Source organism: Nicotiana tabacum, chromosome 14 (assembly GCF_000715075.1).
Source record: "Nicotiana tabacum cultivar K326 chromosome 14, ASM71507v2, whole genome shotgun sequence".
Classification (NCBI taxonomy): domain Eukaryota; kingdom Viridiplantae; phylum Streptophyta; class Magnoliopsida; order Solanales; family Solanaceae; genus Nicotiana; species Nicotiana tabacum.
In genome coordinates, this window is record NC_134093.1 from 18799822 (window position 1) to 18860769 (window position 60948).

At 37.3% G+C, this 60948-nt stretch overlaps 4 protein-coding genes across 17 annotated transcripts; 2 read left to right on the forward strand and 2 right to left on the reverse strand.

Moving 5' to 3' along the window:
- Positions 1 to 1936: 1936 nt before the first annotated feature.
- Positions 1937 to 6092, forward strand: LOC107783730 (large ribosomal subunit protein uL14-like). 14 transcript variants are annotated; one of them, XR_012698559.1, is made up of 7 exons: positions 1937 to 2062; positions 2163 to 2447; positions 3602 to 3684; positions 3848 to 4023; positions 4326 to 4412; positions 5319 to 5361; positions 5831 to 6092. XR_012698559.1 is itself a non-coding variant. In XM_016604747.2 (5 exons), exons 1-4 carry the CDS (start codon positions 2050 to 2052, stop codon positions 5320 to 5322), a joined length of 354 nt encoding a protein of 117 aa, XP_016460233.1. In that variant the 5' UTR covers positions 1937 to 2049; the 3' UTR covers positions 5323 to 5361; positions 5831 to 6092. The 14 variants fall into 14 exon arrangements, 3 of the variants coding, with proteins under 3 accessions (XP_016460233.1, XP_075085486.1, XP_016460232.1); XR_012698560.1 differs by lacking the exon at positions 3848 to 4023; XR_012698561.1 differs by lacking the exon at positions 3848 to 4023 and having other exon boundaries at positions 4361 to 4412.
- Positions 6093 to 35646: 29554 nt separating this feature from the next.
- Positions 35647 to 39388, reverse strand: LOC142168834 (uncharacterized). Its single transcript, XM_075229993.1, has 5 exons — positions 39125 to 39388; positions 38660 to 39049; positions 38281 to 38566; positions 37102 to 37345; positions 35647 to 36682 (listed from the first exon to the last, which is right to left on the reverse strand). The coding sequence occupies exons 1-5, from the start codon at positions 39386 to 39388 to the stop codon at positions 35647 to 35649; spliced, it is 2220 nt and encodes a 739-aa protein (XP_075086094.1).
- A 2385-nt stretch (positions 39389 to 41773) lies between these two features.
- On the forward strand, positions 41774 to 43471 carry LOC107783729 (acid phosphatase 1). The gene is made up of 3 exons (XM_016604745.2): positions 41774 to 42269; positions 42776 to 42985; positions 43091 to 43471. The coding sequence occupies exons 1-3, from the start codon at positions 41884 to 41886 to the stop codon at positions 43266 to 43268; spliced, it is 774 nt and encodes a 257-aa protein (XP_016460231.1). The 5' UTR covers positions 41774 to 41883; the 3' UTR covers positions 43269 to 43471.
- A 615-nt stretch (positions 43472 to 44086) lies between these two features.
- LOC107783728 (peroxygenase) lies at positions 44087 to 48907 on the reverse strand. Its single transcript, XM_016604744.2, has 6 exons — positions 48622 to 48907; positions 45300 to 45449; positions 45010 to 45095; positions 44781 to 44875; positions 44577 to 44702; positions 44087 to 44482 (listed from the first exon to the last, which is right to left on the reverse strand). Exons 1-6 carry the CDS (start codon positions 48749 to 48751, stop codon positions 44326 to 44328), a joined length of 744 nt encoding a protein of 247 aa, XP_016460230.1. The 5' UTR covers positions 48752 to 48907; the 3' UTR covers positions 44087 to 44325.
- Between the last annotated feature and the right edge of the window lie 12041 nt (positions 48908 to 60948).

Sequence of the window (60948 nt, forward strand, 5' to 3'; positions counted from 1 at the left end):
TAAGAGAAATTCTATAAGAAAGACTGGCGAACAAATAACGTATATATGTCTGATATTGTCCAAAAAGCCTAAATATATCAGCTCTACAAGTACTTCTAGGAATACCTTTAAACAAAGGGTTATAAATTCTTTGAATATAAGTAACAAGATATGGTGAAGTAGCAAAACTAAAAGGTAAATAACCTAAAACAATTATTTTAGTTAATTCTTCCCGATCTTTCTTAATATCGTATTTACCCATTAACCCTCTAGTACCCGGGTTAAGTTTTTGTTGCCCATCTTCCTCATCTACTCCCCAATCAAGAGGGTGATTATCTACCATGTGCCTACGAAATTGACCCGTTCCCCCTCCCTTACCGGTCTCATGTTTATAAATATCCTTACAAATTCTACATCTTACATAATTTTTATCTTCTTCTAGTATGTCAAAAAAATTCCAACACTTACTTCTTAATCTTCGATTCTTCTTAATAGGGAGGGGAGGCCTACTTGTATTACCACGACTTTCACCCCTAATATTTTGAGTTTGACTAGCATTACCAGGCGTAGTTGGTGGTGTTTCAAGATTATGAGGTGATGGAATATCATCTAAATCATCATCTAAATCATCATCTGTACTATAATTTTCTTGATGTCCCTCATAATCTACATTTAAATTTTCAAGTGAACTTTTCAGAAATATGTGTAAAGCTACTAGAAGAACAAGCACCACCTCTTGAGCTTTTGAAAGTTTTCTTACTACCACCTCTACTAGTGCACGTTTTTTTGACTGCTCTAAATATATCCACTATGTAAATTAAATTAATAATTCTAAATAATAAAATAAATGTACACCAAAGAAGAGAAAGATATAGAACGAGTATACCGGGATTCCGGATGCCGCACTAAATTTGATATAAAAAATCAAACTTCAATTGATAGATCGATACTTGATAGTTGATACCACATTTCACTTGAATACTTGATATTTGATAATAATAATTTTGTAATGGCTAAACTAAATATTTGATGAAACTTGAAATAATAAGTAATTGAGAATTTAAGAACAATAATCAATAATATCAAGAGAGAATTAGAGTAGTAAGAGAGTGAATTGTGAGAAAAAATGAAGAAGAAGGGGGGCTATTTATAGTTTTTAAAAGGTTAAAATTATAATTTATCAAATATTGTAATTTTTCTAATACTAGGGGTGTGTGGGCTATTTCTTAAGGGGTAGGCTGAAATGACTATTTTTGCAAAAAAGGGCCGCTGGCCAACGGTCATATTTGAATTTGACCGTTGGCAACGGTAAAAAAAAAAAACTTTAATAAAAAAAAAATCCATTAAAAATCGGGCTGAACGGGGCTGTAGCCCGTTAAAAACACGTTAACGGGTTATCGGGCTTAGCAGGTTTCAGTGCACCGGTATCAAAAAATTGTTCGTTTGAAACCCGCTCCCCGCCCAACCCGTCCCAACCCGCCCCCCACGCTACAGTACCGGGCTGACCGGGGCTGAATCGGATTGTAAACGGATCAGCCCGACCCGATTAACATGTATAGTTTTTGGACTAGTAATTGAAAAATAGTGAGCATTTACAAAGTCATTGAAAAATAATCACTATTTGCAGTAATACGGAAAGTTCCAGCATAATATACTGGACATTGTAGCACCTATGTATGAACTTCTAGCATATTATGCTGGAGTCTAGACTAGTATATTATGTTGGAACTCCAATATATTATGATAGAAGTCCAGTATATTATGCTAGAATATTTTATATATTTTAAATAGTATTTTTGTTCAAATTTATCTTTACATAAAAAGTAGCTAAATTTTGATTACTTTTAAAACTGTGACTATTTTTTAATTATCACTTATAAAACTATTTTTGAATTTCACCCCAAAATTTCCCAGCCCAAGAATCTTCATACTAAAACCCTGACGGCGCCCTAAAAAACTAGAAGGAGAAAAATGTCATTTCAATCATCTCCTATTCGAACCAAAAAACCCTAAACTTCCATTTCTATAAAACCATAGCAAAACCCTAAATCACCACACTTCAAGACCACAATGCCAAAGCGAGGCAAGTCTACTTCTCCTATTTCTCCCAAAATCAGTAGATCCTACTCAATTATCAAAGCCCCTTAATTTTTAAATTGATTTTTTGGCAAAATAATGTACAGGACGCGGAGGTTCCGCCGGGAACAAATTTCGTATGTCACTGGGTTTACCGGTGGCGGCTACAGTCAATTGTGCCGATAACACTGGAGCTAGGAACCTTTACATAATCTCAGTAAAGGGTATAAAGGGTAGGTTGAATAGGTTGCCATCAGCTTGTGTAGTTGATATGGTGATGGCTACTGTAAAGAAAGGGAAGCCTGATTTAAGGAAGAAAGTTATGCCTGCTGTTATTGTTAGACAGCGCAAACCTTGGCGACGAAAGGATGGTGTTTTCATGTACTTTGAAGGTAAATTTTTGCTTTTGCTAACTTTGACGTTTGTGCTGTTGTTTTGCACTTTGGTTGTGTTATTCGATTTGAGTGTATCGGGTAGTTATTCTTTCTTTGCTTGTTTGTGTTTACCATATACTAGTAATGAATTTGAGTTAACTATGTTTTAGTTCCTAGTTGGCGTATTAAGTGGACAAGTGTAGATGGATGGGCCCATTGTTCATAGTAGTTAGTTATTGTTCTTAAATGGCCATTGGGTATTGCTCGAATTCAGCATCATTTGATTTTATATTAGTTTGAAGTAAATTGGTGATATGTTATATTATAAAATGTTAAAATTTGAAAAGATTGACCCTGATTGAAGACCAAATTGATGTTCTGTGGACATGAACTAACAAGTTGCTCTTGGTTGTTGGGACTTCATTGTTAGTATAGATATGCAGGCATATATATATACATACATACGAAAATATATGTGTGCACACCGCTTCAACAGTTTTTAAGCAGTATCGGATGAATGCTTAATTTTGCACACTCTAGTCAGTCTATAGTTAGTGGAATGATCCTGTAATATGGTTTGGGAAGTTGGTAATCTTTCTTCTTTTTATAGAAGTGATGTACCAATGTGTGGTTTAGCAGTATCAGCATCCAATTTTTTCTTGTGCATGTGTAATAAGAATTTTTGTCCATCTAATAGATGAGAGTCGGTCTTGAGATGAGTAGGTTTTTAGTCTTTTTGGACCTTGCTCTGTCAAGACTGACACAGTTCCTGTTCCATTTCTATCACTTTTGGGTCTCCATTGCGTTTTTCTCTCATTTTTTGGGTTGCTTTGCTGGTAATGTAGTGTTGAGAATTGGACTTAAGTTTCTCTGCACTTCCCATGACCAGCTAGAGTATAACCAATCTTCCCCTACCTCGGATGGTAACCTCGTTTACTCTCCCTGTCAAGTTTGGGAAACTTACATGTCATTAATTTATCATTCCTGTCCTGGTTTGCTGTCACGGGTTTTATATATCCATTTTAAGATTGTCATCTGGATTGTTTTGAAAGAGGCCGTGATTTAACACCCTTTTCGTCACCAAAGACTTACTGGTTTCCTTGTAAGGGTTATTGTTTGTATTTTCTGGCTTAGGGGTTGTCTTGATGCATATATGGCCTATTGCTGAATAGGAGATGTATGCAGGATGATGTGATGCATCCTTGAACCAGCAAAAATGAACAATTGGATATTTAATCGAGTGGGATCTCCTCAGGTGGACCTCACTTTTCGCGATTCGATACATTCTCTCCTTAAATTAATCACTTTTTAGAGATAGCAGAGCTTTAATTAACATCTGGAACATATGATTTTGTTAAAGTGAATTAGGCATGAAGATTACCACATGACTTTATTTATCTTGATTCTGATGATTGTAGGCATGAAGATAGCCTTATCCGCTTGAGTAAGGCGTGTTTGTATAATTTTGAAGCTTAGGATTGTCACAGTGGCAGTTAAAATTGTTGTTTGGAGAGTAACAAGTCATTTTGCAATATGATGTTTTCCCCTTTATTATAAGTTACCTAGCAGGAAATTTTGAACCAGACTTAGTCAGGTATTAACATCTTATCTTGTGGTTAATACAGTTACTAGTCTGGGAAATTAATGTTGTCTATCGTTACAGATGTGCTCATACCATTCAAGCACCTCTGCTACATATGTGCACAACATGAAGTAACCGCTTTTATCCATTCTGCATATGTATAGGGAGAAATTGTTGGCTTGGCCTCTAATGTTTTCTTTAGTTTTTTTTAGTTTCATTTTCTTTTGTAATAGATTATATAGTGTTTTTACATAAATCGATTTCAAAATTTTCTTGTTATTGTGGTGTATAACTTAAACATATCCATGCATTAGTCAGGTAACAACCTCTTATACTGTGGTTGATACAGTTACATGCCTGGAAAATCGAAGTGTCCATCGTTACAGATGTGTTGATTCCTTGTAAGCTCACATTTGCTCCATTTGGGCTCTACATGTGTTATTGAGTTGTATCATGTTAAGCTTATATAGTGTCTTTACGTAATCCGATTTCAAAATTTTCTTCTTACTGTGGTGTATGACTTAAAACATATCCAGATATTAGTCAGGTAACAACCTTCTTATACAGTGGTTGATACAGTTACATGCCTGGAAAATGGAAGTGTCCATTGTTACAGATGTGTTGATTTCATTTAAGCTCACATTTGCTCCATTTGGACTCTACATATGTTATCGAGTTGTAGCATGCTAAGCATATATAGTGTCTTTACATAAATCTATTTCAAAATTTTCTTGTTATTGTGGTGTATGACTTAAAACATTTCCAGATATTAGTCAGGTAACAACCTTCTTATACTGTGGTTGATACAGTTACATGCCTGGGAAATGGAAGTGTCCATCGTTACAGATGTGTTGATTCCATTTAAGCTCACATTTGCTCCATTTGGACTCTACATATGTTATCGAGTTGTAGCATGTTAAGCATATATAGAGTCTTTATGTAAATCTATTTCAAAATTTTCTTGTTATTGTGGTGTATGACTTAAAACATATCCAGATATTAGTCAGGTAACAACCTTCTTGTACTGTGGTTGATACAGTTACATGCCTGGAAAATGGAAGTGTCCATCGTTACAGATGTGTTGATTCCATTTAAGGTCCCATTTGCTCCATTTGGACTCTACATATGTTATCGATTTGTAGCATGTTAAACTATATCTGCTAGTTATATATTTTACATACTTGAAGTGTGCAAGGTGGATGGAATGTGCTCTAGTAGTGTTTTGTACTTCTCAAGCACAGAAATGTTTCTGAAGGTAACAGCTACTTTTGCTGAGATCATAACATATGACTTGTATGTTTTTGCAGATAATGCTGGTGTTATTGTGAATCCCAAGGGAGAAATGAAAAGGTGAGGTCATGTGCTTAATCTTCGTCAAGAAAATACAATTAAACTTTATGCAATGGGGTATCTCATCACATATTCTACGCATTTTGTTTTGTTATATCATATATGATATATACTTTTCAGTTTCAAATTTTGATAGTAGCATTACATAGTGGCACGGCTTAGGTCTTTGTTTAGCAGTAATAACAACAATAACAAACCTAGTGTAATCCTACAACTTGGATATGGGGAGGGTAGTGTACACAGACCTTACCTCAACTTGTGAAGTAGAGTTTTGGAAGGGCCGGACTCTTGGGTGTGATGTGACAGTCTTCCTTAATACAAGCATTAGTGGTTGCTTAAACGGCTCGAACGTGTGATTTATAGGTCACACGGAGACCATGTTCAGCAGTATATCAAGAATTTAAACTGTTTAGTTTTCATAAAAAATTCAGTGTATGTATTGTTCATTAGCTGCTTTTGGCTGCTGCAGGTTCTGCTATCACTGGTCCAATTGGAAAGGAGTGTGCTGATTTATGGCCAAGGATTGCTAGTGCAGCTAATGCAATTGTCTGAACAAAGATTTAATATGCTGATTTTGAAACTGTTAGTATTAATGTTTCACATATAAAAACAAATGTAACGATGTTGTATTGCTCGGAGAGTTTCAACAAGTTCATATACCAATTATTTTTTCGCTTAATACCAAGACTTTGTTTAATTGTTAATAATATTCAGTTTGTCAAAGTTTTATAGATGATTCTGAATTATTGTCGGATTTATTGCTAAAGCTGCTGTATTATCTCGTTTGTGTCCTGATCTCTTGCTACGGCAAATAGCCAAGTGCTCACCACCAAATTAGATTACAATTACTTGAAAGTACTTTTTTGTCATTATTACGCTTTTACTAAACACGAGCAAGACCAAACGAATTGTGAGGTGTTAAATAACTATTGCATAAATAAGTGATTACATTTTCACTTTTATTAAAGTGAAAAGTTGTTTTAAATTGTAAGAGCTAATATTTACTACAGTACGTTTTATATGACTATCAACTATAGTATTTTCTAGCAAAAAAAGACTAATATTTCCCAAAGAAGGTACTGATATCTTCCAGTGTGCAGTTGCAAATTGCTATTTCGATAAAGGGTCTATCGAGAAAGATTCAATAATTTGAATCATAAGAATATTTGTTTAAATTTTATTATATCTTTTAAATATCTTATTTAATTGCAAGTGTTACAGCTCAAGAAGAGAAAAAGGGTGCAGTTAGGACAACCCCAATATTGCAACACAGAAGGCAAGTTACAAATTTGGCTGGTCGGTCAAAATTCACGTGCAACGCACGTACACTAAAACTAGTATAAACAAAAGATACAAAGTTAGTATAATCCCACTAGTGAGGTCTGGGGAGGGTAGTGTGTACGCAGACCTTACCCCTACCCTGGGGTAGAGAGGCTGTTTCCGATAGACCCTCAGCTCCCTCCCTCCAAGAACTCCCCACCTTGATCTTGGGGTGACTCGAAATCACAACCTCTTGGTTGGAAGTGGAGGGTGCTTACCACTAGAGCAACCCACTCTTGTCATAAAATAGATTATATATACAAAATATATATATATTTTACTGGCTATTATTTTTTAGAGTGACTATACAAACTAGAATAGATTCTAAAAGAAAGTAATAAATGAATTTTTGATTTTTTTTAAAAACTTATTTCTTATTTTATTGCACTATCGCTTTAGGGCCTCCTGGACCTCATTGTCAATAGATGTTTTTGTTTCAAATAAAAAGCATATTCTTTTGACATCTCTTTCGCTTTAAAACATCAAATATCTGTTTAACAAAAAAAGATAGATCAATAATATAGGTACGTAATTGTTTACATCATACATGTTTCTGGATTGGGTTAGGAACCGGCGTGCCATAGCTGTTAAGTTGACAAATTTGTGTTGACAAAAGAAGAAATAAAAAAGGAAAGATGTGTCAAGGGACGTGCTACCGACTTGCCAATTAATTCCAATTATAAGTAGTTATGATTTAGTATAATTATTTGTTGACATTCGTCTATTCTAGGTATGGTTTACGAGTCATAAATCTTTGTTTATATTACTGGCAATATAAACTAATGAGCGTCCATTGGAACTCTGCCACGTGTCATTGATTAAGAGTGATGACAAAGAGGCTTGAGAAGTATAATAAGTATACTATACTTATTATACTTGAATTACTTATTTATTAAAGCTAAATATAAAAATTTACTTGCGAAACTTCTCGAAGTACTTGTTTATGTAAAATTTAGTGAAAACATAAAAAATAGACAGATTTATAACTGGTAATTGAAAAATAATCACAGTTTCAAAAGTAATCGAAATTTTATCTTTTTTCATGTAAAGATAAAATTTGAACAAAAATACCCTTAAAATCCGAAAAATCGCAGTATAATATGATGGAGTTCGAATTTTTTACATATGAGATTCCAGCTGGAATTTCATAATATGCTGGAAGTTTATACGCATGAGCTCTATAATCCAACATATTATGTTGGAACTTTTCGTGTTTCAGCAAAACAATGGCTATTTTTAATGACTTTGCAAATGTTTGGTTATTTTTCGATTACCAATCCGAAAACTGGCTAGTCCGTGCTATTTTTACTAAAATTTAAGTCTAATAAAACTTAATCACTTTTTCCCTAAATATGGGATTCCCAAGTCCTAAAGACCGTAGTGGAGCGGTAAATACATTTTCATTCTTAATCAACGATTATTGGATTTGAATTCTCAAAATGAAATCATTTTAACGGGAAACAATTTAGCCCATAAATAAAAAATTTCTAATGCGAATCCAAATTAATTAATAGGATCTTAAAGTAGATACTCTCTCCGTTTCAATTTAGATGGGGTAGTTTGACTCGACACGGAGTTTAAGAAAAAAAAAAACTTTTGAAACTTGTGATCTTAAAAGCTTAAGGAGTAAAAGCTTTGTGGGGTCATGATATTTGTGTGGTTATAAAAGCTTCTTAATGGGTAAAATGAAGAGTTTAAAGTTGAATTATTTTCAAATTTAGAAATGTGTCATTTTGAAACAAATTAAAAAGAAAATTACATAATCTAAATTGAAACGGACGAAATAATAAATAACGAATGATAACCAAAAAAACAAAATACAATGCTGGGAATAGTGCCAGGAGAAGGTGCCGTGGGTATGAGTATGTTTTTCCAACTTAAAATATGTCGAGGAATATAGTATGACAAAGCGATTAGGTTGTGATTTTGATTTGATTGTTATAATAGGACAGAATTTGGTTCTAACTTGTCTTTTTATAGGGATTTTTACCCAAATAGCCTGCGAGATTCACTGTATATTTTATTTAGCAGGTATACATATATTATATATTAATTATATACAGTTACATATATTTTATGAATTTTACATATATTATATATCAAACGGTTATTTTTAGTTTAAAAAATTAGGTGGACGGCTATTGGGGTTAATTCTTCCTTTTTATACTTCTTAAAGGTTAGGTAAAGACGATGCTCTGATTTGGGGATGTGCGGAGTACAATAATAACATACTAGTACTATCCCACACCGTGAGGTCTGGGAAGAGTAGTGTGTACATAAACCTTACCTTTACCTTGTTAGGATAGAGAAACTGTTATTTTCTATTATTATGGTAAATAGTCCTTTTTCTGACCAGAATTTGATTTATATGATGCTTGGCTAAAGCTTGTTTGTTAGTATAACATTTGTCTCTTAGTTCTCTTTGGACAATCTTTAATCAAAGAAAAAAACATATATTCTATCAATCGTAGAAAAAATCTCTATTTTATACGAAAAAACGTATTCAACAAAGATAGGCTTAAAAATAAAATCCTTTACTAAATATAAGTGACCGCAAGAGTTTGTAATGAATCTTTTATTAGTACTTTTTATAATGAAAATTTCTTCTTAATTATTTACTTTAAGCTTCCCCTTTTTCTATTTCTTTTATTCCATAAATAATTCAGGGGGAACAAGGATGGGAAACAGATTCAGGGGAAATTCAGGAAATGCTGGTTCTTAGGGGGAATTTGAATTATAAGTTTATCATCATTAAAAAGGGAGAAATTGATAGGCTATATGTATATCTCTGTTATGTTTTGATGATCTAACAAACTTACTGTCAAGAACCAGATAAGGAACCTGTTACACATTCTCAAGACCTTAAGATCAAAAGGTTCCAGCTTGGGATATGGCTCAACTCGTCAGAGTCAAAGGAACAACAAAGGGAACAAATAACTACCGTTTCCTGAGAAAACTGCACAAGTCAACTACCCCAGCTATAAAGCTGCTGCTTCCATATGCTACAGTGCAGAAACAGTATAACAGTCAACTTTATGGGGAATGTCTTTTACCTACCTTGCTTACATCATAGTAGTGATGTCACAAATGCATTATTAACATCAAAGAAGGTAAAACAAATCAGTTATTCACTTAGAGAATTCATTCAAGCTCTCACACGGTCATTGATCATCAAGCAATCAATTCTCAAGTGCATCAAGAACAAAGAACAACACTACTACTGACCAGTTCCCCACAACAAGTCATTGTATGTCCTTAATTGAGTTATAATTTGTAATAGTTCTTCAATTATAATTCCTACTTAGCTTGTTTAGAAGTATTCTGTAGGAAATCCTTTGTAAACCTTAAACTTTTATGTTTGAGTCTTGGCTAGAGTTAGTCGAGTTGTAAAGTTTTTGTAATAGAGTTATTACAAAGTGGCTTGTAATAGAGTATTACAAGTTAGTGAGGGATTAAGAGATTAATTTCTAGGTTGCAGAGGTTGTAATCTAAAAGTTGCTCAGTAGTGAAGTTGAACTCCTACAAGGGTAGGTCGTGGTTTTTAATCCGGTTGAGCTGAGAATTTTTCACGTAAAAATTCTCTTGTCATTTACTTACTACAATGTGCGTGTGTTCTAGTGGAACTGATAGAGAACGTGATTTTCTATAGAGTTTGGTGGACCCTTATATTCTATCAATAGCTCTTCAGGATGAAAGATGATGAATCCATCCAAGATATGCATACTCGCTTCACCTCCATCATTAATAAGCTTCACTCTCTTGGTGAAACCATTCCAAGAAACAAGCTTGTCAGGAAAATCCTTAGTGTACTGCCCAGTTCTTGGGAAAGTAAAGTGAATGCCATTACAGAGGTGAAGGACTTGCAGACACTGACCATAGATGAGCTTGTTGGCAATCTGAAAACATATGAAATGAAGAAGAAGGACAATGAAAGAAGAGAACCCAAAAGGGAGAAGACCCTGGTCCTCAAGACAGACAACAATGATTCAAGTGGTAAGGATGGTGATATGGCTTACTTGACAAGAAGATTCTAGAAGATGGTTCGTAGGAATGGAGGCATTCCAAAAAGGGGAAGTTCTAGCAAGCCAAAAAATTATGACCTCTATCATAAATGTGGCAAACCAGGACACTTCATCAAGGAGTGCCCTCTCATAAAGCAAGATCAGTACAAAAACAACTTTGACAAAATAGCCAAGAGGAACCCGGTTCCTGACAAAAGCTTCAAGAGAAAGAATACCACTGACAATGTTGTAAAGCAAGCTCTTGCTGCATGGAGAGACTCCTTCAGCGAATCTAAAGAAGAAAATGATCACGGTGATAGTTCAATGATGGCAGTGGAAAGTGAAGCAACTAAGTATGACTCAATTTTTGCCTTGATGGCTCAGTCTGATGATGATGAAGATGGCGACGATGATGAGGTAAATTTTCTGGATGTTCAGAGAAATCTGAAATCTTATTGTCATGACCCAAATCAGAGGGCCACGACTGGCACCCGGTGCCTACTCAACTGAGCGCCACATACCTTATCCTATTTATTTTATTATAAGACTCCTCACGGGCCATGATAGGCCACATCTATATATATAATTAACAATATTAGAACTTAACTCACATAACTAATTCAAAAAAAAGATTTATATAGATACATAGGGGCCGACAAGGACGTTGACATGTTATACCTAAAACTATACACATGACACTGTCTGCGAAACCTCTTAGAAAATATGACCATAATATATAAGTCGAGACAGGGTTTCTGATATCCTCATAAAACAAAATAATCTATATAGAACGAGACTCGACAATACTCCAGGAAGATGTTGAGCTCACCAACCAAAAGCTGATATCTGGAGGCAGCCTACAGTGGATGGTCCTCACCTCGCCTATCTACACCTGCGTGGTATGAAACATAGTGCCCCAAGAAAAATGGACGTCAGTACAAAGAATGTACCGAGTATGTAAGGCAGAAATGAAATGCAGTAATAAGATACTATCTCAGGGAGGGATAAGAGTCAACTTATAACCTCTGACTTGCCGTTGAGGGCCATAACTTATAAAATAAGACCTATCTCGTATATATAAATAAAACTACAATATAATAATTCTGATTACATCATTCTCGTGACATTAACTGCCCAACTGATCAGTGGTAACTGCCCGACCCGGCCGTAGCGTGGTGGTAAATGCATGACTGTCCGACCGACTGTAGCTCGATGGTAAATGAATATGCATGACTGCCCAACCAGTGATAAATATTGATACATAACTGCCCAAATGGTGGTAACTGCCCGACCGGCCGTAGCACGATGGTAAATGCATGAAGATGCATGTACATATATCACTATATTATAAGCATTAGCATCTTTATCATATATCTCTATAGAGACTTAGGAACGTACTTAGGAACGTACTTAGAAATACTTGAATATAACTTTACAGGAATGAATAACATAGACATCCTTAATTGCTAAGAGTAGAACTACTTATGGAATATCATTACGTTTACGTATCGTTACTTGGATCATGCCAAAAAAAGAAAGGATTAGCCTTAGCATACCTGGGGTAGGGAAAAACCCGTATGGTATTTTTGAGAAGGATTGCACCGTACTCCCTTAAAATTGCAAAATCTCACGTTGCTTAAGATGCTATGACATCTCTGTTTGAATTATTGAAGATCCGTACCTTACTTGTTGAAATCTCTATTTGAATCAAACTCTTTGCTGTTCATTAAATTGTTGGAAGATACGTAGCTTTAGATCCCCCCCTCCCCCCGCCCCCCAATTTAAAGTTTGTGCTATTCTCTTAATCCTTGAAAGATAAGTACCTTTTAAATTGTTTCAAAGACATGTAGCCTTATTTGGATTAAAATTCCTTATGTTGGAATCGGTTGCCACATACCCATAATGACTAAGAGTCATATGTTTTGGGTAGTGACTTGCTGCCACGTGGGGGTGGGTGGGGTGGGGGTGGGGGGTTTAATCTTTATCCCATAACTTATTAGTGAACTAGGTAATATCCCGTTACCCGATAATTAATCAATTACCCATATAATTAAGAATTATATTAAATTACTTAAAATACTACTCATTGTTTATAACTTTATACATCATACTATCATGGTCATGTGGTACCATATAAAATCAATACACACACTATTATTTCATTACAACATTCATGTAAAAAATATATATATTTTCTCAACTTCTAATTTTCCTAATCTCATATAAAGAGTACAAATTTTCGTACGCTTAATTCTTAAAATGGTAAAAAGATAACCTTTTTTTCTTGTGAGAAATTAATTTCTATCTTTACAATAAAGAAAATCTCATAAAATTTCTCATATTATGTGTATAATTGAAAGTAGTAATATTAATAACTATAATAAATCATATTATTATTTTTTTCTTAAACCGTTTTACAAAAATATTTCACTCAAAATATCAGATCAATATATATATAACAGTATCAAGGTTGTTAAACTTACGGGGTCTTACAATGACATAGTCACAAATCCTTTATAACCTCATGAATAGTCTTAATCTCTTCAAGCTCATATGGATTACTATGACTTATCCTAATATTAAAGTACGAGATGTAACATCCTTCCCCCCTTTAGAACATTCGTCCTCGAATGTTTAAACTTGCAAGATGTACATACATACTCATCAATTATAAATATATATATCTTCACATGCTATGCTCCAATGAAACAAATATCAGGCTCTCACGGGGTTAGGACGTTGTCCCTCCCTAAAACTACTTCCTAAGTCATTCGTCACCTACGACTCTGTTAATCTATCTTCTAGGTGCTAACACCTACTAGTTGTAATCTTAATAATCGGGTTCATAACTTTCTATTCCATTATACTAACTTTCCCAAAATCTTGCGTACTATATGTTGTTTCCTCGCTTGGGCGTTAGAGCTATCAAGGTTCTAACTTCTTAATATTCTAGGTTACTCCCTTTTCCTCCCTTAGTCCACTATCCTTGGGTTCTTACTTTGCTTTCAAGCTAGCCTTGGTTTCCCTTAACCCTTCAGACGTAATGCCAAGTCACTCTTATATTAATCATATTAACTGGGCAATTTGCGTTAATAAGATCGAACATTACCCATAGTCACAATACCTGACACATCATCCGGTGTAGCCTCTGGGTCCTGATGACCTGCCAAAGCATATATGCGGTTCTGACTACCGCTAGAGCTAGATGCTCCACCCCTGCCTCTACCTCTACCAGCTGATGCATGCATGCCTCACTTTTGAGGGCGTACTAAAGAGGAGGAGACTGTTATAGATCTGGTGGGCTGAACCATCCCGCTTCTGTCATTTATAGGACAATCTCTTATGTAATGACTAGGGTCTCCACAGATATAGCATGCATTAGATCCTTGACGACATTTTCCAGAATGAGCTCTACCGCATTGACTGCACCGCGGAGGAGGCGCCCTCATCTGCACTGAAATACTCCGTTTCTGAAAACCCAAAATTCTCGAGCCCTGACCTGATTCAGAATAGACAGATCCCTCATAATACGACTTCTGCAACTGTCGGACACTTTCAATAGGATATGGTGACATAGGTGTCACGCCCCAACCTCGGGGAGAGCGCACCTGCGCTCAGCCGAGTGAACCCGGTCGAGCAAGCCTATTAAATATTTCCTACCCGACTCATTGATAATCCAAAAAGGGATCGCATCACCATTTGTAAAATAAGGGAGAGATCAGTTTTATAAATATATAAATGTTGCTAGTTCATTTTTCCTTATATATATTATGCCATAGTTGAGTTTTCAAAATACAACTCGATCCAACGAGCACCCCAACATATATACATGACCCACATAAACGTCTACAGAGCCTTTAAGGGTACAACAGAGCAACATGACAATGCCGGCAACAAGGCCCCGGCTATACCTCAAAATATGAAAACTTATACAAAAGAAGGACTACATGACCCCTGGGAGGAATGGGGCTCACCAAGACTGCTGTGAGGAGAGAAAGAGAGCACCACTATCTGCGATCGGCACTATCTACGATGGAACCACCTACATCCATTCAAAGATGTAGCACTCCCGGCAAAAGGGACGTTAGTACTGTCGAATAGTACTAGTATGTAAGGCAAACACCAATCTTAGTAGAATGAACATTGAAACAAAGAGAAGGCAATCATAATAATCAATAAGTACTTGATAGAAATACAAAGAAACACCAAGTAAGGATCACATAGTTTCCAATTCAATCTTTCCATCTTTTTAGATTAATAATCTTTAGTGCCAAAGCCATAACTCACAATGCCACCGTGTTTTACACGGAGTTCGGTCTCGGCCCGATCGGCTAAGCCATCTCAAGTAAGACATATCCATATCCACAATGTAAATCAATAATTCCAACACAAATGCCACCATGTGTACAGCATGACGTCCGATCTCGGCCCGATCGGCTAAGCCATCTCACTTGAGACATAACCTCTTTCAATTGCTCACTTAATTCACATCTCTTTCCCATATTTCGTTACATGGCACAAACAGCCTCATTTATTAAGTAGTTCTTGGCACTTGGGCACATTTTACAATTCAAGCCTTTCCCCTTTTTATTTGTTCAAATAACATCATCATTCATGTCGATAAGTACCATCACATAAGGCATTTCACACATAAGGGAAGAAGCTTGGAAAAATCATGATTACGTTCTCAAATAGCATGATGACATGGTAACCATCTAAAATAATTAGGGAACATGAATCTTTCAATCCAACACACTAAGAAAAACAATTCTAGTATGATCAAGTTAGAACTTACACCAATTATTCAGACATCAGGAGTTCAATTCTAAGAGGAAGAGAGTTAGCCATACATACCTCAATTGCGCTTCTTTAGACTCTACAATAATCCGGAACCCTTAGCAACCTCAATCTATTATAGCCATATTCAAATTGAACCCAAAATTAGGAAAACATTCATAGTTCTAACTCATTTGTTTTTACCCACACTCTTTATCACACATGCATGCAAGATAAACCACCCTCATGCCCATAAAGTATCACCCTAGTATCTCATTATAGCGATGTTTGAAATTAAGAGTTGGGGTGATGAAGCCTTACCTTTTAAGATGAAGAATTTTGGTGCTCTACTTGAATATTTCCAAAGCTTTGAGTGATGGTTGAAGATCAATTTCATGAAAAATTATGCTCTCCCTCTAGAACCCTCTCTCTCACTCTAGAAATATCAAAAATGAGCTTCAAAATAGACTAAAGGGGTGTTTTAGCAGAATGGGGGTCGGGTTTTAAATTAAGAAAAAGGGTGCCCCGATACAGGTCTGCGGTCGCATATGCGACCGCATAATGGTTATGCGGTCCACAAAGTGACCGCAGAAATGGCCCTCAGGGGCTTAAACTTTCGGCCCAGGTATGCAACCAGTATGCAGTCCGCATACTTGTTCTACGGTCGCATAATGCACCGCAGAACTCCCTCCGCAAAAACCAAGAGGTATTGTGCGATCGATATGCGGTACGCATAGTAATTATGCTGTCGCATAATCGACCACAAAGCTGACCTCAAATTGGCCAACTCTCTGCTTCACTCTGCGGCCATTATGCGGTCTGCAGAGTGATTATGCGGCCGCATAATGGGCCGCAGAAATGCGTTCTTCTGTGAAAGATTTTCCTCCAAGTCTGTAGGGTACTGTTCAATACAAAAAGTTCGAACCACAGCGAGCTTGCGAGCCGCGAAGAATTTCTACTATAGTAACGCAGGAATCTATCTTGGCACCACGAAACCCCGAGTTTTTGGTTAAAATTTTTACGGGTCCTTACATCCTCCCACACTTAAGATCATTTATCCTCGAATGAGGATCAAGGTTCACTTAACACAGTTTCAGTTATGCCACATACCATCAGCCTCAAATTTTCCTAACTTCCTAATTTTCTAAAAATTTCACCAGAGTTTCCTTTGTATTTAGGCATATTCACCTGTCAGAGAGCCCCCGAACCACACCTTAGCAATATATATAGAATTAAGTGTCACAACAGAATGTAAAATAACACCAACCAAAGCTCCATGAGGGACATATAGCTAGAAAGGAGTGTCTTTATATTAGCCGAACAAGTGATACAAAATTTAGGGGGAATAACTTTATAGAGATATTACATGGTTATTTAAGCAAATGAGGGTACTTCTTTTTCATTTCATTCTCGGCTTCCCAAGTAGCTCCTTCGACTTGTTGGTTTCGCCATAATACCTTCACGGATACAATTTCTTTGTTTCTCAACTTTCGGACCTGTCTATTAAGAATAGCAATCGAAATCTCTTCATATGACAGTTCTTCACTAATCTCGATGGTCTCAACCGACACGATAGCGGACGGATCTCCAACTACCTTCTTCAACATGGACACATGGAATACCGGGTTCACTAATGACATCTCAGGTGGTAGATCAAGCTTGTACGCCACCTGACCTATCCTTTGAGTAATTCTATACGGCCCGACATACATCGGACTTAATTTACCTTTCTTTCCAAACCGCATGATCCCCTTCATGGGAGATACCTTTAAGAACACCCAATCATCTTCTTTGAACTCTAAGTCTCTACGACGAACATCCGAATAGGATTTTTGACGACTCTGAGCAGTTTTCAACCGCTCTTTTATGATCTTAACCTTTTTCATAGCCTGATGCACAAGGTCTGGTCCTATTAGTTCAGCTTCTCCAACCTCGAACCACCCAATTGACAATCTACATCTTCTACCATACAAGGCCTCAGATGGCGCCATCTGAATACTGGCATGGAAGCTGTTGTTATAAGCAAATTCTATGAGCGGAAAATGATCATCCCAGCTACCCTTGAAGTCAAGCACACACACACGCAACGTGTCCTCAAGCGTATGAATCGTCCACTCTGCTTGCCCGTCAGTCTATGGATGGAAAACCGTGCTAAGATTTACCTGCGCACCCAAACCTTGCTGAAATTTCTTCCAGAAATTAGTTGTGAACTGGGCCCCTCGATCGGAAATGATAGAAACTAGAGTGCCTTGAAGCCTGACTATTTCCTTGATATATAATTGATCATATTGTTCCGCAGTGTCGGTGGATTTAACTGGTAAGAAGTGTGCTGATTTCGTGAGTCGATCCACGATAATTTACGCGGAGTGCGCGGTAACCCTACCAAAAAATCCATGTTGATCATTTCCCATTTCCACATTGGAATTTTTATACTTTGAGCTAACCCACCAGGCCTTTGATGCTCGGCCTTCACTTGTTGACAGTTTGAGCATTTTGCCACAAAGTCTGCCACACCTCTCTTCATGTCATTCCACCAGTAAACTTCCTTGAGATCATGATATATTTTTGTAGAGCCTGGGTGCACGGAATATCTAGAAGTATGAGCTTCTGCCATGATTCTTTCCCGAAGACCATCTACATTTGGAACACATAGTCGTCCTTGGTATCATAATGTACCGTCATCCATGCCAATAGAAAAAACCGTAGTCTTATGTTTATGAATCCCTTCCTTCATCTGTACCAACACTGGATCGTTATATTGTTTCTCCTTGACTTCTGCAAGCAATGATTCCGCCCTATTTCGCACAATCACTCCCCCTTCATTAGAGTCCGTAAGACGAACTCCCAAACCGGCCAACTGGTGAACCTCCCGAGCCAAGGGCCTTTGACATGCCTCCAAGTGAGCCAAACTACCCATAGATTTCCGACTAAGAGCATCCGCCACCACATTAGCTTTCCCCGGATGATATAAAATGTCGATGTCATAATCTTTGAGCAACTCAAGCCACCTTCTCTGCCTTAAGTTCAATTCCTTCTGTTTGAAAATGTATTGAAGACTTTTGTGGTCCGTGAATACATCTACATGGACTCCATACAAATAACGGCGCCAAATTTTTAATGCAAAAACCACCGCCGCAAGCTCTAAGTCATGAGTTGGATAGTTCTTTTCATGATTCTTAAGTTGCCTTGAAGCATATGCTATAACCTTACCATGTTGCATTAATACACACCCAAGACCGATCCTTGAAGCATCGCAATACACCACAAACCCCTCGGTACCCTCTGGCAGGGTCAATACCGGCGCGGAAGTCAACCTTGATTTCAATTCCTGGAAGCTCCTTTCACAAGCATCGGACCACTGGAACTTAACCGCCTTCTGCATCAATTTAGTCAATGGGGAGGCAAGAGTGGAGAACCCCTCCACGAACCTCCTATAATACCCGGCCAAACCCAAAAAACTGCAAATCTCTGTTGGAGTAGTAGGTCTAGGCCAATCCTTCATCGCTGCAATTGTTTGAGGATCAACCTTAATTCCTTCTCCGGAGACAATATGACCTAGGAATGTAATAGATTCAAGCCAAAATCACATTTCGAGAACTTTGCATACAATTGGTGTTGATGAAGAGTTTGCAGAACTGGCCTGAGGTGGTTGGCGTGATCCTCTCGACTTCGTGAATATACAAGGATGTCATCAATGAATACTATCATAAATGAGTCAAGTAATGGCTTGAAGACTCGATTCATAAGATCCATGAAAGCTGCCGGGACATTTGTTAGCCCGAAAGACATTACTAAAAATTCAAAGTGCCCATACCGGGTTCTGAAAGCTGTTTTCAGAATATCCTACTCCCTTACCTTTAATTGATGGTACCTGGAGTGCAAATCAATTTTGGAGAAGAACTTAGCACCTTGTAATTGATCAAACAAATCATCTATTCTAGGCAATGGGTATTTGTTTTTGATTGTGACTTTATTGAGTTGTCGGTAATCAATACACATCCGAAATGATCCATCTTTCTTTCTGACATAGAGAACCAGTGCGCTCAAGGTGACACACTCGGTCGGATGAAACCTTTTTCTAGCAAATCCCTTAGTTGTTCCTTTAGGCCTTTTAATTCTGCCGGCGCCATTCTATAAGGTGGAATGGATATAGGCTGCATGCCCGGCATCACATCAATCCCAAAATCAATTTATCTGTCTGGAGGAATTCCAGGGAGCTCATCCGGAAACTCCCCCGGGGAATTCATTCACAATTGATACAGATATAAGGGTAGGCACCTCAGCAGTGATGTCCGTAACTCGGACCAAATGATAAATACACCCCTTCCTGATCATCTTCGTGGCCTTAAGGTGAGAAATAAACCTACCTTTTGGCATAACATTATTCCCCTCCCACTCAACAGCTAGCTCGTTATGAAACTCAAGCCTCATAATTCTGGTTCGGCAATCGAGTTTGGCAAAACATAAATAAAGCCAGTCCATTCCCATTATTACATCAAAATCAATCATCCCTAGTTCAATAAGATCGGCCATGGTATCCCGACCACTCACCGTGACAACACAATTCCTATAAACCTATGCGGCCATAATAGACTCACCAACCGGAGTAGATACAGAGAACGACTCATTAAGTTGTTCCGGTTCTATCCCGAAGCTCGTAGCAACATAAGGAGTAACATAGGACAGAGAAGATCCGGGATCAATAAGGACATACACATCATGAGATTGAACAGTCAATATACCTGTGACAACATCTGGGGAAGCCTCAGCACTCTGTCAACCACTCATAGCATAAAATCGGCTGGGTCCTCCCGAACTCTGTGCACCATCCCTAGCTGCACCACGTCCTGTGGGTGTTGGAGAGCCTAGAGCTGGAGGGGGTGCTGAAGATGTAGCAGCTGTAGGACTGGATAACTGAGCTGTGCCCTTGCCTGCACCCTGACGGGATGCACGACACTCCCTCTGAATATGGCCTCTCATTCCGCATCCGTAACATACTGGCATGTCTAGGTAGCAGACTCCAGAATGTATCCTCCCACACTTAGGGCATGGGGGCCTCTGCTGCTACTAGAATCTCCCTCCTGATCGGCCCTGATGGTAGGACCCCCTGCTGCCCTGACCGGGCCTAAAGTGACTCCCATGCTGCTGACCGTGCCCTGATGGCAGGGCACTAGTTGAAAACGGAGCATAAGATTGGGACGGCCCTGATGATCCTCCCCGAAAAGCTGATCTCCTACCTCCGAATGAATCCCCAAGGTTGCCCGCTGATAGGGCCCTATTACTACTTTCCCGTTCCATCTTGAGTTTTAACTTTCGAGCCTCCGTAGCTTGGGCAAATGCCACCATCTTTCCATAGTTCATGTCAGAATTTAGAGCAGCTGTGGCAGCCTCATTAATAACCAAAGGGCTAAGGCCCTGCACAAATTGACGCACCCTAGTCTCTATAGTCGGCATCATATGAACAACATACTTTGACACCCTACTATAGTAATGCAGGAATCTATCTTGGCACCACGAAACCCCGAGTTTTTCGTTAAAATTTTTACGGGTCCTTACAATAGGATTGCCCGAAAAATCCTCAGGTTGCCTAGAAGACCTAGCCTTCTTACGCTGACCCTCATCACGATTCTCGTATTGCTGTCGTTTCCGATCCTCCAAATTCTGAGCATAAGCCTAGATGCGGGAAATATCCATACTATCAAGCAGAGCGGCCGTGAAATACTCATTAATCTGGTGCAGCCCAAGTCCTACTACAAACCGATGCACTCAGTCACTCATTTGAGCCACAATCGAGGGGACATACCTCGCCAAGGAATCAAACTGGAGACTATACTCCCGTATACTCATATTCCCTTGTTTAAGAGCCAAGAACCTGTCTACCCTTGCGTGACGAATCTCTGCCAGCAAGTAATGATGCAAGAAATCCCCTGAGAACTCTTCTCATACCGCTGGATATGCATTTGTCCCTCTAGACAATTCCCAAGTTTCATACCACTGAATCGCAACATCCCGCAATCGGTATGAGGCCAACTCTACTGACTTAGTGTCTGATGCATGCATCACCCTCAAAGTCCTCTGCATCCTATCAATAAAGTTTTAAGGGTCCTCATCCTTGTTGGATCTGGTAAACACTGGAGGGTCCAGGTTGATGAAGTCTCGAACTCTCACGCTAATAACCCTGTCAACGTGACCAACACCTGTACCTACCTGGCGCTGAGCCTGAGCGGATACCAATCTAGTCAACAACTGTACTGCACTCCGCATATCCATATCCTCATCCTGAACGATAGGTGGAGGTACTGTGTTTTTCCTCATCTCCTCGGATGCTGGCGAAATCGGAGAACTATACGAGGGTGTCGTATTTCCCCTCGGGGCCTCACTCTGGCCCTCACTAGACATTGATACTCTACTCATGCCCTCATCTGCCACTGATTTACCCTTATGACTAGCCGTAGCTTTCCCGATCATAGGCATCGCTGTATATATAAAGCAAGTCAAAGGTCAAGGGCTTTATTCCCTATGACTCTGCTCTATTGCACGATCTAATATCAAGAAGGAAGGGTAACCGGTCCCTAAATGCCTTGTAGTTTCCTGCTTATATAACGTGGTTCACAACATATTCATAAACATGACTCTACTAGACACGACTTGCATACAACTCTAGGATAGAACTGCTCTGATACCACTTTTGTCTCGACCCAAATCAGAGGGCCATGACTGGCACCCGGTGCCTACTCAACCGAGCACCACATACCTTATCCTTTTTTTTTTACTATAAGACTCGTCACGGGACATGATAGGCCACATCTATATATATAATTAACAATATTAGGACTTAACTCACATAACTAATTCAAAAAAAAAGATTTATATAGATACATAGGGGCCGCCAAGGCCATTGACATGTCATACCTAAAACTAATACACAGGACACTGTCTGCAAAACCTCTAAGAAAATATGACCATAATATATAAGTCGGGACAGGGTTTCCGACATCCTCATAAAACAAGATAACCTATATAGAACGTGACTCGACAATACTACAGGAAGATGTTGAGCTCACCAACCAAAAACTGATATCTGGAGGCAGCCTACAGTGGATGGTACTCACCTCGCCTATCAATACCTGCGTGGCATGAAACACAGCACCCCAGGAAAATGGACATCAGTACAAAGAATGTACCGAGTATGTAAGGCAGAAATGAAATACAGTAATAAGATACTATCTCGGGGAGGGATAAGAGTCAACTTATAACCTCTGACTTGCCGTTGAGGGCCATAACTTATAAAATAAGACCTATCTCGTATATATAAATAAAACTACAATATAATAATTCTGATTACATCATTCTCGTGACATTAACTGCCCAACTGATCAGTGGTAACTGCCCGACCCGGCCGTAGCGTGGTGGTAAATGCATGACTGTCCGACCGACTGTAGCTCGATGGTAAATGAATATGCATGACTGCCCAACCAGTGATAAATATTGATACATAACTTCCCAAATGGTGGTAACTGCCCGACCAGCCGTAGCATGATGGTAAATGCATGAAGATGCATGTATATATATCACTATATTATAAACATTAACATCTTTATCATATATATCAATAGAGACTTAGGAACGTACTTAGACATACTTGAATATAACTTTACAGGAATGAATAACATAGACATCCTTAATTGCTAAGAGTTGAACCACTTATGGAATATCATTACGTTTACGTATCATTACTTGGATAATGCCAAAAGAAGAAAGGATTAGCCTTAGCATACCTGGGGTAGGGAAAAACCCGTATGGTATTTTTGAGAAGGATTGCACGTACTCCCTTAAAATTGTAAAATATCACGTTGCTTTAGATGCTATAAAATCTCTGTTTGAATTATTGAAGATCCGTATCTTACTTGTTGAAATCTCTGTTTGAATTAAAGTCTTTGCTGTTCATTAAATTGTTAGAAGATACGTAGCTTTAGATCCTCCCCCCCTCCCCCCGCCCCCCAATTTAAAGTTTGTGCTATTCTCTTAATCCTTGAAAGATAAGTACCTTTTGAATTGTTTCAAAGACATGTAGCGTTATTTGGATTAAAATTCCTTATGTTGGAATCGGTTGCCACATACCCATAATGACTAAGAGTCATATATTTTGGGTAGTGGCTTGCTGCCACGTGGGGGGGGGGGAGGGGGAGGGTAATCTTTATCCCATAACTTATTAGTTAACTAGGTAATATCCCGTTACCTTAAAATTATAAAATATCACGTTGCTTTAGATGCTATAAAATCTCTGTTTGAATTATTGAAGATCCGTATCTTACTTGTTGAAATCAAATCTCTGTTTGAATTAAAGTCTTTGCTGTTCATTAAATTGTTGGAAGATACGTAGCTTCAGATCCCCCCCCCAATTTAAAGTTTGTGCTATTCTCTTAATCCTTGAAAGATAAGTACCTTTTGAATTGTTTCAAAGACATATAGCGTTATTTGGATTAAAATTCCTTATGTTGGAATCGGTTGCCACATACCCATAATGACTAAGAGTCATATATTTTGGGTAGTGGCTTGCTGCCACGTGGGGGGGGGGGGTAATCTTTATCCCATAACTTATTAGTTAACTAGGTAATATCCCGTTACCCGATAATTAACCAATTACCCACATAATTAAGAATTATATTAAATTACTTAAAATACTACTCATTGTTTATAACTTTATACATCATACTATCATGGTCATGTGGTACCATATAAAATCAATACACACACTATTATTTCATTACAACATTCATGTAAAAATACATATATTTTCTCAACTTTTAATTTTCCTAATCTCATATAAAGAATACAAATTTTCGAATGCTTAATTCTTAAAATGGTAAAAAGATAACCTTCTTTTCTTGTGAGAAATTAATTTCTATCTTTACAATAAAGAAAATCTCATAAACTTTCTCATATTATATGTATAATTGAAAGTAGTAATATTAATAACTATAATAAATCATATTATTATTTTTTTCTTAAACCATTTTACAAAAATGTTCCACTCAAAATACTAAAATACCATATCAAAAGTATATAACGGTATCAAGGTTGTTAAACTTACGTGGTCTTACAATAACATAGTCACAAATCCTCTATAATCTCATGAATAGTCTTAATCCCTTCAAGCTCATATGGATTACTACGACTTATCCTAATATTAAATTACGGGATGTAACACTTATTCTCCAAAAAACTCATGTCTTTGGCAAATGTGTTAATTGATGCTTATCACAGTCTTATAAATGATAAAGATGCTTTAACTGTGGAGTTAGGAGAAGGAGAATAAACCAGAGATGACTTAGTAATCGTTGTTGTTGATTTAAAGGAAACAATTGAGAACCTGAAGAAAGAGAAAGATGCCTTAGATGAAAAAATTGCACATATAGAACATGAAAGAGATGAACTAATGGTCGTTGTGGTAGACCTAAAAGAGACCCTTGAGTGTGTAAGAAAAGAAAAATAATTCTTAGTTGAGAGAGTTGCTAACATTGAGCATGAGAGAGATGACCTATTAATGGTGGTAGTTGACTTGAAGGAAACAATTGGGGAACCTAAAATAGAGAGTAGGCCTGAAAATTCTCAAAAGGGAAAAGAAGTTGCAAGTGAGGCACACATTAAGATTGAAAACGAGTTAAATTCAGTGAAGTCTAGTGTGTGTGCTGAGCTTGAGAAAAACAAACAACTTCAGTAAGAACTAGGTAGAGTGAAAAGTGATCTTGAAAAATCACTCAAGTGGACCTGGTCCTCTGATGCTATCACTGCCATGTACACCAATAATGGGGGAAACAGGCAGGGGATTGGGTTCCAAAGGGAAAAGATTCCCTACAACCCTTATAGCAAGTACGTTAGTGTACCTGACAATTAGCTTTGCACTCATTGCGGTAAAACTAGGCACTTTAAAGAAAATTATATGGCCAGATTTCAGTCACAGCAAAAAAAATAATATTTTTGCTAAAAAAGTAACTACTGGTGGAGAACCTGGTCCCTCATATAAAAAGCACATAATGCTTGCTTGGACCAGAAGATCCCTCACCCACCCCTTTCCTCATTACAAGGGACCCAAACTCATTTGGGTTCCTAAGTCTAACTCCTGATTTTCTTATGCAGGGAACGGTGAAAGGAAGTAGCCTACAATGGTACATGGATAGTGGCTGCTCAAAGCATATGACTGGAAGTACAAATGACTTCCTTTCACTTAAGGCCCTGCAAGGAGGGAGTGAAACCTTTGGAAATGGCAAGAAATGATACATTCTGGGAGTTGGAAGGATTAGGAAGTCTCTCTCACACTCAATCAAAAATATGTATTAATGGCAAAAATATGTGGAATTTGTGATAAGGGAAACAAGGTGGAATTTGTGTCAAAAATATGTACAGTCACAAACCTAGTGACTGGTGAGGTGGTGCTAATGGCAAGAAGATACAAAAATATCTATGTTACTGATTTTGAGTCTCTGCAGAATAGTGATCTCAGCTATTCTAAGTGTTGTTGTTGATGATGCTGAATTATTTCATAGGAGGCTGGGTCATGCAAGCTTCACGTTGTTGAACAAACTGGTCAGAAAGTACCTGATTCGTGGTCTGCTCAAGTCAAATGTCAAGGATCACAAAGTGTGTGATGCATGTGTAAAAGGCAAGCAAGTCAGATCCTCATTCAAGCCCAAGAAGGAAGTCAGTACCTTAAGGCCACTTGATCTTTTTCACATGGATCTATGTGGACCCATGAGGGTGGCAAGTAGGGGAGGAAAGAAATATATCTTCGTTATAGTTGACGATTACTCCAGATTCACCTGGACTCTATTTCTCAGAACCAAGGATGAAACCTTTGAAGTGTTTGTTGCCTTCGTCAAAAGGATTCAAGTAAAGATGGGTAATAATGTAGCTTGCATCAGGTTTGATCATGGGACAAAGTTCGACAATGCCAAATTAGATGATTTTTGTACTGAAAATGGTATCACTCGCAATTTTTCAGCTCCAAGAACACCTCAACAAAATGGTGTTATGGAGAGGAAGAATAGAACTCTTGAATACATGGCAAGGACAATGTTGATTGACAATGGGATCACAAGTTATTTTTGGGCAGAAGCTGTCAATACTGCTTGCTACTTGGTGAACAGGTGAATGATCAGGTCCCTTCTGAACAAGGCTCCATATGAACTGCTGAATGGAAGGAAGCCCAAGCTGACACATCTAAGGACTTTTGGGTGTAAATGTTTTGTCCTCAACAATGGAAAGGAAGCTCTTGGAAAATTCGATGCCAAAAGTGATGAAGGAATCTTTCTGGGATACTCATCCCAAAGCAAATCTTACAAAGTATACAACAAAAGGACTCAATGTGTTGAAGAGAGTATTCATGTGATCTTTGATGAATCTCACCTCTCCTGTGAGAAGAACAGACGTGTTGACCAAGATAGAGAACCTTTATCTATTCCAGGTGAAGTTATTGACATGGCAAATGGAAAGGCAGACATGATGAGTCATGTAAAGGAATCCAGTGAAGATGATACGAGTACACCTCTATCTATTGGAGAGGAACCTGGTCCCCTAATCACACCAACTGAAGCTGAAAATAGAGTTGTTGATGCAGTCCAAGGTACTCCACTTGCTGAAGTAAGAAGCGCCCAAGAACCTCAGTCAGACATACTTGGGTCCTCTGCCAATGAGATTTAGATACCAAATTGGAAGCACAAAAGCTCACATCCTCTTGTCAACATAATCACCCCTCTTGAATCAGGAATTCAAACTAGATCAAAAGCAAGAAATTCACTTGCCTTTTCAGCCTTTCTTTCCCAAATAGAGCCCAAAAATATCAAAGAAGCGTTGAAAGATGCAGACTGGATCACATCCATGCAAGAGGAGCTGCATCAATTTGAAAGAAACAAGGTATGGAACCTGGTTCCTCAACCTGTAGATCAAACTATCATAGGGACCAGGTGGGTATTCAGGAACAAACTTGATGAGTTTGGAAATACAACAAGAAACAAGGCAAGACTTGTAGTTCAAGGCTACAATTAGGAAGAAGGGATTGATTATGATGAAACATTTGCTCCAGTTGTTCGAATGGAAGCTATTAGAATTCTTATTGCCTTTGCATCTCATATGGAGTTCACACTGTTCCAAATAAATGTCAAAAGTGCATTTATAAATGGCTACCTGAAAGAAGAAGTTTATGTCAAGCAGCCTCCTGGATTTGAGTGTCACGAGCATCCTGAGCATGTATTCAAGCTGGACAAGGCATTGTATGGGCTAAAGTAGGCTGCCCGGGCTTGGTATGAAAGGTTATCAAAGTTTCTTCTAGAAAATGGCTTTACAAGAGGGAAAATTGACAACACTCTTTTTCTAAAGAAACGAGGGAGGAACCTGCTCATTGTTCATGTATATGTTGATGATATAATTTTTGGAGCCACAACTAACTCTCTTTGTGAAGAGTTTGCAAAACTCATGGGGAGTGAGTTTGAGATAAGTATGATGAGAGAATTAAATTTCTTCGTGGGACTTCAAGTGAAGCAATCTCAAAAGGGAACAATAATAAGTCAGCGGAAGTACATCAAGGAGCTGCTAAAAAGGTTTGACATGGAAACATCAAAAGTTATTGACACTCCTATTGCCACAGCTACTCGTCTAGTCATGGATGAACCTAGTTCTCCTGTACACCAGACCATGTATAGAGGGATCATAGGGTCACTCTTGTATCTCACTGCAAGCAGACCAGATATTGTGTTCAACGTGGGACTTTGTGCAAGGTTTCAATCCAATCCAAAGGAATCTCATCTAAAGGCTGCCAAGAGAATATTGAGATATCTCAAAGGAACGCATAACCTAGTTCTCTACTATCCCTCAGGTGACAACTTTGATCTTATTGGGTATGCTGACACTGATTATGCAGGATATCTGGTGGATAGGAAAAGCACGTATGGAATGGCACATTTTCTGGGTTCTTGCCTAATCTCATGGGGTACAAGGAAGCAAAACTCGGTGACACTCTCAATTGCAGAAGCGGAATATGTAGTAGTTACCTCTTGTTGTGCTTAATTGCTATGGATCAAACAACAGTTGGAAGACTTTGGAGTTTTGAATATGTAGTAGTTGCCTCTTGTTGTGCTCAATTGCTGTGGATCAAACAACAGTTGGAAGACTTTGGAGTTTTGAATATGTAGTAGTTGCCTCTTGTTGTGCTCAATTGTTGTGGATCAAACAGCAGTTGGAAGACTTTGGAGTATTCTCTGATTGTGTGCCTCTCTTGTGTGACAATACAAGTGCACTCAACATGGCCAAAAATCCAGTCCAACATAAGAGGACTAAGCACATTGATGTACATCATCACTTCCTCAGAGACAATGTTGAAAAAGGGCTCATCTGTATGAAGTTTTGCAATACTGAAGATCCGATTACAGACATCTTCACCAAAGCTCTGAGCAGAGAACATTTTGAAAGAAATCGTCTGGCACTGGGGTTGATAAAACCCAACTAAGAACTTGGTCCCTCGATGATTGGTTATGAAAGAAATGTACATGTAAAATTAGCTAAAATTGTTTTTCTGGCAAAGTCTAACTCGTTTCTATACCGTTATAGGTAGACACACATGATGATTACAGAGCAGCTGATGTAGTGCATACTGGTAAAATGGGTTAAGCTTACATTTGCAAGACCTGTCAGGGAACCTGGTTCTCCTGACACAGGTTAGTAGCTTCTTTGTTCTCTCATGCACAATTTTGAACGGTTTAAACAAGTGTCACGTCATCAATATGTCAGTTACTATTTCTTTGCGTCCTTTGAACCCAAACGTCTCACCCATTGAGAACCGACTCAACTCCCAAAACTGCCGCCCTTTCATAACCGGTCCCTCATCCATCATAAATACATCTATCACTGTCACAACTCCTCCCATCATATTTCAAAACCCCATTCTTCTGCCTCTCTTCAAACTACCAAATCCCTTCTCCTCTTCTCACCATGGCTGAAAATCAAACAACCTCGAGTGTTCCAAGTGACATCCCCATTGAATCCTCACCTGTTGAAACACCGATATTAGACTCCTCACCCTACACCACTGCTAACCAAAACCCTAGGACAGAGTCAACCCCACATTTCGTCTCCTCTTCTACCCATTCGAGTTCTGGTTCTCATAGGAGTCGCAAAAGATTTGTAGCCCAGAGCCCTTCTTCTACTTTACCAGAAAAGGGGGATGAACAAAGTACTGCCGACAAAGAAGAAAATCAGGAAATTTCAAGTTCACCTATGAAAAAGGGGTCAAAGGTAGATCAGACTGATAGTTCCGAGAAGTTTGACTCAACAAAAATTGCTCCTGATCTTGTGTCCACAGGTAACACTCCTTCATCTACTGAGTTTTCCATAGATGTACAAGAGAAAGAAGCAATAGAGAACATTCTATCTATAGCTAATGAAGGGGTTGTTATATAAGGAAGTGTGGATGGGTCTGAGGCTCGGGGGAAGAGTCTAAAACTATGGTAGAGGGTAGAGAGTTTGTGTCTGTTGAACAATCAACACATGGGGTACCAACCGAGGGACCTAATCCCTCCTTAGAGGATCCTACTCAGGGATTCTCTTAAGAACACCAGGTCAGTATTGATCCTGCTCTCTCCCTTCATTTCGATGCTGAGCCTTTGTCTGTGATTGTGCCTGAGATGAGATCTGATTCTGAAGAAGTAGTTTGGGAAAGTGAAAAGGATTTTGATGACATGCCAATTTCTAGTTTGACTAGGCGTAGACCAATGGCTGCTCAAGAGTCTACTCCTAAGTGACCTAGTACAAGGTTGCAAAGGAAGAAGGCTCTTGAGTCTGTGCTTAAGAACAACCAAGCTAAGTCAAGGAGAAGAAAATTAGTGAAAGATGAAAAATTTATGAGCGAGAAGATAGTGCCAGTTGTGTATGTGGATGATGAAATAGAAGAGGAACCTGGTTCCTTGACTAGAAAGCGCTCACAGAAGCATGGTCTCCCCAAGCCTAAAAGGGGATCTTCCGTGTCTGCTGAAAGTCTGAACAAGCCTGATGATGCTGTCGCTAGTGAAAATATGGTGAAAGAATCTGGTGATAAGTTGGTAGAAGAGTCTGCTGCCAGGGTGATGAAAGAATTGGGTGAAAAGTCTATGAAGTCTGATGAAAAAGGAAAGAATGTTCACAAGTCTACTAAGAGAAAAGTTGATACTGATGAAGAACCTGGTTCCTCAAAGAAGGCCAAAGTTGGTGATCCAAGAAGTGCTGGGAAAGAGAAGTTGAGGAATCAAAAAGTCTGACATTTTGGAGGAGGCTGGTATGAGACAGCTGGTTGAAATTTGTGAGTTTCAACAGTGGACACATTTGTTCACAAGTGATGCTCCAAAGGTGTATGAGGAGGAAGTTCAAAGTTTCTATACTGACCTCTTCAAAGTTGAGGATGATCACATATGTGTGCTGGTGAATGGAGTTGACATGGTAATGGAATATAGGAGTAGTTCAACTTTTCTCTCTTCGGGACTAAGAGAACTTACTTACTAACTAATTGAAAAAAAAAAGACAAATAGAACGATAACAAGAGCATCTCTCAATACTCAAAGTTTCATATCTGAAGCGAGTTTTCAAGAAACTGCTCGAGTTTTAGCAAAAGCGGCTCTCCGGGGTCGTATCGATTGGTTGAAAGGCCTGAAAGAGAACGTTGTTTTGGGGGGGTGATACCCGTTGGTACCGGATTCAAGGGATTAGTGCACCCTTCAAAACAACATAACAACATTCCTTTGGAAACAAAAAAAAAGAATCTATTCGAGGGGGAGATGAGAGATATTTTGTTCCACCACAAAAAATTATTTGATTCTTGTCTTTCAAAAAATTTCCACGATAGGGATCTTGTTCTCAAAATTTCAAAAATGCCATCCTGAAGGACAGAGTAATTCAGCAAGGGGAACGGGTACAGAAGAAGGCCCTCCTTCCAGTGTACCAACTGTTATTTAAGATAGTGAACAAGGTCTTGCTCCCTCGTGCTGAGAGAAGATCTATCACTTCTCGTGCAGACCTGTTCCTCGCGGAAGCACTGGACAACTTCACTACCATCAACCTGCATGGGATCATGATAGAGCACATGCAAAAAGTGGCAGATTTTAAAGATGGTAACCATAGGTTGCCTTATGGGTTCCTTCTCGCCAAGGTCTTTGAGTACTTCAAGGTTCCTCTGGGACAAGCTAAAGTGGGCACTAAGAAGCAAACTTTTTTCAAGTCTACTCCGGAAGAATGTGAGTGCATTGATAAGGCTGGAGGAGTTGGAAGCACTTCTACCATTTCTCAGTTGATCAACGCTCAAAACAATGCTACTACTCAGATAAGGATGTCGAAAACAAGGAATTCTATTCTTGAGAGTCAGTTGAGTCATCTTCAGGAGGCACCTGGTTTCAGTATCTCTCAAAATGAAGAGGTTGCCCGTCTGACCAAGGAGAATGCTGAGCTCAAGAAAAAGGTGGAGGACCTAAAAGAGAAACTGCTCAATGAGCAAATGTCGGCGAATGCTCGAATAGATCTCGTCCTCCAAACCCTTGCCTTTGCCTCTAAGCCCTCTCCTTTCAGTGCTCCATAAACAGTGTCCCCTCAGTGTCAAGTCTTAAGTATTAGTTTCCTATGATTAGGTTTTTTTTTTATGTTTGCGGTATTTGTTTTTGTTGTTCTGAATTGTGGATGGTTATCATCAACATTGACTCTGCTCCCTGTTTTCAAATCCAATTTGTTTAATGGAAGCTTTTCCCTTTTTGCTATATATGCCTTGTCTTTATGCTCTGTTTTTAGTCATGTTGTGTGCACACAAGTGGCATTTCAAGCTAAACTTCTTTCTGCTATAAGCCTGTTACTAATCTTTTTATGATGCCAAAAAGGGAAAAAATAATTCAGGGGGAACAAGGATGGGAAAACAAATTCAGGGGGAATTCAGGAAATGCTGGTTCTTAGGGGGAACTTGAATTATAAGTTTGTCATCATCAAAAAGGGAGAAATTGATAGACTATATGTATATATCTGTTATGTTTTGATTATCTAACAAATTTACTGTCAAGAACCAGATAAGGAACCTATTACATATTCTCAAGACCTTAAGATCAAAAGGTTCCAGCTTGGGATATGGCTCAACTCGTCAGAGTGAAAGGAACAATAGAGGGAACAGATAGCTACCGTTTCCCGAGGAAACTGCACAAGTCAATTGCCCAACTGTAAAGCTGCTGCCTGCACATGCTACAGTGCAGAAACAATGCAACAGTCAACTTTATGGGGAGTGTCCTTTACCTACCTTGCTTACATAATGATGTCACAAATACATTATTAACATCAAGAAAGGTAAAACAAATCAGTTGTTCACTTAGAGAATTCATTCAAGCTCTCACAAGGTCATTGATCATCAAGCAATCAATTCTTAAGTGAATCAACAACAAAGAACAACACTACTACGGGCAATTTCCCACAACAAGTCATTGTATGTCCTTTATTGAATTGTAACTTTGTAATAGTTCTTCAATTGTAATTCCTACTTAGCTTGTTTAGAAGTATTCTGCAGGAAACCCTTTGTAAACCTTAAACCTTTGTGTTTGAGTCTTGGCTAGAGTTAGTCGAGTTGTAAAGTCTTTATAATAGAGTTATTACAAAGTGTCTTGTAATAGAGTATTACAAGTTAGTGAGGGATTAAGAGGTTAATTCCTAGGTTACAGAGATTGTAATCTAAAAGTTGCTCAATAGTGAAGTTGAAATCCTACAAGGGTAAGTCGTGGTTTTTAATCCCGTTGAGCTGGGAATTTTACACGTAAAAATTCTCTTGTCATTTACTTACTGCAATGTGCGTGTGTTCTAGCGGAACTGATATATAACCTGGTTCTCTATAGAGTTTGGTGGACCCTTATATTCTATCACCTTTTTTTTCCAACTTTGTAGGTCGTCTTGACACATAGATATTAGGCAAATGACTAATATTTGTTAGAGAAAGCTCGAGAAATTAGGTCGCAAAGTAGTTGAGATATTAGAGAATAACCCTCAAAAGAAGAACCCAAAGGGCGTGGAAGATAAAGCTGAGGCAAAAATTAGATAGTTTTTTTTCCATTTATTTAAGTATTAATGGGTAAAGTTATTTGATATATACAATTATGACAGGATCAGAGGATGCAAATACCAATTGAATAGTTTAAATATGCATAATTTGACCCCAAAATAGAAAGTTGTTCTAGGAATTCAAGAAATGAAAAGAAAGTACATCATTTAAATTCACTGTTTCTATGATGACAGACGACGAATTTAATATAAATATATAGTCTAAAAAATATAAAAAGAGAGAAAATTGAAGAAAGATTTAGGGAGTAGGAGCTCTTATAACCTGTTTAGTATTAGTTCGAGTAACTGAAGCAAAATCGAGCTCAAATTATCGAGTGGTAACTCGTTCATGCAAGATTCGGGATGGGTCGCACTTTAAGGGAGTATGATATAGGCAATTTTGCCCTGATGCAAGTATTAATGCTGATTTTACGATTCAAACTCATGATTATAGGTCACATGGAGACAATTTTACCATTGCTCCAAAATTATCGTCTAACTTTATCATTACTAGGAAGTCATACTGTTAGATTCGTATATCCGAATCTATTTGTGAAATGAAATGAACAAAACCTAGCTCGAGAGAGACAGAAACGATCTATTTTATTTCATAAAAAGGTAAGAGCTAAAATGAATTGAGTTCTTTTACATTCTAGAATGTCCCATTTCTTATTGTTGGACCCAGATATTGTACATTTGGACTCACTTATACATATCTTTATTAAAGTTAAAAAGCTACAGAATTCATAAATGAGAATATACAACTAGGCCTATCCCCTATTGGGCCTACACTGATCCATGATATTGTTAACACCCCCCCTCAAGATAGAGGGTGAGAACACTCCAAGCTTGCCAAGGAGAGAATGATGAAGAGGGCCTGGAAGGGATTTGTTCAGAATGTCAGCAAGCTGTGCAGAGGATGAAACATACTGAAGAGAAATCATCCGAGAGTGAAGACAATCCCGCACCTAATGACAATCAATATCAATATATTTTGTGCACTCATGAAAAACGGGGTTCTTGGCAATATAAAAGGCTACATGGCTATCTCAAAGTACTTGAACAGGACTAGAAATCACCAAACCAAGGTGAGCAAATAAATGAACAAGCCAAGAAATCTCAGCGACAATCTTTCACAAGGCTCTATATTCTGCCTCAGCAGAAGACAATAAAATAATGGGCTGCTTCTTACTCTTCCAAGAGATAGGAGAACTCCCAAAAGTGATATAATAACCAGTTATTGCCCTCCTGGACTGGGCACATACAACTCAGTCAGAATCAGAGAAAGCCAAGAGAGACATATCAGAGCAAGAGGAAAGGAGAATGTCCAAACGAGCGTTGTTCATCAAATACCTGAGTACATACAATGCAACCAACATATAAGGAACCCGTGGAGCCAGAAGAAATTGGCTCAAGTTTGGACTGAAAATGCTATATCTGGTCTGGTGTGCTGCAAAAAATTCAACTTTTCCACGAGTCTCCTGTAAATACTAGGGTCAGAGACATGCTCTCCCATTGTAGCAATAAGTTTGGTTGAGCTTTCAAGAGGGATAACTACAGGTGTGAAATGCTGACAATAAAATTCTTCAAGAAAATCAATGACATACTTGGTCTGAGTCAACAAATACCCCTGTGGGATCTTACTGAACTCCAAACCCAAGAAATAATGAATGGAGCCAAGGTCTCCAATAAAATGTCATCCACATAGACTGCCAAGGCAGTCAGAGATCCACCAGTGGACTTGGTGAAAAGGGAATAGTCATTCTTACTTGAAGAGTAGCCCCGAGATAACAAAGCTTCAGACAATTTTGAAAACTATTGTCTAGAAGCCTATTTGAGACCATATAATGAATTCTTGAGTTTGCATACCAATGGGGAAGAGGAAGAGGAAGGAGAAGAACCTGAAGGCCAATGGGAATTTTCATGTAGACCTATTCATGGAGATCACCACGAAGGAATGCATTATTCACATCAAGTTGGTAGACAATCTAGTTCTTCTTGGTAGCCAAGGAAAAAAGGCATTTAATAGTAGTGAATTTGACTACTGGGAAAATATTTCTGTGTAATCAATCCCTTTTTTTGTGTATCCCCTATAATAACTAATCTAGATTTATCTCTCAATGGAACCATCAAACTTTTGTTTAATCTTGTAAACCCATTTGCAAGGAATAGGTTTCTTATGAGGGGGAAGTGGAATGATATCCCAAGTGTTGTTTGCTTCAAAAGCCTGAAATTCTTTAAGCCTAGCTTCTTGCCAAGCAGGGTGTGAGGCAGCCTGTTGGTAAAACTGAGGTTCATGCAAGTGTAGCGCAACAGCTGAAACCTTGGAGTTGTCAGAAACAGAAAGAAAAGAGGCAGAAGAGCAAATATAATCTTTCAAATAAGTAGGCTGGTGAGACACTCTAGTAGACTTTTTAATAGGTGGTGTAGAGGTACTGAAAACATGAGAAGAGAGACATGGAGGTAAAGGTGTAGAAGGAGAAGGGCAAGGATGAGCAGAGGATGAGAAAGGAGAAATAGGAGCAGGAGCAGAGTGTAGAGAGGGAGAATGAGAAGAAGCTGATGTTGGAGTAGAAAGAAAAAGAACAGGTGGAGAAGGAGTGACATGATCAATGGGGGAATGAGGAAAATTAGAAGGAGAGAAGGAAGAGAAATAGGGAAAAATATGTCCATGAAATACAACATCTCTAGAAAAGAAAATAGAATGATTGAAGAGGTTTAGAAGCCTATATCCTTTCTTACCACAAGGATAACCTAAGAAAACACAAGCAATAGCTCTAGACTGAAATTTGTCTCTCCTAGGTTTGGGAGTGGTGGCAAAGCAAAGGCATCCAAAAGATTTCCTATGGTCATATGTAGGAGAAACACCATGCAAGTTTTCATATGGTGAGGAGTTATTTAGAACAGAGGAAGGCAATCTGTTGATAATATATGTGGCTGTCAAAACACAATCACCCCAATATTTTGTTGGAAGCTTCGATTGAAAAAGTAAGGCCCTGGATGTTTCTAGGAGGTGTTTATATTTTCGCTCTACCACTCCATTTTGTTGTGGTATGTGTGGAACAGTAGTTCGATGTAATATCCCATTTTCATTGAAGAAAACTGAAGCTTCAGAACTGCCACCTAGTTCAAAAGCATTATCGGATCTGAAAGTTTGGACAGAGGAATTAAAGTGGACTTTGACCATGGAGGTAAATGCCTTTATAATAGTTAGGGCATTGCTTTTGTAAGAAAGAAAAGTGTCCATGTAACCCTAGTGAAGTCTTCCACTATAGTGATAAAATATCTAAAACCATGATATATTCTATTATGGTAAGGGCCCCAGATATCTATGTGAACCAATTGAAATGGGGCAGTTGAATGGATGTGACTTTCAGGGAAGAACAATCTTTGAGCAAATGAAAGATTGTTTATGAGAAATCAAATGAGATAAGCAAGGGATAGGTTTCATTTTGTGATAAGGCATGTGACCAAGTCTCTAATGCCAAAACCAATCTATTTTATTAACAACAGAAGATGGATTACAAGAGGGACTAGGGGATGTGGGAGAATCAGAACTACATACAGTACTGGAAGAATAGTAGAAACAGGTGGAACTGCCAGGACAGATGGAACATCATAAACAAAATCTGAATGTGTAGGCATGTTGAGAAGAAGAAAGTAGAGACCGCGTGCTGCCTTACCAATTTTCATTGGCCTCTTCAGAGAAGGGACCTGTAAGAAGCCATAGAAACTAGTAAATATAGCAATGCATTTTAACTGAGAAAGAAGTTGATGAACAGAAATAAGATTGAATTGGAAAGATGGAACTAAAAGTACATTATGTAAAATTATATCTTGTCTAAGATGTAAAAAGCCAATAGAAATGACTTTTACTTTATAACCGTTTGGTAATGTTATCAAATAGGGAGAGGTCAGAGGTTGAATATTGTGTAAAAAATATTTGTGTGGGGTCATATGATTAGTGAAACCTGAATCGACAATCAAAGGACTTCTACCTAACTGAGCAGACAAACAATGCAGGAAGCGAGGCTTAGATGGTTCAGACATGTTCAGAGGAGAAGCCCAGATGCTCCGGTACGGAGGTGTGAGCAGATGGTTATGGAGGACACGAGAAGAGGTAGAGGGCGGCCTAAGAAGTATTGGGGAGAGGTGATCAGGCAGGATATGACGAGGCTCCAGATTTTCGAGGACATGACACTTGATAGGAAGATGTGGAGGTCGAGTATTAGGGTTGCAGTTTAGGAGGTAGTTGAGTTGTGCCTTACTTCGTACCATTGTGGGACTAGCCATGTAGGATTTTTGCCTAAGATAGCTAGTGAAAATGTTATGTCTCACTATTTTGCTTTTCAGTGCAGGTCCTATTTACTAGCTATCGCTTTTGCTTTGTATCTTTCTTCTAGATTTCATGATGTTCCTATTTTTTTATGATTGCTGTGGTGATACTAATATTGTCTCCCTTTGCTTTGCATCTTTCTTCTGGATTTTATGGTGTTTCTATTTTTCCTATGATTGCTGTGGTGATACTAATATTGTCTCCTTTTTGTCCTTTTGTCATTTTATTTTCTTGAGCCGAAGGTCTTTCGGAAACAACCTCTCTACTCCTTCAGGGTTGTAGGGGTAAGGTCTGCGTATACACTACCCTCCCCAGACCCCATTAGTGAGATTTTACTGAGTTGTTGTTGTTGTTGTTGAGCAGACAAACAATGAACAATAGATTGTACTTCAGGAAGATGGCACACACCTGCAAAATTAGCAAAACCAAATTGTTCTTCAGAAGAGGAAGGTTGAATACAGTTGGGTGAAACTTGTGCTTGTTGAAGAAGTGTCACAAGGTGTTGGTATTGCTCCTTGCTAAGGCCAAAAGCTGCAGAATCAGAAGAATTTGTAGGACCAGCAAGTATGTCAGCATTAGGTTCATCAACTTGGGCACATGTAGCAACTCTTTTATTCTTAGTAAACTTAAATTCAGTTGGAAAACCATGTGGCCTGTAGAACTTGTCCACAGTATGCCCAGGCTTCTTGCAGTACTTGCAAGAGATAGAAGAAGATTACCGTTTAGAGTCAAAACCGACCTTCTAGTTGTAGAATTTGTTATTGGGTTGAGGGATGCTGGAAGAAACAGAGAAAGATGCTGCAGAATCACCAGAGAACCCATGAGGTGTAGATTTTACTTCCTTCTGACTTTCATCTTGTTGTAGGAGGGAATATGCCTTACTAATGGAGGGAAGAAGGCTCATCAGTAAAATACTACTCTTGACAGTAGAGTATGAATCATTCAACCCACTGATAAACTGAAACATGTGTTGGTCTTCTATGAATTTTGGAAGTGCACCACAAGAACAGGTTGGTCCAATATAGGCAGATGTGAGTTCATCCCATAAGCTTCTCATTTTGGTGAAATAACTAGTTATGTCAGAAGCACCATGAGAAGATGCACTAATTTCTCTTTGAATTTGTATATATCTGGACCCATTCGATTGACCATACTTATCATTAATGTCCTGCCAAACCTATTTAGCAGTAAGAAAACACATAACACTGATTGCAAGTTCTCTGGTTAAGGAGTTGGTAATTCAGTCCTTTACCATATCATCGCAACGCTCCCAGAAAGGATAATAAGGAGAATCAGTTTGTGGTTGGGCTATTTTACCTGTGATTAATCCCAATTTATTCTTAGCGGAGAGAGAGGTCAGCATACTACTGCGCCAATAAACGAAACCAGTACCATTGAAAGGAATGGTCACCAATTGACTACTAGGACTGTAAGATGGGTGAACATAGAAAGGGTGGGAGGAATCTACTATAAATTCGACAATGCCCTCGGAGTTCGCATAACTAGTGGTACTCATGTTGAAGCAAATGAGAATTCACAGATACGACAATGAACTATAACTAGTACAATAAATTACCACAAAACCCTAACAATTTGGGGGAGAAAACCTAACTTTTATCAAATTTGAGCATACAAATAAAAAATAAAGAATTTTTACCAGATTTATTTTGTCAAATAGTGAAAAAGAAAGGATCCCTAAGTGTTGAAGGAGAGAAAACACGAAAAATTCCCAAAATTTTCACCATCTGAGAAGAAACCTCAGAACACAAAACTTCAAAAACTCCGACGAAGGGTACAATCGGACGATAGCTGATGACGAGCTGGATCTATTCCATTGCTCCGATACCATGTTAGATTCGTATATCCGAATCTATTTGTAAAATGAAATGAACAAAACCTAGCTTGAGAGAGAGAGAAACCATCTGTTTATTTCATAAAAAGGTAAGAGCTAAAATGAATTGAGTTCTTTTACATTCTAGAATGTCCCATTTCTTATTGTTGGACCCGGATATTGTACATTTGGACTCACTTATACATCTCTTTCTTACAACTACAAAGCTACAAAATTTATGAAGGAGAATATACAACTGGGCCTATACCCTATTGGGCCTACACTGATCCATGATATAGGTAACACATAGTAGTAAAAGTAGTAATTATTACTCCAGTATAAAACTTAGAGTAGGTTTGACCAAACTTTTAGCAAGTCAAAAGTATTTTTTTTAATTAGAAAAGTACCTTTTTTTTTTGTTGAAAATTTAAGGTATTTGGCCAAGAAAGAAAAGTACTTTTGAGCAGCAACAAAAATCATTTTTTTGCTTTTGGAAAAGCTACAAATTATAACTTCTTCCTAGAAGTAGAAGCAGAAGTATCAAATTAGAATTTTGAAGAAAAAAATATCCTTACCATAATTTTGTATTTCTTAAATTATCCCTCATTAATTTAACCTTTTTCTTTTCCTTTTTTTGTTTTCACTGTCCCTTCTCCTCTTTTTTATTTTCATTGTAATTTTTTCTCCTTCTCCTATTCCTTTTTGGAATGGCCTCTTTATTATAAAAAAATCTCTTCTTTTATATTTAGATAGTGATTTATAGAGTAAATTTTATTTGTACTGAGTTAATAATATATTTTGATATATTCAATTCATTATTTAAACAATAGGTAATAATACTAGATACCTAATATTATGTTTTGGATAACTATATTGATTAAAAAAAGTTTAACATATATTTTTACTTTATAAATATTTTAATTAAATAAAAATAGAAACTAATTAAATTGTTCTACAATAGATAATTAAATTTATTTGTCTGTTTTAAATAATATTGATTGTAAAGTAAATTTTTAATATTTTTTTCCGTAATTTGACACTTAAAAGTTCTTTTTGTAAAGATTCACTAAATACAATTTGCTTATTAAATATTCCAAAAAGTACCTCTCAAATGAATTTGCCAAACATAACTTATTTTTCTCCAAATATACTTTTTTGAAAAGCAATTATAAACAAAAATATTTTTTAAAACAAACAGTTCTTGGCAGCTTGACCAAATGGGCTCTTATACGATATAAGATCAGTTTTCTTAAGAAAATTATTAGCTCTCAAATTTGTGTTGTATGAGTCAATACAACAATTTTTATATTATAACACTAAATTATAACGGGTGATCTTATTTATAGTTATAGGTGTTGACCGATTAGGTTTGACTCCATGTGATATAGCTGTTCGTTGACATGGCAAGGAACATGGCACCCACTTGGCAATTATTTCTAAGAATCCAACTTTTAATTGGTTGGATTTACGGCGTTGTTTTCTTTTTACTTTTTTTTATATCGGAGTTAATTATTTGACACTTCTTTACTGTAGATATTTCTTGCTAAATAGTAAATAATTTAACGGAATCTTCTTATTTTAATTGCTTGTTTTTGTAAACTTTAAATCAATAAATCCCGATATTTAAAATTTAAAAAGTTTCAGAGACCTCTTTCAGGTTTATGTTCGTAACAGTAATCTCTCTTATATTTTGATATGATCAGTGGAGAACTGATATTCACTTTCTATCTCAAATTAATATTGATGTCTTATTACTTTTCAAGTGATATCAATTTGTGTATTAGAGACAAAAATTTGTTTTTTAGATTTGTGATTTTTTTAAAGTAAAGTCAAATGACACCCATGGAGATGTAATTGACGTGCTAGACTGCTAGTGTGAACGAAATACAAAAATCAAATTCCATTTTCATGATCTAAGTAGTTGTACTTGAACCAAAACCAAAATATGTAGAATATTGTAGAATAAGACAATTCAATATTTTATTTAATAAACTTGCCACCTAAGAGATCATGTGTTCTTGAGGACAAAAATATACATGGTGACAACTAATTTCCATCACCCCATGTGACCTTTCATTTTAATTCCTAACTCTCTCCACAATAAGTAGCTACACAAAATGAACTAAAAACCTCAACTTTCTCATCAATTTCTTCAACTCTTTTTTTTTCTCCCTAAAACAATGGCAAAAAAACTTGGAATTTTCTTTGCAATATTTTGCATTCTCTTAACTTCGTCTTTTGCAGATTGGAACATCTTGAAAGAGTACAAAACCACCAATAGTGGTCTTAAAATCAGCCTCAAGAATTATTGTGAGAGTTGGAGAATGAATGTTGAGTTGCACAACATTAGAGACTATGTTGTTGTGCCTCAAGAATGTGTTTCCTATATTGCAAAATACATGACTTCAACTCAATACAAAGTGGATTCTGAAAGAACAATTGATGAATGCATACTTCATCTTAGTACTAATTGCATCTTGGAAAATGATGGGAAAGATGCTTGGATTTTTGACATTGATGACACCCTTCTTTCCACTATTCCTTACTACAAGCAAAATGGCTTTGGGTAAGTTTTCTTTCTCATTTTTCTTTTTAGGAAAGGGTTTGTATAAATTCTATATACTCATTGTGTGGTACTCTAGAAAATAGAATAATAACATGTTATAGTTAGTTAAATTACGAAGTGAAGCCTTGGAACAACGGAAAATTTGTTTCCGTGTGACCTATAGGTCATGGGTTCGAGCCGTGGAATCAGCTAATGATGCTTGCATCAGGGTAAACTGTCTATATCACACCCCTTGGAGCAACGGTAAAGTTATTTTCGTGTGACCTATAAATCATGGTTTCGAGCCGTGTGGAATCATCCACTGATACTTGTATCAAGGTAAGCTATCTACGTCACACCCCTTGGGGTGCGGCCCTTCCTCGGACCCTACGTGAACGCGGAATGCTTCATCCACCATACTACCTCTTTTTTAGTCAGTTAAATTACATATTCAGTGCATATAACTTAATTATCAAAGTTACTATATGGGATTTTCATTGTTGCTAATATTTTCTTTGGTGGAATAGGGGAAATAAGCTCAATGTGACATCTTTGGAAGATTGGATAAGCCAAGGAAAAGGAACAGCATTAGATCATTCCATGAAGTTGTTCAATCATCTTAAAGAACTAGGAGTTAAGATCTTTCTTGTTTCTTCAAGAAAAGAACATCTTAGATCTCCTACCATTGACAATCTTGTCCATGTTGGTTTCTATGGATGGACTAGCCTCATACTCAGGTATGGAATTTATTATCAAAATTTATTTGGTTTGTTGTTATACATAATTTAAGATATTGTTACTTATTTTTAATGTGTTTTTTTGTTGGTTATTGAATATATTAGAGGTCAAGAAGATGAATGCAAAAGTGCTCAAGGATTCAAGGCTGAGGTAAGGAGTAAACTAATAAGCAAAGGCTATAGAATTTGGGGAATTGTTGGAGATCAATGGAGTAGCATTGAGGGACTTCCAAGTGCAAAAAGAACATTTAAACTTCCAAATCCATTATATTATGTTGCTTGATATGGATCATAATTTGTTTCTTTTACTTGTGAATTTGTCATGACTTTGTGAGGAAAAAGCATAACTTATTGATGTGATCTGTATTTTTTTTTTTTTTTTTCTGGTGATGTGGTTTATTGAAGGAAATAATTTCTCAAGCAACTTGATGATTTTGTTGTTCATTTCGCACTAAATAATAGTGAATTTCAAGATTGATTTGTCCATTCTTTATGGCAATTATTGGACCTAGCAATCGTCAACCACTACCCTCCCCTGTGCATGTGCACATTTAAGAATGGAGATGGACAGAAAATAAAGATAATTCTTCTCCTCGATAGATTTAACTATTCACTCTTTTGTCAAAGTGTATGAACTTTAACCAATATTTTAAAACATTTTTTTTATTATACTGAAATAAAAAATTACTGAGTTATAATACTTTTCGTATAATTTTTGAATATTTAAATTTTTAATTTTGAAATATTTTAAATTATTAAGTTGATTTAATCTAATTTAGATTCAAAAAATTAATCAAATTGAGTGTCATGTTAATTTGAGACTAGGGAGCAACAAAGGTATAATAATACTTCACATTTTTACAATAGCTTAACAAGTTGTGATAAGTTACCTAATTTTTCAAGTTATCAAATCATATTTAACATATACAATATACTATTTGTAATCACAACAAGAACTATAGATCACAGAAGCAACTCATTGTTCTTGGAAGCCTTTCTACACAAACTATACTTTCCTGCTTAGTTTCTGCAACTCTTTTTAGTATATCTCAACACATATATGCACAATTGAAAGTCGAAACTTAAAAGCAAACAAATACATTACAAGAAACTCTACCTATTGCATGTGATAATACCAAAACTTTCAAAATTCAAGAAAGAAACAATCACAAATGTCTCCTTTTAATTCTAGGGGTATATCCAATCTATCAAACTGGAAGTTTAAACAGTTGTGCAATATAATTCTGGATACATTTCACAGTTTCTTAACTAAGAAAATCGATTAAATATCGTATGCCAAGATACGAGATCCAAGACTATTTCTCAGATTACTACGTCTACTATTCTTGCTTCGCGTAATCGCCTCCCATTTGTACCTTGGCACAATAGTCGAACAAACTCCCATCGAAACAGCGTCTTATCGCTTCTTTAGATAAGAAACCATCTTCATCTTTAGCAAGGAGATACAAAATTCCCCACTCCATTTTGGTAGCAATCCTTCAAATTAAAGCAAAAGATGAAATGGTTAAAGCAACTAAATATACACAAACATAAAGAAATTTAATGGAGCACATATATGTTGGAAACTTACCAGCCAAAGAAATCAAATACTTCTCTATTAGCCTGAGTCATATCCCACAATTCTCCTAGAGTAAGCTTATCCGGCACGGTCCTAGCATACTTGCTAAAAATGTTCTCAAAATGCATCGGTAGATACCTAAGGGGAAAATCACAGAATGAGTACAAGTTCGGGAAGTTCGTAATACGATTTCAGATTGATGACTATTATACTTGCCTGCCTTCTCTGTCGTAGGTCCCGGAATCACTTCCATGCTTGCACTTGTGTATATTATGAATATATATCGGAAGTAAAGGAGAAGGAAACCACCCCTGATTAAAGTACGTTACTAACGGAGAGAAAACATAAAAACCGACAACTAGCAGAGTCGGTAAATAAACAAGCATAGTTCTAATTTTCATCAGTTGTTATGACTACAAGTATCAGTAACTCTGCTTTAACTTACCGGGAGAGTAAGATAACTCATAGCAGAATGGATGACGATGGCCATTATAAACGAACCAATCATGTTGAAACCAAGTTGACGAAATCCTGTTCAAAGCGAGTAGAAATGAAAAGAAAAATTAAACATTGGCAAGATACCAGCTAATGGTTCTGATCGATATTAAAATCTTGATGCGAACAAGGTGACGAAATTATACTTCAAAATAATATTGTATCATGCCATTACGCCAAAGTACCCTCCTGGAAATTATTCTGCCTTTACAAGAATTACGGACTAGAATGATAATTTACCGGAGTATGTTTCCCATGGATAAATGATGCCGTCATCATCCTGGTCGAAGAAGGCCGCATGCTGCTGAAGAACACTCATGCCATTGTGCCTGTGGCCAGGAGTTCCGTTGGGGTGCTCCATATCGGGAGCGATCAATCCTCTAGCCATATCTGAATATTTTAAGTGTCGTAAGAAGGCCATAATTCTACTAATTACAGAAAAAGAAAAAGATGACGAACACTAGCAAAACTTGCATCCGTTCAATTAATAACGAACTACCAAGTGATAACTGCACAAGAAGCCACAAATTAGAGCATCAACACTTCAATACTGAGGCTATACCAGAACAATTCATTCGACTTCACAGATATGAATATGCGATTATCTAGATGAACAACACGCTTGCTATACTTAGTACCTTTAGGTTGACCAGCTGTCACAATTCGGCTCTGAATAAACTATACAGGGATACAAAGTAGAATTCTAATCGTAGCTAATTTTCAAATATGCTGATTCCTCGTGAAGTCAGATTCTCATTGGTAGTAGAACCAATGGAATGGATACAGACGCTTGAACTAATACCAAAGATTATTATGTCATCCATTTATACATAATCTGTTGCATCTTTTATTCAATCCAATGTTGCTACGCTTTTATCGAGTTGAAAGTCAAACCTAGTCCATATCAGTTCTAAAGTAACAAGTCGTAATCACCTGATGGATCCGAAATAGTTTTGGCGTTCATCTCCTGTTGCCATCAGTACTGGTTATCACATTAAGTAGATAATGTAAAGAAGTGGGATAACCAAGTCTGTAAGTTGGTGATTATTATAGTATATGTTGATCCAAGAGGAGTCGCGGAATGGCCGAGGTAAAGACGTGCTTTTCTTCACAGGTTACCTATCCCCTTATTGATTGAACCCAAAATTCATTTCTTTGAGAAGTAGTCTGGTCCTCCTTATTTTTTCAGCTATTCCATCCGCCTAATTTATATTACACCTTTATTTTTTATAACCTATATGACACTCTTTATTAAGATACCTCCCGTTAGAGAACTTTGTTGAAGGATCAAGTGAACTCCAAATGGTAAAACAACAAAGTGATAACCACCCGCTTTAAAACATCCTATCTCATCACCATTCTTCTCCAGCTTATTTACTGTTCTAAGGTGCCTTTGACTAGAGACCAAGACGACGGAGTATTATTTATTAACATCTGTGTATTTTTATTAACATCTGTGTATTTTTATCTTCTTGTTTTTGTGGTTTTCTTTGGGCCTCCATCCTCTGGAAACTTGTTCTGACAGTTGCTGCTATACGTTGCGGTATCTTTGTTTCAAGTTTTTAATTTTTATTCAGTCATTTAAACTACATTGTGGACCAACAGAAATTTCATATACAAAGAGTTTGCTATTGACGGCTTATTCCATGAGTACTCTCTTCATTTTGGGTTTTCTCATTTTCAAGGCTTAAAGACTATACAACTTTTTCAATATCTCATATTAAATTGGAAATCACGCGGCTACGTACCACAAAATTCATGTGTTTAATTTTCGGAAGTTTTGGTACAAGGGAAGATGATGCACACACTAACAAAATTCAGTACAAGATTCCTTCTAAACACACAGATAACCTGCTTTGCATTAGAACTCACTACCCTTCCGCCTTATGTACTGCTCCTTCCGTCCCAATTTATGTGACACTCTTTCCTTTTTAGTCAGTCTAAAAAAGAATACACCTTTTGATATTTGGTAAAATCAACTTTAAATTTTCCTTTTTACCCCCCTTAATATGATATTTCTAGCCACACAAATTTCTATGGTTAATTTTAGATCATAAGTTTCAAAAGTCTTCCTCTATTTCTTAAACTCCGTGCAGTCAAACACATTTACATAATGGGACGCAGGGAGTACCATTTAACCTACTTTTCATTCTAAATTACTGGTCACGCGTATTACCAGCAGCTATAAAGGCTGATGCCCATATTAAGTAAAATGTACTCAATATAAAGACACATGCAGGTTTAGATGCGACTAATAACAGTCCATAGTCAACCAAATACAGTCAAACCTCTCTATAACAGCTTCGTTTGTTCCGATTATTTTTGGTTGTTATAGCGAAGTGCTGTTATAGAGAACATATATTATAACATAACATGAAAATTGGTTCCGAAAAAAGCTTGACTTTTATAATGAAGTATTGTTATATAGGGATGCTGTTATAGAAAGGTCTGTATAAACTTCATGAAATGTTCAAGACCTGAAACATAACTCGTAAATATATCCACTTTCAATAGGAAACATATACACACAGCTAGCTAGGACTAATCCGAGAAGTCCTATTTACTACTGCAATCAACACTCCTATTGATCTTATAACATCTGCTCTAATAGAATTACATTTGGATCAACAAGTACCTTCATACATTTAGAATTTTTTTTCCCCAATTGCTACACTTTGCCTCTTAACTATTTTCTAAACTTGCTTTCTGGTCTATCTTCAAAAGAAGAGGATGTTTTAGTGCAATTCAACTATTGTTACAAGCTGATCTATCTTTTTTTTCCTTTTACAGATTACTTGTTCCACTTATTATTGGTAATTTTTCGCTCAGTGTAGAAAATTAGGTTAAACTTTATAACTAAAGAGTCATCAACCACCTTGTTCTAGATCAGTAAGCTCGATATATAAGCAGAAATCGTACTACAACACGCAAATATAATTAACACTTGAGCTATACAGAAAGAAAAAAAGGAAATATATCCCTTTAATTTCTAGCATAGGAGCAACGATAAAATTGTCTCCGTGTAACCTATCCCGTGGCCCGTAGAAGCAGCCAATTTCCGGAAGTCCACAGACAAATTATTGCTAATTGACCGAAGTGAGAAGCAAAAATATTCTGATAAAGATTGTTCCCCAATAATATCATCATGACTCTCGAAGTCATGTGCCGTAGCAATACCAAACCACCAAACCAAATACGACGAGTAGTGGGGCCCTGAACTAAGCCTTGGCTAAACCTTGGAAATAGTAACGCCATAATGCTTTCTTAATTGGCTAGTTTTAAATAGCCTCAGGGCTATGGAACAAAGGATTATCTCGGACCTAGACCGAGGTATTGATGGTGATTTTCTAATCTCGCAGAAAAGAATATGACACTTGCATTAGGATAAGCGGTCTACCTTAGGCCGCTTTAGGTGCGGCTCTTCCTGCGTGAGCAGGAATGCTACGTGCACCGCGCTGCTTTTGTCCCAATCAAACCAAAGTTTTCAATACAATTGAAGTAACTCTTAGATTCATATACATAGAAAACCAAAAAGTAAAAGAAGAAGCAAAAGCTAACTTACAAGGTTTAGGAATAGAAGTTTCCAAATCAGTTCTAACTTTACGTTCTATAGTCACTGGCGCAAGAGAGGCCTCTGGCATCAATGCTGGATTCCTCTCCATTCCACCTGCTGTTATTGTCGTTGCTGCCATCTATTCTCACTCTCCACTTTCCAAATTTTCTGTCCACACACTATATATTAACCCTTCAACTTCAAGATTCTGAAAATGTACCGAAATCAAGAGACGTACGTACAGAAAGAGGAAGATAGAAATACTGAGAGAGGGCTCAGAAATTTGTGGTAAGTATGTGTAAGAGCCATTGAGTTTTGTAAAGGTTACAAGTGGAAGTGTATGCATGAGTGGAGCGACAGTTTTGTGCTGCTTATGACACGTACGGTCAAATGTGTCCTATTCTTCCCGACGAATAGGGACAGTTTACACTTATCAACAGTAACTAAAATGATATAATTAATTTTTAGATTAAATTTAAGATGGGTTTATCTCATATTTAGTTAGGATAAAATTATGGTATAACTAATCTCAGAATTAGTTGTTGTGGGATTGTAATATTTTTTTATTCCTATGAACGGGTGAGATAATTAATTCCGAGATAATTAATTCCAGGATAATTAATCCCGAAATAATTAATCATGGGATAACTTATTTTCCAACCAAATAATCCCTTTCGTACGTGGGATAAGGTGGAATAAGATAGTATGAGATTAAATTTTGTTTGGTTGGCAGTATAATTTTATATCGTTAACCAAATATAATATAAATTTATTCCCAGATTTAACCTGGATATCCCACCTTATCTAATCAAACTTGAAATTATTTTATCCCACCTCCCAGGTGGGATAGATTAGTGTAGTAATTATAATTCCAGGATTATAATCCTGAGATAATTTGGTTCGCCTACCAAACGACCCCTAAGGGATTGTTTGGTATAATGGTGAGATAAATCAGAATATCCATGGGGTAAGATAGTCATGTGATTAGCTATCCCATCTATTATATGAGCTAATTTTACTATTTTAATGTAAAATTTATTTCGGGATTAGCTAATGCTTATAATCATACATAAGATAATTAAATATAATCCTAAATTCTATCTTGTAATTATTATCCTTATCCCTTGCACCAAACGACCCATAAATGTGTTATCTTCTTCTAGGACAAATATAGAGAATTAATAAGTTGAACTTTTAGAGCCAAAATAAATAAATTAACGGTAATCAATTTTTTTAAAATGTAATATTTAAAAATATTAACATAAGAGAGAGAAATGATGTCATGCTCGATTCTCTTAACTTGTGGAGAATGTTACGGATCATTGGAACTTGCTAACTTTATGACCACTAATCTAGTTAATATCTTATATTAGTGAAAATATTTATGAAATATTAATCACGAGTAATATTAAGAAATTATCGTAGAATTTTGAACTCTTCTGATTCGTATATTCGAATCTATTTGTGAAATGAAATGAACAAAACCTAACTTGAGAGAGAGAAACGATCTGCTTATTTCATGAAAAACAGAGCTAAAATGAATTCAGTTCATTTACATTCTAGAATGTCCCATTTCTTATTGTTGGACCCGTATATTGCACATTTAGACTCACTTATACATCTTTTTCTTACAGCTACAAAGCTACAGAATTTATAAAGGAGAATATACAACTGGGCCTATCCCCTATTGGGCCTACACTGATCCATGATATAGTTAACACCCCCCCCCCCCAAAGCTGAAGGGTGAGAACACTCCAAACTTACCAAGGAGAGAATGATGAAGAGGAATGGATTTGGTCAGAATGTCAGCAAGTTGTGGAAACATGCTGAAGAGAAATCAGCCCAGAGTGAAGACTATCCCGCACATAATGACAATCAATATAAATATTCTTTATGCGCTCATGAAAGACGGGGTTCTTGGAAATATGAAGGGCTGCCTGGCTGTTGCAAAGTACTTGAACATGACTAGTGATCACCAAACCAAGAACAGCAAATAAAGCCAAGAAATCTCAGCGACAACCTTTCGCAAGGCTCTATATTTTGCCTCAGCAGAAGACAATGAAATAATGGGCTACTTCTTACTCTTCCAAGAGATAGGAGAACTCCCAAAAGTGATATAATAACCAGTTATTGACCTCCTGGACTCGGCACATGCAGCCCAATCAGAATTAGAGAAAGCCAAGAGAGACATATCAGAGGAAGAGGAGAGGAGAATGCCCAAACGAATGTCGTTCATCAAATACCTGAGTACATGCAACACAGCCAACATATGAGGAACCTGTGGAGCCTGAAGAAACTGGCTCAAGTGTTGGACTTAAAATGCTATATCTGGTCTAGTGTGCTGCAAAAAATTTAATTTTCCCACGAGTTACCTGCAAATACTAGGGTCAGAGACAGGCTCTCCCATTGTAGCAGTGAGTTTGGTTGAGCTCTCAAGAGGGGTAACTATAGGTGTGAAGTGCTGACGATGAAATTCTTCAAGAAAATCAGTTACAAACTTGGTCTGAGTCATCAAATACCCCTATGGGATCTTACTGAACTCCAAACCCAAAAATTAATGAATGGAGCAAAGGTCTTTAATTTTGAACCGAGCATCCAGAAAAGATTTTAAATTATCAAGTTCAGAAATATTATCCCCAGCCAATAAATGTCATCCACATAGACTCCCAAGGCAGTCAAAGACCCACCAGTGGACTTGGTGAAAAGGGAATAGTCATTCTTACTTGAAGAGTAGCCCCGAGATAACAAAGCTTCAGACAATTTTGAAAACAATTGTCTAGAAGCATGTTTGACACCATATATGTCACGACCCAATTTTTTCTCCATTGGGTATCGTGATGGCACCTAGTCTTAGGGACTAGGTAAGCCCAACATTTATTAAATAACAATAATAATTAAATAACATCTAACAATCTTTGAAATGAAAACCTCCAAAATAAAATTATAATTTCCCAAAACTGGTAGTACAAGTCATAAGCTCTACAGAGTGTTTGCTAGAATGCTTCTAATTACAACTGTCCAGAAATAAGAATAAATAGTGCAAAATGAAAACTTGAAAGTGACTCTGAAGCCTGCGAACGCAGCAACAAGTTTACCTTGAGTCTCCACAGCAATGACCCGCACAGCTGCTAACGAACAATACCTGGATCTGCACAAAAATGTGCAGAAGTATAGAATGAGCACACCACGGCGGTGCCCAGTAAGTATCAAGACTAACCTCAGTGGAGTAGTGATGAGGTACAGTCAAGACACTCACTAGTCAAATAACCTGTGTCATACTAAAATAATCGAGAACAAATAGCAGTGGTATAAACAGTAAGGCAGCAAGAACACCACAATTATTGCTCCGACAAATAAGAAAGAACACAAGTACAACCAATTAAACAAGTCTTTCACATAAGAACCCTTTAAATAAAATACCCTCCAAATATATATATTTCTTCAAATAAGTATCCTTCGAATATAAAACTCTTTCAAATAAATATCTTTAAAAATATAATTCTTCAATTTAAAAGTCACCATGTGACACCTCATTTCATAATCATCAAATACGGGTCTCAACCCACCTTTATATTTTCTACGGCACCTCGTGTCCACAATTTTATCACAACTGCACGGACTACTCACGTGCCAATAATATCAATGTATATAAGATCCACATGATCAATTTATTCCCAATAAGGTAAGTTTAAATTTTTTTTAAATCAAGTAGGAAATCAACAAAAGAATAAATTTATTTTAGAAATCATTTAGGCGGAGAAAATAACATTTCAATAAAAACGAAACACCTGATAGTTGCTAATTTGGATGTGAAACTTATAAGAATTAAAGCATACAATAATTTTTTTTATTCAAAATAACTTAACCTTAAAAATTATTAAAAACTAGAAACACAAATCCTCAGAGTCTTGTACAAGAGCCAAAGCCAACACATTACAACAAGGAATACAAACACACAATAAAATCAAATAATAAATCACGGAAGAACACATGGATTTACATATCACGAAAAAATAAAATAACCAAAAGCAAGTGCAACCATAAAAAATATCAATAAAAAGAACACTTCCGAGGTACCGCCTCGTAGTCCCAAAAGTAAATATGTAACATCAACAATGCCCCTAGGCCATCACAAATCAATCCCCGACATGGCCCACCTTGTGTCGCCATGTGTGCAATAATAAAGTAAGTGCCCGCCTTGTCTCTCCACACGTGCATAATAATGTTCCCACCTTGTCTCGCCACATGCGCAAACCTACATACATATATAAATAGCCCTCCTTGTCACGCCGCATGTGCATAAATCAATAGTAATAATAGCACGGCAGAAACCTCGTGCAAACACCCGAACATAACTCCCACAATATAATGTGCCAATATCACATCTCATAAACTACACCTCAAGTGCTTAAATATTACAACATAGCACAAAAATCAACACTACCTTATTTTTCACAACAAGGAGCCCATGGCTCGACCATAATGTGTACAAAAACCTTAAACAAAATATACGGAAGTGAACACTCAACAAAATAATATTTCACAAAAAAATCAAAGTGGCAATCACACCAAATCATCATGTAAAAATAATTTCAACAAACAAGGAAATTTGTGTTTCTAGTTCTTACTAATTTTTAAGGTTAAGTTGTTTTGAATAAAATAAATTGTTGTATGCTTTAATTCTTATAAGTTTCATATCCAAATTAGCAACTATCAGGTGTTTTATTTTTATTGAAATGTTATTTTCTCTGCCCAAATAATTTTTAAAATAAATTCATTCTTTTGTTGATTTCCTACTTGATTTAATTTTTTTTAAACTTACCTTATTGGGAATAAATTGATCATGTGGATCTTATATACATTGATATTATTGGCACGTAAGTAGTCCATGCAGTTGTGATATAATTGTGGACACGAGGTGCCGTAGAAAATATAAAGGTGGGTTGAGACCCGTATTTGATGATTATGAAATGAGGTGTCACATGGTGACTTTTAAATTGAAGAATTATATTTTTAAAGATATTTATTTGAAAGAGTTTTATATTCGAAGGATACTTATTTGAAGAAATATATATATTTGGAGGGTATTTTATTTAAAGGGTTCTTATGTGAAAGACTTGTTTAATTGGTTGTACTTGTGTTCTTTCTTATTTGTCGGAGCAATAATTGTAGTGTTCTTGTTGCCTTACTGTTTATACCACTGCTATTTGTTCTCGATTATTTTAGTATGACACAGATTATTTGACTAGTGAGTGTCTTGACTGTACCTCGTCACTACTCTACTGGGTTAATTTTGATACTTACTGGGCACTGCCGTGGTGTACTCATTCTACACTTCTGTATATTTTTTTGCAGATCCAGGTATTGTTCGTTAGCAGCTGTGCGGGTCGTTGCTGTGGAGACTCAAGGTAAACTTGTTGCTGCATTCGCAGGCTTCAGAGTCACCTTCAAGTTTTTATTTTGCACTGTTTATTCTTATTTCTGGACAGTTCTAATTAGAAGCATTCTAGCAAACACTCTGTAGAGCTTATGACTTGGACTACCGGTTTTGGGGAATTGTAATTTTATTTTGGAGGTTTCCATTTAAAAGATTGTTAGATGTTATTTAATTATTGTTGTTATTTAATAAATGTTAGGCTTACCTAGTCCCTAATACTAGGTGCCATCACGATACCCAACAGAGGAAAAATTGGGTCGTGACAAGTTGGTATCAGAGTTCTAGATTCATAGGTGCTACAAATCATAAGCGAGTTTAGTAGAGTCTTCCGGATCGGTACGGAGACGTCTGTACTTATCTTCGAGAGGCTACAGAACTATTAGGATAATCTCACTTCTTTCATTCCATCATGCGAGTTCATTGATCTCGAAGTTTGAACTTTTATCATTCCATTCTCTCACAGATGGTGAGAACACGAGCTACAGTTGCTGATAACGTTACCCCGGAGCGGATGTCGCTAGGGGTAGAGGCAGAGGCCGACGAGGAGCACGTGCCACAACCAGAGTAAGTCCAGAGCAGCATGTTCACATTGGTCAGGTTCCGGGTATAGTACTAGTATAACCCGTTATTCCGGTTCAGCCTGAGGTCAGGCCAGAGGCATCAGAATAAGAACAAAAGAGGCTTGAGAGGTTTAAGAAGTATAACCTACCTACTTTCAGTGGCACAACTTCAGAGGATGCCCAAGGATTTCTAGAAAAGTGTCACCATATTCTCTGGACCACGGGTATTGTGAAAGTGAGCGGAGTTGCCTTTACTACATTTTAACTGTCAGGCGCAGCGTATCAGTGGTGGAAAATCTATGAAGAAGGTAGACCAGCCGATGCAACACCACCAACTTGGGCTCAATTTTCGGAAATGTTATTGAAAGAGTTTGTTCCCCAGACTCTCCGAGATGCGTGGAGCACAGAGTTTGAACGGTTGCGTCAGGGTATTATGACAGTGTCAGAATATGCTGTCAGGTTCAGTGAGTTAGCCCGTCATGCACCTATATTAGTTCCTACAATCAGAGAACGGGTTCGCAGATTCATTGAGGGGCTCGATTATGATATTAAAATATGCATGGCTTGAGAGTTGCAAACTGATACTCCGTTTCAACAAGTAGTGGAGATTGCAAGGGAGATTGAGGGTGTTTTAGGCGAGGAAAGGGAGTCTAAGGAAGCCAAAAGATCTCGAAGATCTGGAGGGTTCAATGAATTTTACTCTTTAGCTAGGACCCATTATAGCGGAGGCTCGAACAGTCGGCCAGCTCAGTCCGCACACCAGATTACTCGGGATGCTCCAGTAAGTTCTTGCAATGCACCACCGACACGAGATTCTTACAGTAGTTATTCCAATTATCCGGCACAAACTCAGTACGATCAGTCGCGACCTCAGAGGGGTTGTTATCAGTGTGATTGTACCACATGCATCAAGAGGAATGTCCCAGACTTGGAAGAGACGGATTTCATCAGAATATTTAGGCTACAAGCTTTATTTCAATTAATACTCCACGTGCACAGTCAGCTAGAGGTGGAGGACAGGCGGGTAGTGGGCACCTAAGAGGTGGAGACCCGACCCGTTGATATAATTGCTATGATTTGGCTGAGGCCAATACACCAGATGGTGACGTTACATGTACGATTCTGATTTTTGTTATAAAATGATATTTTTCCCTTAATTTGATTCGGTTTTGAATATTGAGGTGTGTCCTCCTATTATGCTCCACTTATGGGTGAGCTTCGTAAATTTGTGATCCACTTATATGTTTATCCCTGTTGGGAGATTTAAAGATGTGAATCCGTGTCTGTCATTTTATTTTGTACACCATTGAGGGCTATAAGTCCAAAAGTAATTTTTTATTATTCATTACAATGGGTTAAGTGTGTTTCAGAATAATTGATTTCAATTTTTATGAATTATATGCCCTACCGGTATGAGGGTTCATTATGTGTTGTGAAAACTATTCACGAAATTTATTGAAAGGAAGAAAGAAAGGAAATTAAAATTTCAGTTAGCACAATGTGCAAAATACTTGTGATTCGGAGTTGAGGATGAGATCCTCGCATTTTTTATATGATGTAAAATATTTAAACCGGGCTGCAAGCCACAATGGAAGTTATATAAGGACGAGATCCTTGTGGTAAAATATTTTTGAGTTGAAAATTCTCCCTTTGTAAAATTTAATTTGTACAATAATATTAATAGGTAGTCATGCCTGTTAGGCTTATTTTGATAATTCTTGTATATTTTCTGCTCATATTCAGCTATTTTCGTGCTATAAACATTGAGTTTTAGTCTATGAGATGAATGCCCAGGTGGCATTAAATGTGACTTAGTAATCTGAGTAAGTAATCATGAGGTCTTCATGTCTCACATTCTGTTGTCAGTATTGTGAAAATTCGAAATAAGGTGGTGGTTAATATGAGATTTAATTGATGATGCTGAAATTTATTTATGAACAGCTTTTAAGACCAGAGATGTGGTGATGAGTGTAAATATGATGTGCATCATGCCTGGATATCATTATGATAATGTTGTGATTGTAATGCGGAGATTAGTGTTATTGATATATACATTGTGGTACTTTATTGGGTTGTGGATGTGTTGTTAGGAGTTATTTGGTGTTACTCTGGCAGGTGGTTAGGCCCATTTGCAGGGGAGGCTCTGCCGAAATAGCTGAAACTTTTGGGAGTTTGGAGGATTGAGACGTGCAAAGAAGAGACAAAATTATATTATGTGTTTGAGGGCGAATGATCCTAAGCGGGGAAGAATGAAATACCCAGAAATTTTTTGAAGTACTTTAACACTATCAAGAAAGTTGATGTGTGCATAGACACGAGTTGCTATAGCCAGTTTAGACTAATACCGTACGTCAAGTAAAAATCAGGCATTTTGGAAATGATTTGAGGGTTAGGGATTTTTCTCTAAAGCTTATAAGAATGTAGAAAAGAAATAATCTCAATTGAGATGGTGTTGTTGGACCTGTGTTAAATTGAGGGAATGTAGAATCACCCACAAGTATGTGTGTAAGAATATACTCAGTAATTTAAAGTCCTTAGAAAGATTCTTAGCACGTTCGAGGACTAACGTTTGTTTAAGAGATGGAGAATGTAACGATCCGACTTGTCGTTTCAAGAATTTAAGTCCCGTTCGGCGGCATAAAGCCCGAAGAAGCTTCGTATTATGCGCATTGACTTGCATGCTTGGTGGAATTCAGTTACCGGATGATTCAGAGTAATTTGGGACACTTGGTCCCTAAAAAGGAAGCTTAAGCCTTAGGATTTTGACCGTAGTCGAAACTGTGTGAAGACGACTCCGGAATGGAGTTCCGTCGGTTCCGTTAGCTCCGTATGATGATTTTGAACTTAGAGAGTGTCCAAAAAATTATTTGGAGGTCCGTAGTGGAATTAAGCTTGAAATGGCGAAACTCAAAATTTTGAAAAGTTTGACCGGGGGATTGACTTTTTGATATCGGGGTCAAAATCCGATTCCGTAAGTTGTAGTAGGTCCGTAATGTCGAATGTGACTTGTGTGCAAAATTTGAGGTCAATCGCATGTGATTTGATAGGATTCAGCATCGATGATAGAAGTTGAAGTTTCAAAGTTCATTAAGTTTGAATTAGGGTGCAATTCATGATGTCGATGTTATTTAATGTGATTTGAGACTTCAGGCAGGTCCGTGTTGTGTTATGGGACAGGTTGGTATGATTGGATGGGGTCCCGAGGGGCTTGGGTGTGTTTTGGGGTGGTTTCAGACCAAATTGGAGCTGTTTGGACTGCTGTTGCTGAAGTCTGGTTTCCTTCTTTGCGAACGCGAAGGGAGTCCCGCGTTCGCGAAGAGGAATTTGAGGGGCTGTTGGTTTGGCCTTCGCGAACACGAACGCGAAGAAGCTGGTCAGCTGGTCATCGCGAACACGACGAGGAGGTCGCGAACGCGAAGAGGAAATGATGGGCCAGAAACAGTTGGCTTTCGCGAACGCGACGAGGAGGTCGCGAACGCGATGAAGGATTTGAGGCAGTTGGGTTTTGGCCTTCGCGAACGCGAAGAACGCCTATCTGGGCAGAATTAAAAGTCCCAAAACGGGGGTTTGAGTTCATAATTCAAAATCAATTTTGGAGCTCGGTAGAAGGCAATTTTTGGAGATATTCTTGCGTGGGTGCTTGGGGTAAGTGATTCTTATCCAGTTTTGATTAATTTCCATGATTATGTCTTTGAATCCATCATTTAATTCGGATTTAATGGAGAAAAATCAAGATTTTTATAAAATCTTCCAAAAACAAAAAAATTAATATTTGGAGGTCGAGTTGTTATTAGAATTCGATAAAATTGGTATGGTTGAACTTGTATCAGAATGGGTATTCGGAGTTTTTGAAAACTATGCCGGTTTCCAAGGGGCGGGTCCCGTGTTGACTTTTATTGACTTTTTGGAATAAATTTTTAAGTTAACGTATTATTATCCGGAATTATTTCCGATGAATTTTAATGAAGTTGTACAATTAATTTGGATAGATTTGAGCGGTCCGGAGGTCAATTCAAGACAGAAGGCTATTTTGGAATTTCGGCCTAACTTTAAAAAGGTAAGTATCTTGCCTAACCTCGAGTGGGGGAATTATCCCTTAGGCATTGAGTCTTATGTGCAATTTGTGTAATTAAAAATCATGTACGCGAGGTGACGAGTACGTACTTGGTTTATATGTGTAAATTTCATTGATTAAAAAATTCTTAGATGCCCTTATGTATTAAATTAGAAATTATTGGCACTTATTAAATTCTCTATTTGTCATGCCTAGATCCTTATTTGTTGAAATTATTTTTACATGATGATTTGCTTTGATTGCCACTTTGATTTTTATGTGAAATATTATTTTGTTGAGTTGTTCACTTTCGGATATTTTGTTAAGTTTTTTGTGCACATTATGGTCGAGCCATGGGCTCCTTATTGTGAAAAATAAGGTATTGTTGATTTTTGTGCTATGTTGTAATATTTAAGCACTTGAGGTGCAGTTTATGAGATGTGATATTGGCACATTATATTGTGGGAGTTATGTTCGAGTGTTTGCACGAGGTTTCTGCCGTGCTATTTTTACTATTGATTTATGCACATGCGGCGTGACAAGGCAGGCTACTTATATATGTATGTGGGTTTGCGCATGTGGCAAGACAAGGTGAGAACATTATTATGCACGTGTGGCGAGACAAGGTGGGAACTTACTTTATTATTGCACACGTGGCGAGACAAGGTGGGCTATGTCGGGGATTGATTTGTGATGGCGTGAGGGCATTGTTGATGTTGCATATTTACTTTTGGGACTACGAGGCAGTACCTCGGGAGTCCTCTTTTTGTTGATATTTTCTATGGTTGCACTTGCTTTTGATTATTTTGTTTTTCCGTGATATGTAAATCCCTGTGTTCTTCCGCGATGTATTATTTGATTTTATTGTGTGTTTGTATTCCTTGTTGTAATGTGTTGGCTTTGGCTCTTGTACAAGACTCTGAGGATTTGTGTTTCTAGTTTTTACTAATTTTTAAGGTTAAGTTGTTTTGAATAAAAGAAATTGTTGTATGCTTTAATTCTTATAAGTTTCACATCCAAATTAGCAACTATTAGGTGTTTCATTTTTATTGAAATGTTATTTTCTCCGCCCAAATGATTTCTAAAATAAATTTATTCTTTTTTTGATTTCCTACTTGATTTAATTTTTTTTTAAACCTACCTTATTGGGAATAAATTGATCATGTAGATCTTATATACATTGATATTATTGGCACGTGAGTAGTCCGTGCAGTTGTAATAGAAATATGGGCACGAGGTGCCGTAGAAAATATAAAGGTGGGTTGAGACCCGTATTTGATGATTATGAAATTAGGCGTCACAGGGTGACTTTTAAATTGAAGAATTATATTTTTAAAGATATTTATTTGAAAGAGTTTTATATTCGAAGGATACTTATTTGAAGAAATATATATATTTGGAGGGTATTTTATTTAAAGGGTTCTTATGTGAAAGACTTGTCTAATTGGTTGTACTTGTGTTCTTTCATATTTGTCGGAGCAATAATTGTAGTGTTCTTGCTGCCTTACTATTTATACCACTGCTATTTGTTCTCGATTATTTTAGTATGACACAGGTTATTTGACTAGTGAGTGTCTTGACTGTACCTCGTCACTACTCCACTGAGGTTAGACTTGATACTTACTGGGCACCGCTGTGGTGTGCTCATTCTACACTTCTGTACATTTTTGTGCAGATCCAGGTATTGTTCGTTAGCAGCTGTGCGGGTCGTTGCTGTGGATACTCAAGATAAACCTGTTGCTGCGTTCGCAGGCTTCAGAGTCACCTTCAAATTTTCATTTTGCACTGTTTATTCTTATTTCTGGACAGTTGTATTTAGAAGCTTTCTAGCAAACACTCTATAGAGCTTATGACTTGTACTACCGGTTTTGTGGAATTGTAATTTTATTTTGGAGGTTTTCATTTCAAAGATTGTTAGATGTTATTTAATTATTGTTGTTATTTAATAAATATTAGGCTTACCTAGTCCCTAAGACTAGGTTCCATCACGATACCAAATAGAGAAAAAATTGGGTCGTGACAAGTAGAGAATTTAATAAGTGCCAATAATTTCCAATTTAATACATAAGGGCGTCTAAGGATTTTTTTAATCAATGAAATTTGCACTTATAAACCAAGTACGTACTCGTCACCTCGCGTACATGGTTTTCAATTACACAAATTGCACATAAGACTCAATGCCTAAGGGGTAATTTCCCCACTCGAGGTTAGGCAAGATACTTACCTTTTTGAAGTTAGGCCGATATTCCAAAATAGCCTTCTTACTTGAATTGACCTCCGGACCA

Coding starts and splice junctions, on each gene's coding strand:
- LOC107783730 (XM_016604746.2), top strand. Junction 2,448..5,318: donor TGTTTTCATGTACTTTGAAG/GTAAATTTTTGC, acceptor ATGTTTTTGCAG/ATAATGCTGGTGTTATTGTG. Junction 5,362..5,830: donor CCCAAGGGAGAAATGAAAAG/GTGAGGTCATGT, acceptor TGGCTGCTGCAG/GTTCTGCTATCACTGGTCCA.
- LOC142168834 (XM_075229993.1), bottom strand. CDS start 39,388: ATGAGTACCACTAGTTATGCGAACTCCGAGGGCATTGTCGAATTTATA. Junction 37,346..38,280: donor TGGTTTTGCTAATTTTGCAG/GTGTGTGCCATC, acceptor ATGTACTTTTAG/TTCCATCTTTCCAATTCAAT. Junction 36,683..37,101: donor TCTACTATTCTTCCAGTACT/GTATGTAGTTCT, acceptor CCAAACTTTCAG/ATCCGATAATGCTTTTGAAC.
- LOC107783729 (XM_016604745.2), top strand. CDS start 41,884: ATGGCAAAAAAACTTGGAATTTTCTTTGCAATATTTTGCATTCTCTTA. Junction 42,270..42,775: donor TACAAGCAAAATGGCTTTGG/GTAAGTTTTCTT, acceptor TTGGTGGAATAG/GGGAAATAAGCTCAATGTGA. Junction 42,986..43,090: donor TGGACTAGCCTCATACTCAG/GTATGGAATTTA, acceptor TGAATATATTAG/AGGTCAAGAAGATGAATGCA.
- LOC107783728 (XM_016604744.2), bottom strand. CDS start 48,751: ATGGCAGCAACGACAATAACAGCAGGTGGAATGGAGAGGAATCCAGCA. Junction 44,703..44,780: donor ACCTACGACAGAGAAGGCAG/GCAAGTATAATA, acceptor TTTTCCCCTTAG/GTATCTACCGATGCATTTTG. Junction 44,483..44,576: donor GTATTTGATTTCTTTGGCTG/GTAAGTTTCCAA, acceptor TTTAATTTGAAG/GATTGCTACCAAAATGGAGT.